The 72,089-nt window shown below is 37.7% G+C and overlaps 1 long non-coding RNA gene across 1 annotated transcript; it reads left to right on the top strand.

Annotated features, from left to right (window-relative positions):
- Nucleotides 1-29,639: 29,639 nt before the first annotated feature.
- On the top strand, nt 29,640-67,156 carry LOC139083113 (uncharacterized). Its single transcript, XR_011539681.1, has 8 exons — nt 29,640-29,685; nt 42,391-42,632; nt 45,276-45,319; nt 47,096-49,585; nt 57,753-57,811; nt 60,608-60,767; nt 61,782-61,912; nt 65,196-67,156. It is a non-coding gene; the product is annotated as an uncharacterized lncRNA (long non-coding RNA).
- The last annotated feature ends 4,933 nt before the right edge of the window (nt 67,157-72,089 follow it).

The raw sequence follows: 72,089 nt of genomic DNA, 5'->3' as shown, positions 1-72,089 counted from the left end.
TTTACTTGAAATCATTTAATAAATTATTTTTCTTCTTAAACTAGTTAGAGTTGGTTCCTGGTTTTTTTACAACTAAGAATCTTAGGATTCAGGTACTTTTCATACATCATCTCTAATCTTTATTACTTCTGTGTGAGGTGGACTTGATTAGCACCATTTTATAAGTGATCAAACAGAAATTAAATAACCTGCTCCAGATCACAATGCTTGTTAATAAGATTAAGGATTTGAACTCATGTTTAGTTTTTCTAACTTATATTTATTAATTTTCACTTATAATTGATTATGTAAATATTATATAGTTATATACAATTGTTAAATTATAAGCAATAGTGAGAATGTCAATGTCTTAATAGCATTTATATCTTGGTTTAGTTTTCTAGTTATTTTTACTTACTCAACTTCTGCCTATGAGGCATGAGAGATAATTAGGTTGGTTCCATTATATTTAATGTATTTTGTACTCTGGGGCTTGAAATGTACTCATAACTCTCAGTAGTATGCTTGTGCAAATATTTACTTGAGCAACATCTTCATGCCATTCAATTTTTTACCACGATTTCTTTTATGTATATTTTTATTTACATCTTTTTTTTTTTCTTAGGATTGCGACATAACTTTGAAGTCGAACACATTTGGGAGCACATCTGCGTTTGTACAGCAAGAGGCAATAGGGAAGTGTTAAAACCAAGATAAAATAGAATGAAAAAATAAGCCCACAAATATGTGCATACTAAATAAGAAGCTGGTAACTTCATTCACAGTCAGTTGGTTAGGACATAGACATGTTTTCAAAATTTAACATTCTATTTTGTGGTTTCAATAGTGATGGTTGTCATTTAAATAGGCATAATGATGGCAATGAAGATATCCTTGGAAGGGAAGATAACTTTTAATCAATAAAATTGTTTCTGTGTTACTTCGTTAATATTTATATTTACATACTCCACATCGTGATGGATATTTCACATGCATAAATACGATTTGACATATTGTACATAAAGATGAAAGTTTAGGGAATTAGAATTTTCTTTAAAAAGCCCAATATAACAGAACTATTATTATTCACTTTAACAACCTTTCTTATGATCATGTCAAGCTATCAAATATTCAAGTGGTAAGGATAAAAGACCATATTTGGTATAAAAGACCTCTTTCTAACATTCTATTACTGCTGTTTGCCTTGCTGAGGTTCAAATTGTGTTTGAGAATAAAACTATGAAGATAACTTAAATCACTATCTTATTTACTGTTCAAAGACACTTTTAAAAATCATTAGAGGACTGCAAAGACCAGAAATGCTTTAGACTCGTCATCATTTAGCACACATTCCGTGTACACAAGGCACTATCTACTGAGTTAACCATCTACTGAGTAAGTCAGGCAGGATGAAAATGACTCACTGCAACACTGTTAGGATAAATCTGGACCCCATGTTAGTGTAAGCATGAGCCAGGCTAACAACTTTCTCTACATCCACCCAACAAACTAAAAGAAACCAGACATCAAGGAAGTGCCCCCTCTCAGCCAAAAGTCTGTGAAACATTCACTCAGATTTAGCTTTAATTCCTGACGTATATCTGGTTGAAGAAATTTAGCAATGTGTATGATCTTTTCTAAGGCAGGCACTTGTCATATGTATTTTTATTTTCTTTGATAGGATCTGCACTGACTTGAACTGAGAACTACCAACTGGTGTATTCTTCAGCCCCATGAACCAAGACAGCCCTTGATATTTATTAATCTTTTACTGATGCATGATTAAAGGAATGCTTTTCTCCTCTCCAAGTTTCAGCGATCGTCTCCAGGTAGATGACTCCTAGGTTTATATTTTTATCTGTGGTCTCTCTCTTGAGTGTCTTACCCACACTTCCAACAAATACAGGAGAGATCTTTTTGTTCAGATGTATCTTAGCTTCTTCAGGAAGCATAATACTATCTGGAGGGAGTGTAGGTTCAATGTCTGGTGAGAGAGGTAGGTGGAAACAGGGAAAGATTTAGCCCTTTACCTTTCAAAACCATTAACCTCATGTCTTCTTTAACCCTAATCAGATGTTCAATGAATAGCTACACATTAGAAGAGGATAAAATGTTTTGACAAATAGGGAACCAAGGCATTCCTTTCTTAAGAACAAACGTATATTAGAGAGGTCACCTGTGTGGCTGTGGTTTGAAGGTCTGCAGTCCTCCATTGTGCTGAGGGATTTCGTAGAGGATGGAAGTTTCAAAACGCTTTGAGGAGTTAGAGTGTTGTTGTACAAGCTACAATATCCAGGAGGGCAGGCGTGGAAGTGGAGTTGAGTTGAATTAGAGGGGGCTGCTGAAAAGAAAGAGGGCATCCAAAGAATATATTGATCACCTCATAACTTGAGCTAAATCAATACCTGCCATTGTCATAGCCCAGGGTGTAAGGGACTTCTGTGTGATGAAGTTGGCTTTAATTTGGTTGATTGTAAAAGGTTGGTCATGTGCCCCTCTATAATCTACGACTGCCTTGTCCTGTGTCTTCTGCTTCCATTATTTCTGCCACTACCATCACATTTCTTTTTCTATTCTTCTTCCCTTCACGATCTTTGTCCTTTTATCTGACAAATATTTGTGAAGATAGGCATTGTGATAGGGACCGTGGGGGAAGGAGCCATAAAAAAAGGTATAAGGTGTGTACTTCTCCTGTAATTATATAATGTAAATATTAGGGGCCCATTCATCTATTCATTCTCCTGTTTGAGCACCATCCTCCCCATGCTCCCCCAAGTAGCCTCTTGTATAAAGTGTAGGAGACCAGCATAGAATTTTCCAAGGACAAAGAGACAGTTTAATCTTTGTTGCATACCATGGGTTATTTCTGTGCCATCCAACCTAACAAGAAAGACTAAATTGTGGGAATATACTTTCTATGTGGATAAACTTCAAGTTATGTATTTTAATGGATCATGCATTAATGAATCTTGATATTTCAAGTTGATTTATTTCGATTATGAATAACCTCCTATACCACTTAAAAAAATAAACTGGTAGCTATTAAAGCTCTTGATGGTTTAAAAAAGAGAGAGACTTGAGTCATAAAAGGACAAATACTGTATGATTCCTTGATTCCAATCATATGAGGTATCTAAAGTCGTTAAATTAATAGAAATAAAAAACAGAATGCTGGTTACCAAGGGCTCAGGGAAAGGGGAATAGGGGAGCTGTTGTTTAATGGGTGTAGAGTTTCAGTTCTGCAAGATGAGAAAGTTCTGGAGATCTGCTTCACAATGATGTAAATATACTTAACACTACTGAACCCTATACTTAAAAATGGCTAAGATGGTAAACTTTATGATATGTGGGGTTTTTTTTTACCACAATTTAAAAGATTAACTAATAAAAAAAAGAATTTGCTGGGATTCTACAGAGGAAACAAAGCAAAGCATTGAGAGAAAAACTTAAATTCAACTCGGGCATCTCTCTTCCATAAAACTCTCTCTTCGGCTGTGCTACCAATCATAGCAGAGTGGTGGTGGTGGTGGAAAGCTTTTCCTCTGATCATTCCCAAACAAGAGGTATGAGCAGTTAGGCCTGGGAAGGAGTCAGAATCTTGGAGAGGAGGTAGAGGTTATCTATGGGATACCAATGGAAATAATAGGTATGGTCAATTTGAGAGTGTAATTATAGAAATGAAGTGAATAGATATGAACGTTTTTAAGATGTATCATCAACTGTAGAAACAAATGATAATAGCAATTATGCAGTAAGAACTTAGGGTTGAGGAACTGTTGAGGAAACTGAGGCTAAAAGAGGTTAGGTAAGTTATCCAAGATCAACCCCTAGAAAGTAGTGAAGGTAGGAATTAATCCCAAGAGCCAAATGTACAACCCATGCTTTTAACTACTGTACTATGACTGCTTTCCTTTGAATGTATGCACCGTTGGGAAGACAATTATAAATGACTGCAATTGGAGGAAGTTGGGCATGTCAGCTGTTCACTCTTTGTTCCCCTCACATTCTTATCAGGGGCTATATGATGCTGTGTATTTTGCATTGCCCACTGAGAAAATGTTTAATGGAATAGAATGATACTGCTGAGAAGAGGAGAGCTCAGTGGTCCTCACCACAGGATGTTCCTCTGCAAAGCAGAATAGCAAGTTGAGCATCATGGATAAGATTTTCTTTCAGAGCAGAAGGGACTTAAACTCTTAAACTCACAGGGAGAGTGCCACTCGTCAAATACTCTCAAGATTTTCAGCCACTGTGCCAAAAGGACCATAAATTATGCCCTCATTGAATAATGTTTTAAGTGTGGTACTTCTTAAAGAACATATTTATTAACCAGGCAAAAATTTTATTACATGGCCACAACATGCTATGCTGTTTTCATCAAGTGCCTATGTAAGGGTATTTGTAGAAGGTTGTCTCCAGGAAACCACTAACAGTTATTTCCAAAGAACTCAGTCTCCTTGGCTTCATAGACTAATTTTCAGGAACTTTGGAGCATAAAACACATTTTGGAACTAGAGTTCTACATGTCAGAAGGTCTGAAAAGCCAAGAGATTAGTATAAATAGCTTTGTTATTCACACACTGAATATAACATTTAGATATAATATATTCTGTAGCCAAAGTACTCTAGTTTCTCCCAATAATTTGAAACAAGAAGTTAAGAACACAAAATGCACCTAGAGGGAAAGAAGAATGATACTTTATTGCTGCTGAATTCATGAATCTATTAGGGAAACTCATTTTAATCTTTAGGTTTAATATGTCCCTTTTATCAAGACTGAGACTTTTCTTTGTGTCTACAGTAGAAAAATGACGCCAATTTAGTCCTGTACTTTGCCAACCCCTGATTGTCACATTTTTCGAATTATCACAGTTGTCCATCAATTGTGTCAAGACAGAATAGAAAATTGGGTTGTGGGTTGGATCCTGTTAAGGATATATACAGATTTCTATAAAACATTCATAAGGATATTGCTCTCGTTTTTCTTTCTGTAGGATGATGAACATTTTTTTGTTTTGTTTTATTTTCTGGATGTTTAACTTTTAGTTAGAATAATATAAACAATTTTCTAGTCACAAAGACCTTTTAGAACAGCCTTACTTTCAGAGCTTTCATAATTCTGGAATGAGGCGCTATTCCACCCACAGTTTAGTTTGTATTCCTTGAGCTGAGTTAATTATCTGAGGTCACAGGATGCTATTGGTGGTTTTGCATGTACAAATGGATATTCTCAATTCTGCCCAGAGTAATGGATCAAAATAGGCAGTTAATTCAAGGTTTTAAAAATTAATATAATCTGCAATTTTAATGGTTCAAGGAAAATTAAAGGTCTCTTAGTTCAACACATTTATCTTGTAGATGAGCCAGCAAAGGCCCAGAGAGCCTTTAGAATTTGCCAAGGGTCACATAGCCAGTTAATGGCAGAGCTGGTATCAGAAAAAGGTCTTTTATCTCATAATTCAAAGCTCTTTCTTCGAATTATGAAATGTTAAGGCATAGTGAAAAGTCCAGAAAATAACATGACTAACATTTGTGTATCTACCACCCAGCTTTATCAAATCTTACCATTTTTTATGTATGCTTCTTTAATTTTTTAAAGAAATAAAACAGATTCAATAAAGCCCCTTGTATAATTTTTACTAATAAGACGTCTCATACTGCCTTCCAAATTTGCCATTGTTATGTGAAGATGCATAAATAGTATCTATATGTACAATATTTGTTATCGTTTTATGTAGTTTAGAACAGTATATAAGTAAAATCGTATTTTATGTATTCTTCTGAAATTTGCTTTTTATCGCTCACTATTGTTTTTGAGATTTTTTAATCCTCAAGTACATAGCTATGGTTCATTCAATTTTACTGTTTTCCATATTGTGAACCTATTACAATGTATTTATCCATTTTCCTCTTGATGAATATTTAGATTTTTTTAAAAGTTGCTATTACAAATAATGCTGTAATAAACATTCTTGTATATGTGTCCTTGTGCACAAGTGCAAGAACTTGTTGGCTACATGCTTAGAAATTGTAATACTTCAATGGTATGTATTATTGTCAAATTACTCTCCAAAGTGTGGTACAGCAGTGTTATATGATGCCAATTTGATGGATAGGAAATGGTTCATCACTGTGGCTTCATCTGTATTTCCCTTATTAATAATAAAATTGATTATCTTTTTGTATGTTTATCAGTTAGCCATTGCTTCAATAATATTGGGTGACCAACCACCACAAAACTTAGAGGCAATCATTTATTTTCATGGGTCTGCAGGCCAACTGGTGTGGCTCCACTTCAGGATGCAGGTCTGGGAATCCACATCTGTTCCATGTGTCTCTTATCCTCCTTGGGCCAGTGGACCAGCTAGTGATCCTCTTCTTGCAGCAAAAGCAGGAGCACAAGAGTGCAAGCCCCATTCCTCAATGACATTTCAAGTCCTTGCTTGTGACACTTCTGCTCATGTCCTATTGACCAAAGGAAGGCATTTTGCTGAGTCCGACATCCATAAAGTGGAGAAATGCTCCACCCCTGTGAGACCATGGCATAGCCATGAAGGCATATAACTACTACAGGGGAGGGAAGAATTGTCACCAGTAATTTCATCTACCACAACACATTTATTGGTTATGAATTGCTGTGAATTTCTGGTTCATAGTCTTTGCTCATGTTGTCTTGAGTTGCTTGTATTTTGCTTATTGTTTTGTAGATATTCTTTACATAATGTGGATTCTGATTTTTATCTATTATAAGATTATGAAAAATCTTATTTTAGTACATGGCTTATCTTTTCACTTTGTTTATGATATTTGTCTTGTAAAGTTTAAAATTTGACTGCAGTCTAAATAGTTATCAGTTTTTTCTTTTACAGTTTGCACTCATTGTGTTGTTTTAGAAAATTATCTGCATCCTGAGGTCATTAATATACCCTCCAATGTTATCTTCTAAGAGTAGTAAAGTTTCATTTTTCCATGTAGGTTCATGATTTGCTCAGAACTTTTAAGTTTTTTCTATTTTTTTCTGTAAATTCTCTTATATATTCTACATAAATAATCATATCATTTATGAGTAATAAAATTTGGTCTTTTTGTTTCCAATTCTTAAATCTTTTTTTCTTTTTCTTATGACACTAATCCAGAAAAATGTGGACCAGGAGTTGCACAGCAAGTATCCCACCCACTCCTTGATTTTAATGGAAATATTTCCAATGTTTTACTACTGCAGGAGATTGATCACAAAGAAAGTAATCAGAAAATAAATGATAAGCTAAAATTCCATATACCACTAAAATATTATTATAGAACATAGGCAAAATGAATGTATTTCCCAACAAAACAAAACTAAAAAGGAGAGGGTTTATCATTGCATACCTTTGCTAAAGGCAAAACTAAAGAAGGAGAAGAAAATAAAATCTCTAAAAGAAGGATTAAAATGCAAAAAGGAATGTTAAGAAAATAAATTGGCATATCTGTGAGTAAAGCAAGCGTTGATTGAATAAAATAGGAATAATAATAATGACTATGTAATTATAGGAATATCAGACACAGTACAACTAAACATTGAGTACTATAAGAGGCAAGCAGACAATCTAAGTTAAAGCTTTAGAGTCCTTACATGTTTTTGAATAACAATAAAGATATTGACAAAATGTAGACTCTAAGCAATTACGCAAGAGAAATTTGAAGAGTAAATCACTAAAAAATAAAAATAGAACCTATAATATTAACCAGTAGAGAGAGACAGGAGAGATCAACCTAGAAGAATTTTGGAAAGGTAGGAAAAAGGAAAACAGAAATCAAACAAAAAACTACAGAAAAATCCCAAAATATGAAGACAAGGAGGTTTTGTTTTGTTTTTTTCTTTTAAAGAATGAGAAAGGATAAACCAGGCATACAATAATCAGAAAGGGTTGATGTGGTTATGTCAATGTCTGAAAAAATGAAAGCAAAAATAAAGATTTAATAAAGATAATGGCAACCAAAAGGAAATTGAGAACAATATAAAAGTCGAGAAGGAACACAGACAAAAGTTGGTTCATTGAAAGAATAAATAATCATCAAAACTGGCAAAATTAATCAAGACAAAATAAAGAAGATTCAAGTAAACATTATTAGAAATTAAAAAGGTAAATAATCACAAATACAGCAGGGACTGGAAAATAATAAAAGAATACTATGGAAAACAAGGGAAATAAATTAGAAAACTTAAGACAAAATGGACTTTTTCCGAGCAAAATGCACATAACAAAACTGATCCTAAAAGAAATAAAACACCATATTAAACCTATAACCAATAAATAAATTAGGATGTAAAATATGTCTCTCACCAAAGCAAAAACTAGTTTAGATAGTTTCATAGGTAATTTATATAAAACGTTCAAGGAATAGAAAGGTCCCATCTTCTGCAACTACTACAAAGCATAACTTAGGGGGGTAACTGATTTTATGAGGCTAGAACCTTAATGTGGAAACAAGAGAAACGGTACAAGAAACGAATATCATAAGTCAACCTCACTTATGAACATAATTGCAAAAATCTTAATCCAAATATTAGCACATAGAAACTAGCAAAGTATTTTAAAAATGCATCTTGATCAAGGAAAACAAATGTTATTAATATTAGAATATCTAGGAATACAATTTCCCACATTAATAGATTGAAGTAGAAAAAAAAACATATATGGCCATCTCAGTTGAAGAGAAAGCATTATTTGGTACAATTCAGCATCATTTATGATAAAAACAATTATAAAGAGAACATTTTTGTAAATGGAAAGGACTTTTCTTTACTTGATAGACATATCTACCAGCGATATTGGGGAAACATCTCACTTAGTACTGAGATATTAGGAGCATTCTAAGAGAATACAGTAAAAAAAAAAAGAAAAAAAAGAAAAACAAAATCCAAGAAGGAATGATCAGATAAAGAGGAGAAAAACCAGGAGTGTGAATCAGGAAAGCCAGAAAGAGAGTGGTTACTAAGAATATTGTGGTTAAAAGTGTTAAATGCTGCAAGGGTACCTGAAAAAGAGGAAGACTAAAGAATATCCACTGGCTACTCAGGAATTAGTGGGAGTTATTTTAGTGGAATTGTGGGACTACAAGGAACACCTTTAATTTTGTTTAATACATTTAACATATTTGGAAAAAAAAGTGAACTGTACTGCTACTCACATAGTACTCTAAATTTCAGTTGGATTAAAGAGTTGAATATAAAAAAATATAAATAAAACAATAAGAAAAATATGGGTGAAGACTGATTAGCTCTTAGGATGAAAATGGCCTTTCTAAGTACATAAGCTAAGAAGGAATTTATAAATTTAAAGACTTATAAGTTTATGCAGTTAAACTTTGAATACCTTTCTGTATGTTAATAGGACTGAATATTCATGGAAGGCTCTAGATCAGTCTGACCATTATGTATGTTAATAAACCACATCAACTAAATTATGAAAACTTTTTAACATGTAAGATAGACCAAGACTCAATGTGTTTATTATAAAGTTATTATGATTCATTTACCAAAAAAAAGAAATATGGATGACCTAACACATTAGAAATGCAACACAAATGAATGAATGAATGAATGAATAAATAAAGCTACCGAGATTTAATTGCCTTTCCAATTGGCAAAGATTAAAAAAATAAATCCATTCCTGAGAAAGGTATGGGTAATTGGGTACTCATATGCTATAAATTGGTACAATTGTTCTGGAGAGCAATTTGACAACATATATAAAAATGCTTAAGTCTTCAAAGTCTCCATAGGCTTTTGACTCAGCAATTCAACATGTAGGAATTTAGTTTAAGAAATGATTGGACAGGGATACAAAGACTTATGTACAAGAAAGTTTAATATTAGATTTCCCAATTAGTCTTCATCCAAGTAGAACCAATGAAACACAAAGGAAATTGGATTAGGCAAGAGAATGCCAACCTTCAGGAGTTTTTACTCCATTTTTAAAAAATGTGCTAGAGAAATTCCTTCTCAATGTTTTGTGTCCAATGAAGACCATCTAACTCCATTTCCTAGAGGTTGATTTGTGGTTTGTAGCTTTTGCAGGTGTTTTATTTATCTCTGATCTCTCCTTTTAATATCTGCCATTGTTAATTAGTCCCTTCTTTAGAGTGGGGTTAAGCAAATAAAAGATATTGAAACTGAAATTAGGAGAGTTCTAAAAGAAAGTAATTAGATTAGAAATTAGATTATTTTTTCAGTATCCCTCAAATTCTATGAGGCCACTCAAATACTTTTCATACTAATTTTCACTGATAGAAAAGATTTCTGTTATAGGTCAATAACGTGATTTGTATTGTTTTCATGGAGAAATTGAGTGACTATAAAATTTGATGATTAGCACTACATGTAAAATGACTGAGAGTGAATATTTAGAAAGACACACAAGCAGTGATTTCCATTTACATTTATCAGCTTGATTTTCTACCTCAAATAGCCACAAGCACGCTTACTTCTTCCTGGTTAGAGCAGAAAGGAACACAGTGGGATCACAGACCCTAATGTGTTGGCCGTGGTCAGACTAATCAAGAACGTTGAATATGAAATCCTTTAATCAATAGAAAAGATACTGAAGTGAATAGGAAATGTTGGGAACAAAAGAAACAAAGTTAAGAAAAATATGTTGAATTTCTTAGTCTCCTCTCCTTAGATAATTCTAATTCTAATCAACTGAAATCACCCTCCTTCTCAATGAAATCACATATAACTATTATAAATCTCGTTATTATTTCTCTTCTCATATAGTTCTTTTGTAGTTTTACACAAAATTTATGCTTATCCAGGATTCTTGTAGAAGTATGTATGTATATCACAGCCTAGCTAGATTGCAAATCTCCTTGAGGGAAGAGAACATCTATTTCATTTCTTCTCTCTCTCAAATTACTTGATATGTTTGGGTATGCACCCAGTCCTTTAATAATTACCTAGTGATTTACTGATACTTTGGATTTATATATTTCAATGTCAATGTAGTGATAGAGAGACGTGGAGATGAGGAAAACAGAAATGGGGGAGAGAGAGAGGGAGAGAGAGAAGATGAGAGGATGTAGATATATTCTGAGAAGTACTTTTCTCTATTCATAAAATGAGGCTCACATGACTGAAGCTCTCCCATAACAAAATTATTGTCAGTGTTTGCCAGATACTTCATGGTTCTTTGACTTCCTCTTCTCGTTGATCTTTATTTCCATTCTTCTCAGTTCCCCACACCCACAAACACGTCCTGAAACTGGTCAATACCATTCTTTTTCTACTTCACTAATCTTTAAATCCAATATAACACTCTCTAGTCAATGTTCTGTCCTTCCAATGAACTCACACCTGTGCTCCCACCTTACGTTCTTTGACTTCAGAGTGTCTCCTAGTCCTTTCATCCTTCGGTTTCCTTCCAATCTATCAGTCTTCTCCTGCTCTTACCAACCTAGTCCAATCCAAGCCCATAGTTCTATACCTCATCCACTACCCCTACCCTCCCAAAAACTTGTAGCTCTCTTATATTCCTCTCTTTCTATCATCCAACCTAATAAAACCTAAATCTGGATCCATTCTATTATTTAGCTTCTCTATTCCCAAATCCAGGCAGCTGAATCAGCTGCTAGAGAAAATCATGCAGCCATGCAGATTGGAGTTGCAATAAAGTTGCAGTCTCCTAACTGGTCTTCTTACCTCTAGTCTAACTCCTTTTAAATGCAGGTGTAGCCTCAGAATGACGTCCAGTGCCCAGCACAACCTGGCAAATAGTGTGTACTGTAGGCCTATCTGACAATAAGTGAAAATCTTCCACACTTCTGTGGGAATGATCTTTCTAAACAATCATCTCGCCATTTTGCTTTCTGCTTAAAAAAAAAATAATGGCTTTAAGTGAAATTTAAATTCCTTAGCATAAACATATAAGACCCTCTGTCATATGCTTCTTCGGTCTCTTCTTCTACCACGCCCAATATTCAGACGTGCTTGTGGAAAACAGAGCACTGTGGAGTTCCTCTCCCACTGTATTGTTTCACAGAGGAGGTACCAATGGGGTTTGTCCTCCGATAGACTTCCAAAGTCTGGCTGAATGACTATGAATTAGTCCCTCAGTCTCTTTGAATTTTGATTGAGGGTAAACCGTTCCTATTTTGCAGGGCAGCTGGGAGGATTAGGAAAAAAAAAATGTATGTAAAGTGATGAGAACATGCTGTCTGTTTATCTTATGTTCCTTTGTATCTTTCTCATCTTACTTAGAAGTGATATTTCCATGTTTAGCAGACAGTGGGTTCCAATAATTATTATAATTCCACACATTTGTTCCCACTGCTCAGAATGTCCTTTGAAACTTTCTTTTCTTGGTTGACTTCTACTCTTCCTTTAAGATTCAATTTAGTATTTCTCTAATACAGAGAACCTTCTCTTTGTACCAGACTGGGCCAACTGTCTCTTCTATATTCCTTCAAGGAACTTGGATAACTTATTCCTAGTATTTCCCACATTATATTAAAATTATCCAGCTATGTTTCTGCCTCTCTGTCTTGCTTGTAAGCTTATTGAGCCTAATTCATCTTTCTACTGTAGCACTAACATCACATCTGACACACAGCATGTACTCAAGACGTTTACTGGACTGAAATGTGAAACTAGAAAACAAACAACAGAAAACAATGATCAATTTTATTAAGTATTTAAGGATATGACACTTTAACATATAGGGGAAAAAAGGGAGAAACACAACTATATAGAGATTACAGTATTCAAATAATCACATAAGGTTCAAAAAGTTTAGGATTGACATAGTCTGATGACAAAGATGGCAGGCCTATTTTGGAACAGTCTATACTTCCTTTATCTTAAATTGACTTTTAAACACCAGAGAAAGTCTACTGGCTATTATCTGGAGACCAGATGGCTGAATAGAGCCAGGGACATGCAGGGGTTTGTGTTTTTTTTAAAAAAATTCATTTATTGTGTATTAGGGCTAAATAGAACTGAAACAAAAATATTTTTGGTTACTCCTGGTGTCTCATTATTTGAAGAAGACCAATTCTTTTGTGGCTATATTCTTGCCCAGCACTTTCTTTTTGTATGTATTTCTGATGTTATCCCAACTTCCAAATAAGAAAGGAAATATTGAAGAAAGGCCATGGATTATCTTTTTTTGTGTTGGACTTTGTAGTGTGATTTTATTTTTATATTTTTATATTTATTTACTGATAATTATACAGAGTACTGGCTTACATTTGAAAAATGGAGCTCTTCCTTCTATTTTTAATGCAGGTCCCTTATGGCCTGAGCTGTCTCTGTCACATGCCGCTTCCAGCAGTGCGTGGTGCTTCATGATTGCTGAGTTATAATAGAATGAGTAAGGTTTATTATGTCATAGGATTATTCATGCATTATCTTCAAAAGAGCAACTGGGCTGTTTACTTTTTGGTTTCCTAGTTGATAACCCATTATATTAACTGAAACAGTTTTTAACCTCTATTTTTTTAGTTCATGGGAGGCCTAATGGTGGATGAGGGCCTCATCCTTAGAGAGCACTCTATCTCCTTCTATGTTCCAGTCATAGAATTGTATGCCATAATTAGATGAAATCATGATTATGTTGCTATGTAAACTTTACTGAGAACTTTCCTTCCTGTTTCTTCTAAATATTCTTGCCAAAAGTCACGAGTACAATTCAATTAAAGTGGCCAATTTATAGACATTATTGGCAGTATAAGTTAATCCAAGTATATGCCTTAGAAAGAGTCTATAGCACCCAAGTGACTTTCCTTAGCCAAGTATTTTTAGTTAGTAGTCAAAAATTTAAGATTATAGAGTTGATGAATGTCTACAGCTTGTGGCCTGTTTACCCTTAGACGGTCCCTTTTTTCCTTTTGTAGCACTTGACATGCATTAAAGGATCAGTGGACATTCTCCTCATGAGGAGGTAGGGTGGTATATGGGACTGTGCAACTCTGGAAATTACATGGAGATCCTTGCTGGAATTGGCCCTGAGGGAGTGGACTTATCTGTGTATTAGTCCCCTCTTAAAGGTTGTGTCTGAGAACTGGGCCATTGGGACATCACGTGGAGTGGGCCTGTAAATTTGGACAGCAATATCACTTAGTAATGAGAAGCTAAGGAAGGGAAATCAGCAGGGAGTATATGAGCTATACACATTCTTTCTTCTTAGCTTTTGAAGTCAGACAATCCTAGACAAACAGGTTGTTTAGAAAACCAAGGGAGTGGGGAACCCCATAGGAGAGATATTGTACTTCCTGCCCGTCTGACAATGAGAGTTTGAGCTAGTTTTAATGTAATATGGAATAAAAATGTGACTATATTGAAATCCTGAGTATTTATAGAAAAATTCACTCTTAGTGAAACAAAGCAAAGATTTGATTTTCTCCTTCTCTGTCTTTCTGTTCCAATTATCTATTGTTGCATAACAAAGTATCTTAAAACTTAGTGGCATATAACAACCATTTATTAGGCTTATGGGTTCTGTGGGTAAGGAATTTGGGCAGGGCCCAGCAGGGATGGTTTATCTCTGCTCCCACAAAGCCTGTGACCTGAGCTAGAAGACTCAAAGGCTGAGGAAGCTTCTGCAGATTCGTTCACATTCATATGCCTGGTGGTTGATGCTGGCTGTTGGCTGGGACTTCAGCCAGGACACCTACAAGTGGCTTCTCTTTGTAGCTTGGGCTTCCTCACAACATGGTGGCTAGTTTCTAAGGATCAAACTCTCAAGAGAGAAAGCCAGGCAGAAGCTGTATCATCTTTCTACCCCAGCCTTAGAAATCATACTTGTCATTTACATAACATTCTATTTTCTGAGGAAATCACAAAGGCTCAGTCAGGTTCAAGTCATGAGAAATAGGCTCTACTTCTTGATGAAGAAGTAGCAAGATTGGATAAGAGCCTGTGAAATCAGAACTATTATTGCAACCATTTTTGGAAAATACAATCTGTCACACCCTTCTCCACCCTCACCCCAAATCAGTCATCTTAAGTAAATCTGAACTTCTTTTAATGATCTGTAGTTAAGTAACCAAATGGTGAAATATATTAAGAACAAAAAAAACAATTTGACATGTTCTGCTATTCTGTTCATCAGCTGTAGCATCTAACTAAGGCAATATTTCTGGATAGCATACTTGGTGGTATAAAATAACAAATAAATAAATCAACACAACAGTTATTGTTCTTGAATGCACAAATATTTAAGATAAAATATTACTAAGTAGTTTTCACAGTAGATAAAAAGCTAGTATACAACAGAATAAAAATATTCCAACTGTTAATACAAAGTGTATTTTGTTCCTTTTCATTTCTTTCATTTGACATGGAAAAGGTTGATTTTCTTCTTTCACTTTCATTTCAATGGAAATTTAAAAGTCAAGTGTCTTTCTGTGTAAAGTAACAATATTTATGTTATATTAACTTTAAAATTCAGACAGCATGCTTTTCCTCTAGTTATAAATTCCCACTTACATGTTGTAATTGAACATGTCAGACAAGATTGCTCAAGACTTCCACAAAGGATGACTGCATAAGTATTACCCTAATCTGACCAAAAAAGCAGGAAATGAAGCACATGCAGGGAAGAAAACTATATCAGTGCTGAAACTAAGGAAAAGTCAAGCACAGACACAAGATTTGAGGAACATATGAGACATGAGGAACATCAGATATAGCCCAATTTCAGACAAATATGGAGACATAAGGAGTCAGGACATAAGCAAGATAGGAGGGAAGTAGAAATGACATTGTAATGCTAAGGCCCAAAAATAGGAGCTAGAGTGTGGGATGGATTATAGGAAGTTTTGGGGATAATCAAATGCCTAATAGGTATATATCAAATTCTATACTTCAAAAACAGGAAATGGATTTCATATACTCCTAAAAGAAGTAAAAAATGTGTATACACTTTTACCCAGCTATTTTTTCTCCTTGCATCTTCCCTAAGGAATAATTTGAGATGTGATCAATAGATATGAATAAGGTTGTTCATCACAGTTATTTATAAGGCAAAATATGAAAAATACTCAGAATGTCAATCAATAGTAGATTAGAAATCTGTCTTAATTTCTCTCTAGTCACAATGAATCCCATGAGATGTGTGTCTTTCTTTATTGAAATAGAATGTTGTCTATATTGTAGAAGTAAGTAACACATAAGAAAATATGAACTTTTATGTGTAATACCCACATCTTGTATTTATTTACATTAAATGTTAATAGTTGCTAATATTCTTAGCAGTTCTTTCTCTGCGAGGTAGTGGTTTTACCTTTTCTTTCTACCATTTTGTCTTCTGTGAATCTTTTATAATAATCACATTTTACTTTTGTGATTAGAACGAAAGCTATCTTTTTTTTTAACTTTTTTTCTTAATTTTGATTCTTTAGCTGATAAAATCTCAGGACACTGTTATAATTGGATTCTGTCAACCCACTGTGTAGATATTACAGAGTTTATTAGTGGTGTGATTAACTTCCCCTCCTTCCTCACACCCATTTTCTCTCAAATTAGTGTGTAGAAGCAGAATTTGTCTGACTTTAGTTTGTACCTTGAGAAAAGATTCACTCTACCTTTCATGGTGCCTAGAGAATTTACAGGCTTGTTTTATGTTACAGTAAAACCTTGATTCGCCTGAACCGAAATAACAGGAACCAAAAACCAGAATGAGAAAATTTCTTCTACGAAAAAGATGTAATTAATAAATCTTCCTTGGAGGGAACTTATTTTAACATTACTTTACAGCCTCCAGGAGATATGATGCCAATACACATCCAGCCCCACCCCCTAATCTTCTTCTATCTATGGCAACTGACCTGCGTCATGAAAACAGATGTTTCCAATAAAACATCTTTGGTCATCAAAGGTTGTTCTACCCAGTCTGCTATGTTTATTACAGTAAGAAAATGCCTAGTACATTATATAAATTAAATTTAATTAACTCTAGTTACTTTACTTCATGAGTATCATGTTTAACAACTTCCTTTTTGCCTTATTAGGATATGTCATTCAGAAATATGAATAACTAACTCTCATTAATATATATATTCCATGTACATCCCCAAAGTATTTCTCGCAGTTTACAATGGATGACAGACTTCGCATCTTAAGATAGGGTCAAGTAGCAAAGATCATTTTGCTGAATAATAATAGCAGCATCTCATTTATTTAAGATCTATGTAGCAATTTTCACTATCTAGCAAGAAATTAAAAACAAAGAAAAAACTCCTTACAGGCCAAATAGATGTCACAAAGTTCTGATACCACAAAAAGCTCATGTCGCTTATTCACAGATGAGTTCCTCAATTTCAGTTACTAGTTCTGTTAATTTATACAGGATTCTAACCAATTTGGTTGTGAGGCTTTTCCACCTAGCACAAATTAGAGGTGACAAGATATATGTAGGATGGAGAAAGATACATTTTCTTTTTAAAAATTGGCGCCTGAGCTAACATCTGTTGCAAATCTTTTTTTTTCTTCTTCTATTTCTCCCCAGAGGCCCCCAGTACATAGTTGTATATCCCAGTTGTAGGTCCTTCTGGCTGTGCTTTGTGGGATGCTGCCTCAGTGTCACCTGATGAGCAGTGCTATTTTTGCACCCAGGACCTGGACGGGTGAAACCCTGGACCACTGAAGCGGAGCATGCGAACTTAACCACTCGGCCACAGGGCCGGCCCAAAGGATGCATTTTTAAAAGTAAGAACTCTGATAGGCACAAGATGGGATAACTGATAGCTTAACAGTAGAGCAGGAGACGGGAATATTTTATTTCATTTTATTTATTTATTTATTTTTTGAGGAAGATTAGCCCTGGGCTAACTACTGCCGATCCTCCTCTTTTTGCTGAGGAAGACTGGCCCTGAGCTAACATCCATGCCCATCTTCCTCTACTTTATACATGGGACACCTACCACAGCACGGCTTTTGCCAAGCAGTGCCATGTCCGCACCCAGGATCTGAACCAGCGATCCCTGGGCCACTGAGAAACAGAACGTGCACACTTAACTGCTGCACCACTGGGCCGGCCCCGACAGGATTAAGATTGCAAAGACATCCAACCTGCTCACTTTTCCAACCCTTTGGAGCATTACTGGATTACAGCCTGATATAAGTTTTAGGTTTAAAAAGCAAGGTTTCGGTGGTTAGGGGTGAATGCCAGCAATCTGGGAAATAAACTAATTCCACAATAATGCTGGATAAACCAACTATTGTTACTGAGCAAGGGCTTGCCACCCAGTGCACAGAGGCTGACACCATGGCACTGGCTTTTGAGACAACCTTGCTTATTGCAAGGTTGACCTGCAAGAGACAAGAGGCAAGGCTCTCAAATCTGTTTCACTAGTCCAAGGTTTGAGATAAAGTTTAAGGGGTTCAGGAGGCCCGGCTGGTATTCGGAAACACTGGGAGGATGAATTCCCATTGGTAGGTCAAAATTTTCTTTTCTGCACATGCTCCTGGCTGGCTTGCTGCCCCTGAAAAATAGCTTCAACGTTCTGTTGTTAAGATGGGGTCAGTCATAGGAGGTTAGCAGGAAAGGCACAGTGAACAAGAGTAAGCTTGTTATGCAGATTTAAGTCATTTCCATCTCCTCCATAAGAGTTTGTAAAGAGTTAGAGTCATCCTGCTCTTCTTGACATAGAGAGGGAGATACCCTTTCAAATGGAGGTTTCTCTTATAAATGTAAGTTTCCCTTACAAGAGGGTAACTTTTATTAGGTTTTCAGAGCTTTTCCTGTGTCTGCTGTTTCTTTCTTTTTGGAAGGGATAGATTTGCCCTGAGCTACCATCTGTTGCCAATCTTCCTCTTTTTTTTTTCTCCCCAAAGCTCCAGGACATGGTTGTATATCCTAGTTGTAAGTCATTCTAGTTCTTCTATGTGAGCTGCCACCACAGGATGGTTACTGACAGATGTGTGGTGTGATACTGTGACCAGGAAGTGAACCCAGGCCACTGAAGTGATAAGCACTAAACTTTAACCACTGGACTGTCAGGGCTGGCCCCTGTGTCTGCTGTTTCTTAATAATCATCAGCTCAAAATAATCTTTTTGTTTTTGAGGAAGGTTAGACCTGAACTAACTACTGCCAATCCTCCTCTTTTTGCTCAGGAAGCCAGGCCCTGAGCTAACATCTGTGCCCATCTTCCTCTACTTTATACATGGGATGCCTGCCACAGCATGGCTTTTGCCAAGTGGTGCCATGTCTGCACCCGGGATCTGCACCTGGCATCCGAACCTGCGAACCCTGGGCTGCCAAGAAGAGGAACATGCGAACTTAACCACTGCGCCACCAGGCCGGCCCCTCAAAATAATCTTTATGCCAAAGAGGCATATTTTGGGGTGGCAGATTCTGTTCCTGGTCCTGTCGTTACACTATTACTGTTTTTTATTTGGTCATGACTCTGTACCTGTGAAAATTTCAAAAGATGTTACTTAATTCTACTGCTATTTATTACATGGCTTTGAAAGTCAATGATTTGATTTCAATTAATATTTTCTAGAAGGAAGAAAAACAAGTGTATTATAATATAGATTATTCTACTCAGGCCTCTTTTAATTACAGGAAACAAACCTATACTAAAATTATCTCAAGTAAAAAGAAGAGAATTTTTTTGGAAGTGTGGCAGAATGAGCCGAAATCCCTCAGCTTTCCAGACCAATGTAAAGGGAGAAATCTAGCAATTAGAGCAAAGTCATTTAGCAACATGGATTAAAAGAAAAGTGGGCGGGTATGTTATACAATTCGGGGCAAGAAGGAGGTGAATACTCTTAGCACAATATGGCAAGATTTTACTTTGCAAGAACTAGGGTCAAATATGTTAACTGAAGGAAGATACATTTCTCATGTGCACCATCTGGAGATATGAGGTGGATAATTCATCCTCATGATAGTAAAATCCTGTTTACTTTAATGCTCCTTTAGTGTAAAACTAGCCCCAGTCTAGAGTGGAATACCCCCTCCCCCATCATCACATCAGTGAGGCCAGAACTCTCTCCTCCTTTCCACCTCCCAAGGAAAGTCAGCAGACATTGAGAAAGCAGTGGTGACCAAGCAAAAGAGAAAAGCCAGTGACATAGAGGGCTCTCAAGGTTGTGAAATTTTCAAGTCTTAAGATTACTCTGAACCAGAGATAATTGAATAGGAAGGGGGAATTCCAGAGGATGTAAAGTGGGGTCAGGATTCAAGAAAGGGAGAGGATAGAGGAAGAGAGTTTTGGGAAATAAGGAGCGAAGAGTTGAAGGAAGGAAGAATTTGCCACCCGGAAACATGCCTCTTTGGCAGAAGGATTATCTTGAGCAGATTATTTTTTAAGAAACAGAGGATGTAAGAAAAGCTCTGAAAACTGAGTAGAAGTTAATGCTTTTGTAAGGGACATTTACATTTACAAGGGATATTGTAAATCCCCATTTGTAATGGTATCTCCCTCTCTGTACCAGGAAGAGGAGGATAACTAAATCTTTGGAAACTTTTCTCAATGGAGAAAGCAATGACTTAAATCTGCTTAATAACCTTACCCTTGTTTACTGTGCTTTGTCTGGTAACCTCTTGTGACTGGCCTTCCCCCCACCCCACCAACGTCTTCCTTTTGTCTTTAGCTGGAGATGGTATTTAAGATGATGGCTTGGTCTATTTCAGGGAGTTACTCAGTTTTTTTAATAACATGTATACAAGAGGTATACATGTTATAAAACTTCTGTCTGTTTTTCTCCTGTTAATATTTATTTCAGGGGGTCTCAGCTCAAAACCTACAAAGGAGAGAGAAAATTATTTTTCTTCACCTACAGAGTCAAGGAATAAGGGAAAAAAGCAGATTCCCCATCCTTCCCTCCCTTCCTCTCCCACCTCCCGTAATCACATGTCCTATATGACTTTGAACAGTTACCTAAATTTCTTTAGTAAAAGCAAGCAAGGGTTGGACCTACATTCCATGGACAATGGATGCTGGTGGCACCTCACTGGTGTTACTGAGCAATGGGCTCATTCCGCTTGCCACAAGACTAACCAAAAAGTCAGGAGGCAAGTTGGTGGAATAGAAAGGCTTTATTCATTTTTGCCAGCAAAGATGGAAGATGGTGGACTAGTATCCTTAAAGCCCTTCTTCCAGAACAAAGATTACAGGCCAGTTATACAGGGGAACACAGTTTCTTCAGACATCTGGTCTCTGGGTGGGGCAGACATCTGATGTTAGATCCTGATAATCTTTTGTTGTGCCTCCCTTGTGGTCAGTGTTCCTGTTTTTGAGAGACTGGAGCAATGCCCTATACCCTGATTTCATTTAAAGATAATAAGAACAAAAGCTTTAATATGCATAGTAAAGATTATTGTTTACGTGAGTGGCACCAGTGAAACCAGCTCAACACAAGGTAGACATAAGGGAAGCCATGTTGTAGAAAACAGACCATATTGTAACTTTGAGTGACCTCTGATTAACCCAGCTGGATTTGCACCCTCCAGGAGATCCACCTGCTCTGTAGATTTTATGATCCTTGCTTGTGCAAGTACCTCCAAGCTGCCATAAGATGATAACTTCATTCTTTTGAGTTCCTTAGGAATGTGATCACCCCAAAACAGAGAGTGTATGCTGATAGCCATGATCAATGAAAACTGAAAGACCTGGTGTGGTGACTCCTGGGTCAACATTCCTAAGTCCTTCCCCTATAACCCACTGGCCTATATAACTGCTTCAAGATTCTGTGCCCCCCGTAAGGTGGTTCTCTTGGACGTTAGTCAGCCATCTTCCCTCTTGCTAGCAAGCTGTAATAAAATGCCCTTTTTCTGCCACCTTCCTGCCTCTTGATGATTGGCTTTTGTCCCGTGGTGAGCAGATTGTGCCATTTGTCCAGTAACAACAACACTAGTGGGCATGGACTATCTACTCACAGATGATGATCCAGGTAGAGAAACAATAAGGTGAGTCATCTTTCACCCCAGGTCTTCTCTCCTTAGAGGGAAGAACTGCCTGGAAGTGTGGTTTTCTTTGTAGCTGAAAAGGAATGGAGCTCCTACATGGGGGTATCTGAGGATATATGTGTAATCGGATTATCTAAAATAACTGTGATATGTGTGGAATCGGTGAGCCTTACGCTTTTATTTCCCTCATCTCTAGTTAGAGTTAGGAGTCAGGAGGATAATGGAAGAGGTGATTTTTTTTTGCAGTGGGAATTTTTCAGTTAGCAGTTTGAGGCTAATTCAAAATGCATAGGTTATTGAACCTGAATGTCACAAGTAGGGTTATCGAAACCCAGACAAAGAAGAAAGTTCTGGTACTTTGTGTTGTTAAAACTCTTCCAAAGGAAAAGAGAATTGCTAGACATCTGGCTTTCCTAATTAGCTGCAAGTGAGCCAGTTAGCTGCTCACAGCTAATCTCATATTCACTTCTCTCTCTCTCTTCCTGCAGGAGAAAATAGATTCATATTAAATGTTATAATCTCTCAGTTCTTCTCTGTAGCCATGAACAATCTCAGGTCTTTCTGAAAGGCAACTCCATCTGACAATATGGAACACCCTGGAGCTGACAGTAGATAGTCTAAGGCTATGCTGTCCAATATGCTAGCCACTAGCCACAGGTGGCTAATGAGTGCTTGAAATAAGACTACATAGTCTGAATCAAGGTGGTCTGTAAGCATAAAATGCATGTTGGATTTCAAAAGCTTGATATGAAAAAAGAAAAAGTAAAATATCTCATTAACAAATTTTAATATTGATTACATGTGGAAATAATATTTTGGATACATTAAATTGAATTAAATTTAAAGTTAAAATTAATTTAGCCAGTTTATTTTTGCATCTTTTGATGTAGCTACTAGAAAATTTTAAATTATATATGTCCTTTGCATTATATATCCACTGGACAGCTTTGGTCTAGAAACTAAAGTTTAGTCACCAAACCAAAAACAATGAGAAAAATCTAACTGACACATTAATTTTCTAAGTGCTGGTTAACATAATTCGGTTGTGTTTTCTTTGTAAGTTTTAGCTCCTCTTCGAGAATAAACTCCAAATGATATCCTTTGAACTTGTGCTTGTTGAAGGATGTATAACTTGAATGAAGTGCATCTGAAACGCCACAGGTATTACAAAATATTTTTCCCACAAAATGGTTTTCAAAAGAAGTTTGTAAAGATTTTTACCTTCCTCTTCCTGGAAATCTTCAATAGCTTGCCATTCTTTAGAAGAGAATTCAAGCTGTTGAAGGAACTTTGTGATCTGTTCTAGACATCCTTAGCCAGTCTCATCTCCTATTGCACCTCTGCATGGACCCTAATCCGAGCCATTCTCCATGTGCCGTATGTAAAAGAACTCTGAGAATTACTTTATAAACGACATTTTGGAAAAGTGTACAACTATGCAAAGATGCTGAATAGTACCCCACTAGAAGACTTTTCTCTAACCTGGTTAAAGTTTTTAACACAACCAAAGAAAGAACACAGCCTTAGAACACAGTCCAAGGGCGTGTGGTCAGCCCTAGAAGCATACAAAAAGGAAGAGTGGGAAGGCAGACTTGGACTACGCTCATTCCGGTCCAGTTTAGAGGAGAAGGGGTACTGTTGGGACTATGGGAATGTGCGGGCATTCCCGGAGCTTGTTCCTTTTGTGCAGCTGGACACATCAAGCTATCAAAATGACGCTTTTTAAAAGCATTGTAACCATACTACTAGCTGACATTTTCTGACTTCTTGTATCCCAAGCATCTTTCTCAGTATAGGGCTTTCCATTTAGCTTGTCTTTGGGGAGAGACATGTGCTGGCTGGGCAACATGGTCATCTGCATTTCCCAGCAGTTATATGTCTTATTGTAAATTTATAAATTGGCATTTTGATTTATATTCTTTAGACTTTTGGGAGTTGGTGAGTGTGGGTCATTGTCTCTGAATCTGATCAACTCTGGGGCATTGATAAAATCAAATTCCGGAGCTGCCTGGGTGAGGGGCTGACCCTAGATCATTGTGAATTAATCATAGTAATAGCTGTTTGCCTAGGGACGCCTCAGTCCACTTCAACTCAACTCCATAGCATGCTGTTTATGCTGTTTATACTCCTGTGTAGCACTTATTTAACGTTATCTTGCATTGGATCAATTGTTTATATGCCTGTCTTCCTATCCTGTTAGACTGTAAACTTGCTGAAGGCAGAGGCTGTGTATTTGTCTCTGTATTTGCAGTATTATATATAAGGTTCGTTGCTCAGAAGGTGTGCAGTAAACAAATGTTTGCTGTGTGGGTAGATGGTGCCTAGTGGTTTTTGAAGTTATGTTTTGTGGGATGAAGCGTAATGTTTTTTTCCTTCTGATGTTGGTGGTATTATATCATGGTGTTATTAGAATAGTATCTTATGGCAACTTTTGGATAGAAGTACCTTCAGAGGCAGCATTATCCCTATAGGGTCTCCCTGAAAATATCAGTAACCTTGTCAAATTTCACAGATGTCTTAGATTTGCTTCAATTAGGTTGTAATAATTTAAGTGTGGAAATTGGAAATAGGGACTTTGTTTTCAAAACTGGTTTTATAAAATATTGAATAGATACAGAATAATCCTTATGAATAAAGATTAATGATACAATAACCATCCGTGTACCTGGTATCCAGTTTAAGAAACAGTGCATTATCATTATCTTTGAAATCTCTTGGTGCCTCTCCATAATTCTATCCCCTTTGTTCTTCTACAAGGGACTCAATATCCTGAAACACATTGTCATTTAATTAAAAAGCTAAAATAAAAATAAAATCCAAACACTTCTGACAGTTATGAACATTCTTGGCCAACCTTAGCAGTTGAAGTTGATTTTTTTATTGTGATTTGTGATTAAGTTTCTGATTATTGTGTATTTTGAGAGAAATAATTAGAAATCGTAATTTCATGGGATTTTTAAAAGAATTCATCGTAAAACGTGGTGACTAGAAGAAACTCTGGTGCCTCTAGAGGTGATCTGTGATCTTATGCAGGAGGTGGTATGTGAGTGGGATAGGAGAAACATTTGGCACATCCTTAAGAAACACATATCCTAGGAGGTTCTCTGGAGATTTATATCAAGTAAATTAATTAATGAGGTTCACGTCCCTAAAATGAGGAAATAACTAGCAGGGCACAAAATAGGGATGTGTTTTCCCTGTGCTGATGTGCCTCTTGTTGACAGATTCTCCTTGGCATCCTGTTAGACTATAGACCAGTCGAAAAAATCAGTAAAAATTGGCTCTAGTCCTGGATGGATTTTTGGATACCTTTGTTCTAGGAAATAGGAAAACACTTACCTCTAAGACCTAACGTATAGATAACGGTTATATTGGAAGACATAAAGTTGTCTAGTTCCTTTAAAAAAAAAAGTAGCATTAATGCTTTTCCTTTAAAAAGGAAGATTAATTCCTTAAGTCAGAATTTTTAATGGATTATTTGTGTGTGCATGCAATAATCTTAAATCCTGGCCCAAGGGATAGCAATCTAGACCAGGAGGGTGATGGGGAAAAACACATTAGGGTAATGGATTTCAGTAGCCTACTTCAAAAGGGGGAATTTTAATGGTTCTGTGGGCCATCACAGTGTTATTCTGAAAGTACAGTAATGGAAATACGCGAAGCTAACGGGCTGTGGTTAGATACATTAGGCTCTTTGAAAAGGGCTGCCAGTCTGTAAAAAAGTGCCTCAGTCAGAGTTTTCTACTTTCTATGTTATGCCCCAGAAATTAAATGAAATTGGTTTAAGACTTTGAAGCAGCAAAGTCTGTTGCACTTCAAACAAGGCTTTGTTTGGGGGAATTGATGGCTTGTTACTACTGCATTTACGGAGCACCTAGGGAACTTTAAAGTCCAGAGAAACCTAGATTTGGAGGGAAAAGGTCTCAGAATCACACGCTGGGTGAAGTGGTGCCTGGGATCAGAATCATGCTCTCTGGGGCTGCTCTTAACTTAGCTCAGAAACAGGAGATGATGAATTGGTGATATTTTAAGCAAACTGAATTTCATAACTTATGGATTCGAGGACTTGCTCCAGGGACTTTATCTGTGTAATTCCTTTGATTTGTAAGACCTCTGGACTATAATTGGCCTTTAGCCTGCATGTTACTCATTATTAAAAATGATTTGTGCCGGTAGCAAGAAAATGGACTGCACTATGAGAAGTGACATTTAAAAAATGCTTGGATTAAATTTAACTTCCTAAAGTCCAGAGGTATCCGACTCATGGAACGTGACATCTGCCTGACGTTTTCTTTGAGACATGTGTGGCAAGTTCTGGTTTGTACACTCCATCTTATTCTCAACTTTCACTCATCGCATGACAAGTACCAGGAATGGAAAATGCCTAAAGTTGTAAAACTGCACCTGCTGTTGGAGTTTTTGTGGCAATGTCCCCCCCGGAGCTCCAAGACAAAGCTATTTTTTTCCTTGTAAAATAAAATATATTCTCTGCTTTTCAGCTTTTTAGAGCTGTAAGAAATATCTTCCAGTTTCTGGCCCCTATACCCCTCACTCCAGTTTGTGTCACCTATTTATCATCTCTCAAATGTTCTCACAGGAAACAAACACTCTGATTGGTTTTTGATTTAGCAGAAAGACTACATCAGTGATTTTTAAAAGGCAGGGCTGTTCATCTCATTCCCTGTTTAATATCCTTCACTGACTTCCTATATAAACGTGGAATCCTAAATGTAGCCTCTATGACACAGCAGCATCTGGAACCTGCATAGACGAGGAGGTCATCTATCATATTGGAAGAGGGAAATAGAGGCTATGTTCACTGAATTCAAGGGACGTGCTGGAAAAAAATTAAAATGAAAGAGACTACAGAATATTCATGTTTTGATGTTTTGGCAACTATCAGAGTGAGATGAACCAGGATAACAGCTGGTGTTTAGCCCAATGGAGCAGAGAGTTCTGCTTTCCTGAGTTATTGCCCAATCCTTATGTTAGTGATATTATAATTAGAAAATCCATAGGCAAATGAGGAAACCAGCAAGTGAACAACAAATACATGAGCCTAAGACATAACTTCAAAACTGTAGGATCTCTTAGTGATGTGTTGGTAATCAGTATGAATAAACCAGTTACTGTTATCCATGTTGCATAATTGGTTCTAATGGTGGCATTGCTGGGTGGTGGTAACGTTAGGACTGGAAATAGTAGAACTTGCTAGTCTGATATGGTAACTTTTGATACTTAGGTTGGATTCCTAGCCCTGTGACAAGTTTGTTGCTAAACTTAGGGGTTAGGATGGGTAGGAGGAAGAAAAACATGCCTTTTGCCTGGTGTGCTCTTTCTCCACATTTTACTTGGGCGACCCAAGTGAAGTACCAGGCTGGAGTACTTCACTTCTTATCCACCTGTTATTCTTAGTAGTAGCACTCAGTTCTTTGCTTTCCTAGAACTTATCACAATTTATGTGTACTGGGTGTTTATTTGTATACTGTCTCCTTCACTATATGAAATAAATCCGTGGGCCAGGGCCAAGCCTGTTTCATCTGTCACAGAAGCTACAGCATTTAGTGCAATGCCTGTCACGCAGGAAATTTTCAATAATAAATAAGCAGATTATGGTTGTATCAGTTAAAAATGCTTCATTTACAAATGACAGAAAAACCCAACTCAAATTACCTTAAGCAAAGAGAGGAATTCATTGCTTTACTTAGCTGGAAAGTCCAGAGGTAAGGTTGGCTTTGGACACTTTTGAACCAGAGATTCAGACGGTATCACCAAGAATCTATTTCATCTATGTCTCTCTGTTTTGCTTTCTGTGGTCTTGTTTTCATCCACCAGCTCCCAATGACTGCCCCTTTGCTTTTCCAGGCTCTCCCTTTATGGGGGAATAAAAAGAGGCCTCAGCAGCTTCAGACCACACATTCTCATACTTCATGGTCAAGACTGTCCAGGGTCCAAAAGAGAGTTTCTTCTAGACTATGTCTGTTTCTCAGAAGCCCCAGCATATATATGTTTGATTTTCATTGGCTTTGATTTTGGTAAAGACACATCCATCACTTCGTCAGTGTGATGAGGAAGATGAGTTATGACAATTGGATTACACCAATCTGGGTTCATCCATGGAAACTGGGGTAAAGCTAATCCTACCCAAGTCACAAGATTAAGAATGGGAGAGGGATGGATTTCTCAAAGCAAATTCCATGTTGAGGATGCCAGGCAGCCAAAGAAGCAGATATCTACTATACGACTACTGGATGAGAAACACGAGTTTCATATTTGTTTACTTCTTTGTCTCATACTTGCTCTTCTGACAGTGTGGTAGCCGGTCTACCATTTTACTAAGACATTTGGTGCCTGTATATTCCATTGCTATTGACTACTCACCCCGTAACAGACTCATAGCCTCTCCTAGATTGTCGATACATAAAGTTATCATCTCTCTGACTCTTTGCTCCTGCTTGGGCTTGGGTGCTACTTGGGTCCATTATCTTGCATCTCTTGCTTTCTGTATATCTCCTCCTCTTCTTTCTGAACCTCCTTTGTGAAAGGCTAGAGCTGGCCTGACTGAACATTTATACTTCAAAAGATCAAATGTTTTATCCTCAAGAAGTGTGAGACAGAGGAGAATGACAGGTCAAAATCAGTGAAATCAGGTCAAACAACAAGTCCAGAGGCCAGGTTCAGTGTTGAAAACTAGAAATGAGACTTAAAAGGTATCAGGAACAAGGCAAAAACTTGAATGGAAAGTGAGTGACCCAGGCAACTGCATTCAGTGTCCAGGGCTTGCCTTTATGGGCTTTATGTACGTGCTTAATGGATGTTCTGTACTGGCTCGAAGGAAGAGGGTGTGTTGAGAGTCTTTCTCAACTGGTCATAATGACCTAAATTGGATGTCTGGGTTCCTGTGTGTGTGTGTGTGTGTGTGTGTGTGTGCATGGCGTGCATACTCGATTTATTAAATAAGGTTTTATATTGCTTACCTTTGCTTAAAATGTTAAAAGGCAGATGAACAGTGCTAGGGTCTGCCTGATTCTGTTAAAATCAATCCCTGCCTCAATTTCTAGGACTAGTCTTGACGTTAGTCAGGAGGGAATCTTTAAATTTTAGCTTAATGCTCTGGGCTCAGCTTTAAATTCTTCTTCTGGCCCAACCGTGACCTTTGGTTCTAGCTCTGGTGAGTGGACACTTGCCTTTTTCTTGGGTTTTTGGTTTCTTTTTAACCCATGTTATGGTAACTGCCTTTTAGGTCTTGCCCCTGTGCTCAGTCTCTCATCTCTCATCTAGTTAGCCTATCTAATTCTCTGGTCCTTCTAGAGCTGCGGCCTTGCCTTGCTCTTGTAAGCCCCCTTAAAAGCTGAGTGTAAGCTCCTAACTGACATAGAAAGAAGGATTTTGAGTCTAAAACTGAGGTTCAAGTTTGGCTAAAAACAAACAACTTTGATCACAATGGTATTTGATGAGAGATCTTTGAAGGAGAAGAATCTAGTTATTACCACTTTTAGTAAGATGAGGAAGAGACAGGTATGACATGTGTATGTCCATATGATGGAGCCTCTAAACCACATCAACGAAGAGCATCTTAGGAGAGGAGTGGGCAAGATCTAGTTCAGGTTTAAGTCTATTTATGGTCTATTTCTTGTTACCATGAATCATTTTATCTCTTTAATGTTGATTCATTAATGTTTAATCCCACAGGAATGTAATCTTTAACCATGGGGCTAGTTATAAATATGAGTCTTGAAAACATATTTGTTATAAGAAATTGTGAGGCACAAGTATGCTTGCACAATCTATAGACTACGTTTATTACAGGTAAGTAAATTTGTTTACTTAAGCTCTATATAAACCAGCTTGTGGCAATTAGTCCACAACTCCATCAATGAACTCGCCTGCTTTGTGTAAGATGACTAGCCCACTGCTTTATAAAGATCATGTAGGTTAGCTTGTTAGGGAGAAGCTTTTAAATACTTTTGATCAGGCCTTCTCCAGGACTGTTTGATATAACAGCCTGTAGCAGATTCTTTGTAAAAATAATGTGACACTGTGTCTTTCCGTGTTGACTCTGCCTGTTCATCTGTCTGTCTCTCCAAATAGTTCCTGCTTGCCATTTCCTATCACTGGAGGGTACTACCTATTGGGACCATAAGTTTTTCCATATCACTTCCTATTGCTTTATGTCTTATCCTTTCCTGGAAGGGTTCTATATTCTGGCTGCTGAACTGCACTTCCTTCCTGCCCCGCTACTGGATCTGCTCCTGCAGTTATGTGTCCAATCCCATGTCTAGCCTCTCTCAGTCTTTCATCTCAATGGTATTATTAATGAGATTAGGGCTAACCATGACAGGTGAAAAATGTTATATTTCTCTTTCTAAAAAATTCATAATATAACCCAAATTAAGCTGTCTTTTGTAACTCTGTGGTTCTTAACTGATTTCTTTTTGATGAGTCAAAAGAAACTGAATTGAGAAACTACTCAATTGAAACAAAAATTTTTATCTCCCCTTCTACAAGGACTGACAATCTCTAGGTCACTTGCTCTCAAATTCGCTGGCACACAAAGATCACCTGAGAATTTGTTAAAATCCTGCGCTCTCCCCACAGACAACAATAGGTCTTGGGTGAGACGTGAGGTCTTTCTTTTGTGTAAGCTCTCCTTATTTTGATGCAGGTGGTCTTGGGTCCACACATAGAGATAAATTGCTATGGTGAATTAGAGAAATCCACCAAAGCTTTCTCTACTACGGAAGAAAAATATGTAAGGGAGGAAAATATGTGATTGAGACTGTCTCCATTTTTGATTGATCAAGAGACTGATCAAGGGAGTAAAAAGCAACTTCCTAGAGCTGTTTCAGGCATGGTTTGGTATCTCATATGGCCTGGCGGACAGTGCAGACGGTTATTGAGTAAGGGAAACTCCCAATGGCCTTATCACTTGGGGGAATGCCCTGTTACGGAACCTGAAGTGAGTTCGCTCACCCGTTGCGCAGCAAGCCAATCTCTGACACCTGAGGTGGTGGAAGAAAGTAGGAACTTTATTTTTGCACAGTGCTGAGCAAGGGTAGAGGGCAGCTAATGCTGAAATCCCAAACTCCCCGAAAAGCTAAAAGGAAGGGTTTTTATTTGGGGCTTTAGGTAGGGAAGGGGGAGCATATGGCCTTGCTGGTCAGAGCTTTCCCACCAGCCTGTCTTTGGCCTTGAGACACTTGCAGAGAGGAGGGAGCTCATGACCTTGCTGGTCAGCAGCTTTCCCACCAGGCGTATCTCTTTGTGGGGAGGAGATAGTCCAGGTGCTTGTCCTTGATGGTGTCTGTCTCCATGGAGGATAGGGCATTCTGGAGGCAGGAAGCCAGAGAGTAAGCAGGGAATGAATGTTTTGGTTTTAACCCCATATATGCTGGGTTTAATGTGGGGAAACTGATACCAGGGTCTGTATCAGCCCAGTCTCATTGTCCTTAGCAGGAAACAAAATTTTATTTTGCTGTCTACACTATTAATTCCCTGTGAAATTTGGCTTGGTGATTAATGAAAGGAAAGATTCTTAAGAAGAATGGTAATTTTTTTTACTTTAGCTCCAGTTTCAAATCACTATTTGAGATTTTTTGGGTGTATTCCAACTTGACTATAAAAATGGTACTTAAGAACGTAATGCTTTTCATCCATCCATTCATTTGCTTATTCAAATATTTATTGAGCATGTATTTTCTGCCAAACAATGTATTAGATAAACACAGGAGAAACAGCCATGAACAAAAATGACAATGTAATTTTGGTGATAACAGGGAATAAAAAATAGAAAGTATTCCCAATCAGAATCCCAAGGACATTCTTTACAGAAATTGAACAAAGAATCCTAAAATTCATATGGGGCAACAAAAGACCGCGAATTGCTAAAGCAATCCTGAGTAAGAAAAACAAAGCCGGAGGAATCACAATCCCCGATTTCAAAACATACTACAAAGCTACAGTGATCAAAACAGCATGGTACTGGTACAAAAACAGGTCCACAGATCAATGGAACAGAATTGAAAGCCCAGAGATAAAACCACACATCCATGGACAGCTAATCTTCAACAAAGGAGCGGAGGGCCTACATTGAGAAAAGAAAGTCTCTTCAACAAATGGTGCTGGGAAAACTGGACAGCCACATGCAAAAGATTGAAAATTGACCATTCTTTTTCACCACACACCAAAATAAACTCAAAATGGATCAAAGACCTAAAGATTAGGCCTGAAACAATAAGTCTTCTAGAAGAGAATATAGGCAGTACACTCTTTGACATCAGTTTCAAAAGAATCTTTTCAGACACTATAACTCCTCAGTTGAGGGAAGCAATAGAAAGAATAAACAAATGGGACTTCATCAGACTAAAGAGCTTCTCCAAGGCAAGGGAAAACAGGACTGAAACAAAAAAACAGCCCACTAATTGGGAAAAAATATTTACAAGCCACTTATCCGACAAAGGGTTAATCTCCATAATATACAAAGAACTCACACAGCTTAACAACAAAAAAACAAACAACTCGATCAAAAAATGGGCAGAGACATAGCATTTAAAACAAATTCCAGAGTGGCTGTAATATTTCATATGATGCAATTTATGTTAGTTATTATTGGCAGTTTACAGACATTTGATGCTTTCACTTGATGTATTATAAATATTTGTGAATATGAAATCATGCACTTTAAATGTTTTGGGATGTTTATTTTGTTGGAATTAATTAAATTTAGTTAATTGGAATGGCTAAAAAAAAAAAAAAAAAAAAAAAAATGGGCAGAGGACATGAACAGACATTCCTCCAAAGAAGATATAAGTATGGTCAATAGACACATGAAAAGATGTTCATCATCGCTAATCATCAGGGAAATGCAAATCAAAACTACACTAAGGTATCACCTTACACCCGTTAGATTGGCAAAAACATCCAAAACCAAGAGCGACAAATGTTAGAGAGGTTGTGGAGAAAAAGGAACCCTCATACACTGTTGGTGGGAATGCAAACTAGTGCAGCCACTATGGAAAACAGTATGGAGATTTCTCAAAAAGTTAAAAATAGAAATACCCTATGACCCAGCTATCACACTACTGGGTATCTATCCTAAGAACCTGAAATCAGCAATCCCAAGAATCCCATGCACCCCTATGTTCATCGCAGCATTATTTACAATAGCCAAGACGTGGAACCAACCTAAATGCCCAGAAACTGATGATTGGATAAAGAAGATTTGGTATATATACACAATGGAATACTACTCAGCCATAAAAAAGGACAAATTTGGTCCATTTGCAGCAACATGGATGGACCTCGAGGGTATTATGTTAAGCGAAATAAGCCAGACAGAGAAAGACGAACTCTATATGACTCCACTCATAGGTGGAAGTTAACATATTGACAAAGAGAACTGATCGGTGGTTACCAGGGAAAAAGGGGGTGGGGGGAGGGCACAAAGGGGGAAGTGGTGTATCCACAACATGACTAACAATAATGTACAACTGAAATCTCACAAGGTTGTAATCTATTATAATCTTATTAAAAAAAAAAGTACACAATCACATCACAGCAGATTCACAGAAATCTGTCACATAATGCTATTAAAAAAAAAATAGAAAGTATTCCAAGAGTAGGATCTAACCTAGAAGGTGGGAGTGAAGTGAGAGAATGAAAATTGGGAGTACTTTTGAAGGATTCTCTGATGAAGAGATATTTAAGCTTTGATCTTGAGAACTAGTAGCAGTTAGGCTAACAGTGAGGGTGAACTCTTCCCTTGAGTGCTTGATGTGAGAAGAAGCCAGGCCTGTTCAAGGATGAGAAAGAAGAAGGCCACTGAGGGAAGTGGGAGGGAATCAAGAGGGGAGGCTAGAGTGGTACATGGGGACAGCTCACCAGAACCGTGTGCATTATAGCAATACCCATGTGCAGTAAAAGACCGCTGAGCAGGTTTAAGATAAGGACTGAAGGAAGAGTGTCTTCTTTTAAAGAGGACAAATAAGCTGCTGTCTGAAGAATGTATTAGCAGGTGATGAGTAGCAAAAATGAATGCAGGAGATGAGTTAGGAAGTCATTGCAGTAGTCCAGGTGAGCAATGGTTCTATGGTGATGATAATGGAATTTGAGAGAGATTTGAGACATAATTTGGAACCTGGTAATTTATTAGACATGGAGGCAAGAACCAGGGAAGTGTGGCAGAGTTCTCCAGGTTATTGGATTGAGTAACTGAGTGTAGGTCTGTGTATTTTTCTGAGGTTGGTGACACCGATGGGGAAGAGGTGTTCCTTTTGAGAGTGTGTCATCCAAGTGGAACCGGCAAGTAAATGATCTAGGACTCCAGACAGGAGTCGTGCACACAGATGCAAATTTGCTGAAGTCATGGGAGTGGATGGACTCACCTTGGAAGTGAATAGAGGTCAAGAACCATTAGATATGTTGCTGAGAAGGGGCGATCTGGAGAATAGAAAAGGGAGGGACTGGCCCTTGAGAGGAGAACATTTTTGCCAATATGAAAGGACAGAGGGAGCGGGTGGATGAAGATGCAGGTAGATTTACAGGGATTTTTCTTTTTTGGTAGGAAGTTAAGGGCTATTTAATGGCTTTTATTTTCCTTGTGAAGTTAGAGGCAAGGTCACCTGCTGAGAGTAAGGAAGATGGAAGAGAGATTGGAGGTTTGAGGAGGAAAGAGAGGATTGAAATATAGTATTTTGCAGATACATGCCAACACTCCCATTTGGCCTTTTTCTGGGTAGCTGCCAGCTCCTCCTGGGTCCAGCCCAGCACTAAGATGGCTGATATCTATTGCAATACTTTTACAGAAGAATTTGAGAGGTACGTGTTGATTTGGTCTAGTATTCTCAAATTTTCACAAGGTTCGTATTTTTTAAAGAAACACTGAATGTACTGTTCCATCACTGCCTAGAATGCCTTCAGTGATACTTCAAGGTTATAAAGCACTGAATTTTATGCTGCTGAGAATTATCCATTCAGAGTGTTCTGTTCAGCTCTTTTCTTGCTCAACCCACCTGCCCTGAGAAAGTGGCCTCTGAGTTTAGATCAAGCAGGAGGGAGTTCTTGCAGAAAACCCACTGAAGGCTTTACCGTGGGCAATAGGCTCAACCCATTTTTGCTGACCATAAAGGTTGAATTTCCAGTTAAATAAAGGCCTATGGAGAAAACTACAAAGGACTTCCCTCTAGCGTAAATTTTACTAAAAACTGGTGCTAATGGTACTTAAATACCCTTATGGTTTGGTTCTCTCAGCATCTTATCAAGCTGAAGAGTTTTATAGTGAAACCTTTGATGGTTATGTTTAACAGCTGCTCACAACTAGTCCTGATGTGACTTAATTTGAAGCCAAACCCTGTAAGTAGGATTAATGTCTGCATCTGTTTTTCCATCCCTAGTGCATATTTAACCAAATTATCTTTTTCCCTCTTGATTTTATTTACTCATTAGCTGTGTTGTAATGAAGGTTCCACAGTGACTTATTCTTCGGGCTCACAAGGAGTTATGAGTTGTGTCAGTGCTGGCTTGAGGCTGTAGTGTGGAACAGCTTTCTCTTCTCTCTCAAGCTGCCGCTGCAGTGGTACAGAATCACAATCTGCCATTTAAGCATCAGGAGGAGCCTTCTTAAGGTTTGTAGAATGAAATACCTTGAAAGGAGTTAAGGGGAGAGTAACACCAGTCTTTTGGTGCTATGAGCTCTGTAGCAGTTCTGAAGAGATATAACAGGATTTCGTTTACTGAAGATGAATTCATGGAAAACTACTCATGATGGTGATCAAAGACAGGAAAACCTGTCTTTTCCTATATAGTTGTTTTTTTCTTTTCTTCCATCACTCACTTTTCTCCAATCTAATGTTAAGAGGGAGAATCTTAGTTTTTGTGCTATTTTTCTTCTTCTAATATAACTTCCTTTGCTTTTCTTCACTGTGGAGTCTCAAAAATTACCTCATGTCTGTCTGTTTTCCAGAAAACTCCAGCAAACATTTGCTTCCGTTAATATCTTTAGGGGCTGTATTTTGTTATTCTCTCTGTGCCCACATCACTCCTTCCTCACTCAGTCTTTTTTCACTCCTTTTTTTGGTCACACAGGTCTTGAAACACTCATTTTCACCTAGAACACCAGTATTTTCATCAAGATCATGGTTCCCCTACAGAAAGAAAAGCATCTCAGAATACCTGAATATGAATTAGCTTAATATGTTAAAATATTAAGAATCTTTGCCTTTTTAAAAAGAGCCACATTAAAAGGAACTCACAGCAATCAATATTGATGGAATGTCTTGTATTTTGGCCCTTGAGTTTGTTTCATGGGATCTTTTAGGACTGAATGCTTGGCCCACATTCAAGGTTAAGCTTGGCTACATCCAGAGACTTGGTTCCTGTTTTCTTAAACACTCGCTGGGCAAACTACATGAGTCTTTGGCTATGTTGCGTCTTCTTTCCAGGAGCAAGCCCTCTGACCCTCGCCTAAGGTGGAACTCCCACAAAGAGTAGAAGGAACATTGGTCTGGAAGCCTGACAAGCACCATGCAAGTCCTGACCCACTATGGTGGCAATCCATGGTGACATCCATCAGTCTCATTTTCCTTATCTTTTTAATGCAGATGATACCAGCTGCCCTTCTCACAGGCAGTTGAGTTACTCCCATGGTACTTTGCACAAATCTCTTTTTACAATATTTAGTAAAATCTGTTGTATTTTTTTTAATGTAGTTGTCTGTAGATCTTGACCAGAAGTTCAAGAACTGTTGTTTTCATCTTTTTATACACATTTTTCCAGTGCCCAGTACAGTGCAAGCACATTGTAGGGACCCAAAACATTCTTTTAAATATGTAAATTCAACTCAACACCATCTGTTGAGATCTATATGTAAAGCCTTTCTCTAGGTGCAATGGAAATGCCAAAATGAATAAAAATTTAAAAATCTCTTTTGAGAGATAGGAAAACAACTAACTACACAGATCAGAGTACAAAAGTGAGATCATGGAGATGCTGATGAATTATTGGAGAGAAAGATTATTACAATAGGAAAAACCTGGGAGATATTCTTCGAGGAGATGCATTTCAACCGGCCTTGAACAATGGGAAGAATTTGGGCAGGTGGAAGCTCACAGGTAGTGTTGTGAGCTGTAGGAGCCAAACTCAGAGGAGGGAGAGCTTCCCTGCCCACTGCTATGTGGAGGAAAGGGTCAAGCAGAACTGGGCTGATTTGTAACAAATAACACTCATGGCAGAAAGCGTGAAGTTTTGCCATTCATAATTAATAGAATAAGTATCAGAAGGTTCTCTTTGATCAGATTTCAGAGTTCAAGCAAAGACCTAATAAATAATTTATTGTTCCTAAGTGTTATCTTCATCTGTAAGTTTTTCCCAGATTTTGTAAATACATAATAGACCAATAACCATTACCTTCTTTTATGGATTTTTATAAGGAAAATAAGGCACGTTGGGATGATCTTTCTGTTCAGTATAAGTGAAAGAAATGTATAATTTGGTTCTTATAATTTGATTCATTATTTAAAAAAACAGAGTTCCATATGGACATGAAATGTCAAACTGTGTCCTAGAAGCCATCATCCCTGCATCTTTTCCAATCATAATGGAAGTATGGTTCTCGGCAGCAAGGGAAGAAGACTCACTCTAGCTTTTGTCCTGTCTTCCCTCCCAGGCCTGAACCAGGACAGGCGCTAAGCGAAGGAAGCCTAAGGGCTCTGGAAGTCATGCAGAAAAGTCTCTGCAAGAGCTTCATGAAGCTATGAATGCTCTCCTAACTCAGCAGTACATAGGTTTGGTGCATCTGACCCAAGGCCAATTTGAAGACCATGGACATGCTCCAAAGAACTCAATCCTCTTCTTCCGTCTCGGTTCTTTTTCTAGTAAAACACCTAAAGAGCTTTCATCCTCAGGTTGCACAACTAGCCCTTCACTCTTAGATTGCAGAATGGCTTTTCTGTTGTCCTTTGACACAGACTGATAATAAAAATGCTTTATGCTGTGCATGCTACAGGATCAGAGATGGTGCATTGTGGGAGGAAGGCTTAAAGTTTAGAGACTGTCAAGTAGCAGACCTTAAAAGTGGGGGTCCTCGACAGGAGATTATACATAGGATATGGATTATAAATGGTGATGTAAGAAGAAGGAAAACTTTCTGATCCAGGATAAAATAATGCAGCACCAGTAGTACCTTTTCTAGCAGATGCTGTGGTGCCCTGCCTAGATGCCTTTGGACCTCCTCCTTCAGCTTCCCCATTTGTTGCTGCTAGAAACTCATTCCTGTGACCTTCAGAGGCTTGCCCATGGGCAGTGGAGCCAGAACGGAGAGCTGGAGGAGCCTGGAAGAGTCCCTCCTCTTCCCTCCTGGGCATCCTGCAACCAAAGACTGAGACATGTGGGAGTACAAACGCTCAGCTTTTTTGCCTCCAGATGGAGAAACCGTGAGGTGTAATTTCTGCTCTCAAGCTCCCCTCAGGGTCAGGCTGGGTCTAGGATTTCCTGTCTGAAACACACCCTTGCCTGACTTGACCCCCTTCCCAATCCTGCTCCTTCTACACCTTTCTGGTCTCTTCTGATAGCACATACTTAATAAATCACTTGTATCCTAATCCTTGGCTCAGAGTCTGCTTAAGCTCTCATTACTACATAACCTGGGAAAAATCACCCCCATCACACACCCTCTTTGGTTTCAATAAAGAGAGAGAAGAGATGTTCCATTGTTAGCAAGATGAGCTGTTATGAAAGTCAGAATTATAATTCTGCTTCTGTCTGCTACTCTGTGAAAATAAAAAGAATTATATCAGCACCACCAAATGAATCTAAAAGAATAGTGGACATTGGTTACCATGTTTTTGAAGCAGGATTTCAGAGAACAAACATACCCTACTTCACATCGTATTGATTAAGCACTGTGTTAGGCTTTTCCAGGTTACTTCAAGTTGAAAACAAAAGAGCTCAGGGAGGTAAAAAGATGGCCTTTCTCCTAGGGTAAATAACATAAATATAACTTCTGTTGATTTTTTGACAGGATTATCTCTATATATCCTGCCAATAATCCATTTAAAATTGATCTACATGGCTGCTGCTATTGCCCACACATCCAAGACAGCATAGTAACCAAAGTTGCTTCCATTACTTTCAGTGGCTTATAGAGCAATGACATAGTGGACTAAATACTGGGTAAGCCTCAGCTGACTGTCAGCAACAGAGGAAAAAGACAAGTGATTCAGGAGGCCAAAATATCATGGTTGAGATCGAATTTATCTTAAGGAATCATGTCTAGAATGATCACCTAATAGGAGTGGGGGATAAAAAAGAGGAATGCTCTCAATTTCAGGTCTTAACAATGAGGGGCTAAAATGTACACATTTCATTATTCTAGAAGCCTTATCATCTTTCCTTAACACCTCTTTTTACACTGAGGATTAATATGTAGTGTTGATTAGTATTTATTTGTCTAAGCTGTATGTTTCTGTCCATTGTGGGTTTTGTTGTTGTTGCTGCTGTGTTTCATTCTGTTCTGTCTGTCTCATTGACCAGCAGACTCTTTTCTTTTCCTTTCAAAACTCCCCATAGAATGCATTCCAAGAGTGTCTTATTCACTCTTGTGAAATAGATGATTCCTGTAAAATCTTGTTTGCTTCAAGTTTTATAATTTGAATTCTTTCTCATTTACTCTAGAGTGTTTTGATATTTAAAGAAACCCTGCAGGAAGATTTTTACAAAACAAAATATCTTATTGAATTATGTACAGTAGTTTCCAGATTTTTTTGTGTAGCAATTAGTCTTTTTTTGCACAGTCTTGATTTTATCGAGGGTGCTTGATTTTAGATGTACTGTAAACAAATATTGATTTAGTACAAACTATATATTATTTGAATCCTCCCCCCTTTACCTCTAGAAATCTAGGGATAAATGACTGGGTTCCCAGCCACTTCTACTGTGAAAGCTGAAGGTCACACATCAATTCCAATGACACATTCAGGGAAGGGGACAATATCACAGGGAATGTCTTTGATTCTGTCTGAGTGGTAAATTTTTCACCATCTGGGAACCTCAGTTACCTTCTCCTCCATGTTCTCCCATAATCAGAGCAGTCCCTCTCATCCAAATGTGATTGCCTGGAATTAGGGTCATCTTTGGGCCTCTCTTTTAAAATCCTTAAAGCTTTAAAACATTTACTTTTGTTAAAAGCACATAGACTAAGCACAGGGCCTTGGGTGCCATCTAACAGATCTAATATTATAATGGATTTAAAGAAAAGCATTGGATTCTTTTTCCTTTGTTATAAAATGACCCTACCTGGTTTCTAATCTTTAGGGCAAGAACCCATAATTTAATGAAATAGGGATAAATTAAGGAGATTTCTTAAAAGTGGCCCCTTGCTGCTTAGGTGCAAGGATTCAAGAACACCTGACCTTGAACTTCTCTTTCTTGGCATGTTTCCCAGGGCTTTTGAACAGACTTACTACTGCTCAAGTTGAGAGCTTGCCAGGGTCTGCAATGGCTGCAGTGGCTTCTCAGATTTGACACTTTCTGGTGCTATGTCTTTTGTTCTTAGTCACTTCTTGATGTTGTGGATTTGAGATTCTGGTTCTCCAAAACTAATAATCCATTCGTACTGAGCAGATGCTGCAAGGATAGAGCAGGAAATTGGCTCCTTGGACTAATATTCAAGCACGGGCTGCTGGTTAAACATGGCAGATTGACAAAGGCGTTTATCTCCACTGCCTCCTTAAATCCAGATATGATTAAAATGGAGAGGAGGAAATAGCTAATGAGAGACATGAAGAGAATTTTGGAAGATGGAAATTATATAGACAAGCTCTCCCAACCTGAGCAGCCAGATAACTTGTCTTCTGCTCTGCAGAGGTTGAACCAGGCAGGATATGGTCTCAGGGTGACCTAGCACAGCTGAGGACAGGGTCAGGACACATCCAGAAAACAGATGATTGACTGAAGTTCTGCATCTAGAATGAGGAACGCCTAAGTCTCTCTCTGCCTCTCTACTTAGTATCAGTATCTCTAGAAGTCAGATTAACACTTCCTAAACAGAAGATGTGAGAAAGAGCTGGGTCCAAGAGAAAGATCTTCAGACACTTACTTATGGGTGACCCAGAGAAATGGTCAGCTTCTTGCTTGCTCAGCCTAGAGTAGAGCCCACAAGTCAATAAACACTGTCCGCACCCAGGGAGCTTCCTGTCATGATCCTTCAACATAAATGGATCCACCCCTTAGGATCACCAGACATTTGAGGAAAGCCTCTAGCATGAAAAACACAGTCCAAAACAAAGTGGGAGGAGCAGGGGAATTCATAGGAAATAGAAAAATGCAAGGAGCATAATGGAACATTAGGAAAAAAAACCCTCTCATGTTGCCAAAGAGAGAAGAGATTGCATTTATGAAAGAGGAGGAGGATAAGATGAAGACGGGAACATTCAGAGAAGAAGAAAAGCTCCTGGAAATTAACGCTGTGATGGAAGATAAAATTGAGGAAGTCTCCAAGAAAACAGAAACAATAACACCAACACCAAAGTGATGAAAAATAGAAAAATCGATAGTCTCAGATTGTGTATGAAGAAAGTCATATCATTTGGAAGTGATGACTTTTATCTTTTTCTTTCTGGGAATTATTTCTCGTATTAGTTTTCCTTGTCTTATCCAGTTGCCTCGGGCTTCCAGTACAACACTGAAGAGTGGGAGTAAAGCAGGCATCCTTGTTTACCTCCTGACTTGAATAGTAAATACTCCTTATCTTGCTAAAGACGACTCCTTATGTTCCTGACTTACTGATTAGTTTTAATCATGAATAAGTGTCAAATTTTACAAAATGGAGATTTGCAAATCTCTATTCAGAAGATCATTTGATTTTTCTCCTTTCAGCTGTTAAAACAGTATTGTATTAGCCCAGGAATAGATTAGGGGATTAAGAGACAGGGTGGAATAAATTGTAATATACATATTTTACTCTAAATAATATTATTTACTATAACAATTTTAAAGTAAGCACAACATTAATGATGCAGGAATCACCACAATTTTAACTACAGTCATGTGTTGCTTAACGATGAGGATATGTCCTGAAATGCACCATTAGGCAACTTTATCATTGTGTGAACATCATAGAGTCTACTTACTCAAACCTAGATGGTACAGCCTACTATACACATAGGCTATATGATATTAATCTTATGGGACCACCCTCGTATCCATTGTTGATCCATTGTTGACCAAAACATCGTTATGTGGTGCATGACTGTATTACTTGTTTTTAGCTTCATTTAGGACTGAACTAATTTGATAGAAGAGAAATAATTGCCTTGAACCTAATTTGTTAATCTAGTTAATTTGTTCAAGTCAAAGTGGTGATATTTTGGGAGTATCAAAAATAGATTAAGACAAGTTTACAAAAACTATCATAGGGTAAATTAATAACCTTAGGTAACAAAAAATCAAATTTGTTTTGTATTCCACTGTGCAGATAAAGTAACTTACTGATTGTGTATCTATTTTTACCTGTGTGAACAGGCTGTACCTGGACACCAGTCCCCCGCTGTGAGCTGGGAAACACAGATCTTTAAATACTGTGGGACAGAAAAGACTTATGCTCTGAACCACCCAAAGCAGAAAATGAAAGAATGAAATGGAATGCAAGTACTAGATTTGTAACAGGAGGTCTGCTTGTAAGATCCCTGCAAAGAAATACATCGGAATGGTGAGAACCCTGGAGCCACACTACCTGAGTTTGAATCCCAACTCTCCCTTACCAGGTGTGTGACCTTAGGAAAGTACTTGATCTTCCGCAGCTTTAGTTTCCTCCTCTTTAAAATGAATTTATAATAGCGTCTACCTCCGAGGGATGCTATAAGGATTGGATGAATGAATATATGCGAAGCTGTGGAATAGTGCCTGATTCCTTAGATGTCTATAAATGTCAGCTATTATTATTGACTTGTTATTTTTAAGTTCAAACACATGCATCTCTTTCTCTTTATAGTTTTCTCTTTTCCACTTTAGGAATCAGTATGTGTGTGCTCACGTGTATGTATAGTGCTCTCCATGTTAGGCAGAATGACCCAATGAGTCATATTAACAGAGGCTGATTCTGACAGCCCCCTATGTAATAAAACCTACAGAAATTGGATTACGATGTCATTAAGCAGTTGCCTCTGTTTCCTTATGACAGCAAGTTTTCCACATGTTGGCAAACCTCCTAGTGTGTTTTGGAACAGAGCTCTGTGCCAGAACTCCCTTGGTCTAAATGTACCTTTACCTTGAGCTGTTTGGCTTTAGGCTTGGGGTTTATTCTTATGGGATGTGTTCAGAATTTTAGGAGGCAACTCAAACTGTGATGCACAGAGTTTCTTAGCCTTTCTGGGAAGCAGTTTTATTAAGCTACACGTCTGTGAAAGCAATATATGGTCTTCTTGAGCCTATTAAAACGCCACCTACCTCCTTTCTGAGTATTAGACATTCTTAGTTTCCCCTTTCATACATGGTATTCTAATTGTATACCTCCTTAATGAACTCTAATTTCCAAATTTAGAAACAATGGAAATAGAAAACTCTGTATTTGGATAGAGAGAATTTGAATAATGGAAATGTTTGGTGATGTATGTTCTATGTCTTCTCCTAAAAAGAGACGTAATCTGCTGCCAGAATGATTGGGAGTTAAGAACTTCCATCATTCCTTTTCTACATGACATTGGGGTAGGGCCAGCTCCAAAAAGAACTGGGAAGTTGTCCTTGTGCTGTTTTTGATACAACTCCTCCTTTCTCTTCCTCTCTCCAACTAAAGAATCCAGCAGCCCATGTGGCTTCGAATGCCGTACTGCTCTCTACCACAGCCTGCTGTCTGGAGCTTACAGAGGGGACGCATATTCCCTCTGACTTGGACATGATGCTAATGTGTTAGTTGTCTGACAGTATCTGCGTGCTGTCAAGAGAGAAAGAATCAGTCTCTGGTAGTGGGATTTTGCACAACAGAAGTAAGAGGAGGGTCTGGCCAGGAGGCCTTCCTAGGATCACTGAAAGCACACTGTTAAGGGCAACTGCTCTCCCAGTGTATGGTTTAATGGTTTATGAAGCACTTCAAATGCATTTAACTTTTTATATTTCATTTACTCTCTATAACAATCCTGTGAAGTAAGCATTAATATCCTCACCTTACGAATGAGGAAATTAGTGCCCATAAAATTTAAGTGGTTTGATTCAAGTTACAAAGCCAAAGCTTTGCTGTGAGGCTATCCATCTCCTAATCAGGTGTTCTTTCTTTTTTTTCCCCTGAAGATTGGCACCTGAGCTAACAGCTGTGCCCAATCTTCTTTTTTTCCCCTTCTTCTTCTCTCCAAAGCTCCCCAGTACATAGTTTTATATTCTAGTTGTGAGTGCCTCTGGTTGTGCTCTGTGGGATGCCGCCTCAGCATGGCTGCATGAGTGGTGCCATGTCCATGCCCAGGATCCGAACCTGTGAAACCCTGGGTCGCTGAAGCGGAGTGTGTGAACTTAACCACTCGGCCGCTGAGCCAGCCCCTAATCAGGCGTTCTTATACTGTGTTCTTACTTCCCTTTGGGTAAATGAGAAAAGTAGACTTTCCGGGGATGTTATGCTACCTATAAGGACAAGTACAAATTAAAAATAAGAGGTTTAATTCTCCTGTTGAAAATGAGGGAAGAGACTCCCCTCTTCTTTTTCTCAGAGCATTTACTGTAGAAAACTTGTGATTGTGTGTACTTTCTCCTCTCTTTGAAATGCATATAAATCCTTTTGCATACTAAATAGACCTTTTTTTGGTGTTATGACCTAGCAATGTCTTCCTCAAGGACCTGGGAGTCATCTCTTTGAAATGTAAACATCAAGAGAGAGAGATCTCTATCTCCCAGTTTCTGGGGAGGCTGGGAGCCTCACTTCAGTGGGTCCATTGCTCCAAGTTGCAAAACTACTTCCTGTTATAAATACGAGTTTGTTCTTCCTCTGGATAAAGCCAATACTAAGACACATAGTCACCCCGATTACTAGGTAAAGTTAGGATGAGCTATGTGTGACAAATGGTGCTGTCAAGTCCTCTTACTTGAGGACTAGTTATTGCTTATCTTGAGAACATGTGTGCAATGGGTGTATCTGCCTGTTTGTACAAAAGGATGAGACTTCTGTTCTTGCAATCTCTTAGTAGATTGCTTGTGATGCACACTGCATTTTGGTTTAATTCTTATTCAATAGTGAAAGTATTTTCTTTCTTTACTGCCTTTGTGGAGAGGTTTTCTGGATTGGGAGGTTTTGTTTTTAATTATATCCTCAGTACGCCCACATCAGTTACTCACTAATTTCACCTTGAGTTTTTTTTTTTTTTGAATGAAAAATCAGGTATTTCTCAGATAGTTGAAATTTAAGTTTACTCTGTTTATTTGTGTAGGAGTGTTAATACTGGATGAAATTTTGACAGCTTATACACTTATGGTGAGTAATGTTTTTACTAGTCAATGGGAATTGTTACTCATTTGGCCTTTTTTAAAACCTCTCTTGTCAGATAGATCTACTTGTTATTTTTACACTTTTTTCTTATTCTTCAATTTTTAATTAATTTACCCTCTCAACCGCACACAGAACTAAAATGATGACTGGTTGAACACAAATGCCAAATTCAGTCAACTCTTCAACAGGCACCATGGTCCATAGAAGCATAGTCTAAGAGAGGCTTTAGAGACCTAATGTTAAATTAAATTCTTCATATTCAACTTGGCACAGTTCTCTGTTTTAATATTTTCGGCATGACTGGACATATGTATATATCCACATAGGTCCAACGATGCTGAAAATACATAACTTCTGTGGTCAGTGTAAGTCTTGTATTGTTTCTTTTAGTAGCAATAAGAAAAGATTGATTTTACCTGGCCAGAACAATTGTTTCCAACAAAAATCGTTTAGTTCAAGTCCGAAGTTCAAGGTAGGAAGTAACAGAGATCAGTGGGGAAAAGCTTTGTAATTGGGAGCGATTTGCCATGGGGATGTCCTGTGCTAACGTGCATTTACTAACTGAATTCCACCTGAAGGTTAAGCAGTCTTCAAAGCACGGAAACAGATTAAATGTTGTCTTCTTATGAGAGATTATAAAAAGATTTTTTTCCATCCCAGACTGGTTTTCCTACTTTGGCATTTTTTCAGGAAAGATAAGATTTACTTAGAAGCCAGTCTATATACGTTAGCCAACTTTCTGTATTAAAAACTCCACCCTTGTTTTTATATCAAACAATGTTTATTAATGTTTAATTGCAATCTTTTTGGTGAGGAAAACTGTCCCCAGGCTAACACCTGTGGCAATCTTCCTCTATTTTGTAAGTGGGACACCTCCACAGCATGGCCTGATGAGTTGTGTGTAGGTCCGCACCTGGGATCCAAACCTGTGAACCCAGGGCCGCCAAAGTGGAGTGCGCAAACTTAAGCAATACACTGCTGGACAGGTTCCTGTTCAATTGCAATTTTAACAAAATTTTGCTCTTGGCTGCATTTCAGGGCTTGAAATTTTCACTACAAGGTTTCTAAATAACTGATAGATCAAATTACTATGCCAACTAAAACTACATCGGTGCACATGTTTGAAATAAAATGTATGTAATTGGCTGACTCATGGATTATGATCTAACTTTTCTCCCTTTTTATTGTTATTATTACATAGTTCTGCAATGACTATAAATTTAAATTAGAGATTATTTAAATCTCTTTTAATAATGTTTTTGAAAGTGTAATAAATACTCTCCCATAGCATCACAATTATGATAAGCATTGAAAAGCCAGTGAAACAACTGAGTTTTTAATCAGATCTAAATTTAAATTTTCGTTTTACCATTTATCAGTTGTGAGACTTTCATCTCTCTCAATCTTGATTGTCTCATCAATAAATAGGAAGAACAAAAACACATCCTTCTTTAGCGTTTTTGTGAAAATATATTTATAAAGTATCTATTGTCCCCAGCATATAGTAACTGCTGAGAAAAGTGGAATCTATTAATGTTGTTGTTACAGAAGTGGTTGGGATATAAGTCATTTATGATTCTCTGTAAAGCAATCCATTCAATTTCCAGATAACCAAATCTGTAGTTAATGTCAATAAAATAGGATTTAGGTAAGGAAGTCTAGAAGATTCTAAATCCTTCTAAGAACTAACATAGTTGTTCTCAAATCTTGATGTGCCTATGCATCACCCGGATATTTTGTTTGATGCTGAGTCTTATTTAGGTTTGCCTGGAGCTGGAGACTCTGCCCTTCAAACAAGCTCCCAGTGACAACGATAATGTCCCTGGTCTGTGGACCATGTTTGGAGTAAAATGGTTCAGGTACTAGGCAAGCTCTTGGGATAAGTGTTATCACATTAAAGGTAATTCCTTTTTAAACTGGTACAGGTACCACTGAACCTACTTTTATTCCGTTATCTACTATTGAAAAGAGAACATATTATTTTATATACCATTCTTCATTTTAAAATTATTTTTCCAATTGTCATCCACAAACTGCACAGCTATAGAAAGGCTAAAATATATGAAATTTAAATATCCTTGTCTCTTGGCCTAATTTTCTTTTGGTCTTAGATTTATTTATTTATCGAGCTTTATTGAGATATAATTGACATATAACATGTAAGTGAAAGGTGTTGATTTGGTATACTTATATATCTTGCAAAATGTTTACCATCATAGTGTTAGCTAACACCTTCATCACATCACATAATTACCATTTCTTTTTTGTGGTAAGAACATTTAAGATCTACTCTCTTAGCGACTTTCAAGTATGTAATACAGTATTGTTAACTATAATCACCATGCTCTACATTAGAGTCTCAGAATCTATTCATCTTATAACTGGAAGTTTATACCCTTTGACGAACATCTCCTCAATCCCCCACCCCCCGCCTCTGGTAAGTACCATTTTACTCTCCGATTCTGTGAGTTTGCCTTTTTTAGATATCACATGTAAGTGATATCAAATGGTATTTGTCTTTCTCTGTCTGACTTATCTCACTTAGCATAATGTCTTCAAGGTCTGTCCATGTTGTCACAAATGGCAAGATTTCCTTCTTCCTCGTGACTGAGCAATATTCCATTGTGTATATATACATCTTCTTTATCCATTCATCCATTGACAGATACTTAGGTTGTTTCCATGTCTTGACTGTTGTGAATAAAGATTCAGTGAACATGGGAGGGCAGATATCTCTTCAAAATAATGATTTTATTTCCTTTGGATATATACCTAGAAATGCAATTGCTGGATCATATGATATTTCTATTTTTAATTTTCTGAGGAACCTCCACACTGTTTTCCATTATAGCTGTACCAGTTTACATTCCCACCAACAGTGCACAAGGGTTCCCTTTCCTCCACATCCTCACCAACACTTATCTCTTATCTTTTTGATGACAGCCACTCTTAACAGGTGTGAGGTGATAGCTCATTGTGGTTTTGATTTTCATTTCCCTGTTGATTAGTGATGTTGAGCATCTTTCCATGTAGCTGTTGACCACTTGTATGTCTTCTTTGGAAAAATGTCTGTTCAGTTCCTCGTCCTTTACCTAAATTTTTTTTTTTAATCCCTTTGTATTTGTGTGGCTCACACCTAGCACAGTACCTGGCATGTAGTAGATGGTCAAGAATTGCATGTTGATTGTCGTGAGGGTTCTAAGCACTGTTGATGCAGTGGTTTTCTACCCGGGCCACACAAGAATTACCTGGGGATCTTTTAAAATGCACTTATGCTTGGCCCTCCCCAGACCAATTAAATTAGAATCTCTGCCAGTGGATCTTGGCAGATTTTTAAAGCTCCCCTGGTGATTCTAATGGGCAGCCAGGACTGAACCACTAACATAAGTGAGCAAACATCCTACCTGTGGGCTCCTCCAGGTCACTCACGTGATTTTCATTACCCTATTGCCTACCTGTTTTCAGCACGAATGTTAATCATGTCCTGAGAACCCTCTGCTGCAAATGCTGAGCATAAATGGCCCAGGGGGTATTAGTTTCTAAACGATTTCTTGCCATCCTGGGTTCTTTTTCTTGTGTCCCTCTCTCTCTGCCCACTAGCTGCTAAGGAACATTTTAATTTATTTTATTTTCATTTAAAAAGTAATGCATGCTTATAAATTTTAAAAAATCAAGCAATATGAAAGAGTGAAGAAATTCAAGTTAAAAACCTTCCTCTCTACAAAGCTGTCATTCCTACTCCATTCCACAAAATCACCCCCACTGCCAGTTTTTGTGTATGCTTCTGGAAATTTTCCATGCTCTTACTGTCATATGTATTCTTACATAAACACAGCACACACACAAACATGCAAACACAATCATGCCATATTATGTTGGCAGCTCACTTTTTCATTTAACAACATATCTTGGAGATATTCCCATTGGCACATATAGGTCTACTTTATTCTTTTCTTTTTTTTTTTTTTTTGAGGAAGATTAGCCCTGAGCTAACTACTGCCAATCTTTCTCTTTTTACTGAGGAAGACTGGCCCTGAGCTAACATCCATGCCCATCTTCCTCTACTTTACCTGTGGGACGCCTACCACAGCATGGCTTTTGCCAAGCAGTGCTATGTCTGCACCCAGGATCTGAACCAGCGAACCCCAGGCTGCGGAGAAGCGGAATGTGCGAACTTAACCACTGCACCACCGGGCCGGCCCCTACCTTATTCTTTTAAAGGATACATAGCATTGCATTGCGTGAATACAGGTAACTTATTTAATCAGATCCTTATTAAGACACACTTAGAATGTTTCCAGTTTGTACGTACTATATTAAAATCAATGCCATAATGATCATTCTTGCATGTCCTTACATAATTTTAGCACTGTATCTGTTGAAAAACTTTTTTTTCCTTTTTCTCCCCAAAGCCCCCGGTACATAGTTGTATATTCTTTGTTGTGGGTCCTTCTAGTTGTGGCGAAAAACTTTTTTTATGTATAACTGTCCAACTTCTACTTTCACAGGCTGTTATTGGCAGTGCTTTCCCACCTACCCTCTTTTAATAGCTGAATATGTCAGCCCCTGCTTCTGCCTTGGCAGCAAAGTTTGTTAATCCCCCCACCACAGGCTCATTTCTCAGATCTATTCTGAGAGGAGGAGGAAGAAGAGCAGAGGAGGAAGAAAAAGCAAATGATTATGCTCCAATTATTGCCAGATGCAGTAGTCCTCAAAACAATTATAAAAAGCAGTTACTATTACCTATGTGGCAATAAACATGGCCCACAGAAATTAACTTATTCAGGCGAATGGGGTGGAATTAAGATTTGAAATTCCAGTTTGTTTTGTTCTATTTAGTATGTCTTCTCTCTTCTCCCTCTCTGCTGTTCTAGAGGTTCAGGCATTGGGCCCCATTCACTGTGAATGGGACTGAGATGACCACTGAGGTCCCATGTCATTTTGTGAATTGCAGCCCCTCCTCTTACCTAGGAGTGTCGCTATTCTGGTAACTGGCTAGTATTATACTCATTCTTTCTTGTGCCTTGCTCCTGTATCCAAATTTCTCTTCCAGTACTTCATTTAGTATTTTAAATGTTCCAAGACTAGGCACCAGCCTTCTGTGTCTCACATATTTTGGGGCAAGAAGAACTACCATTTAGCTGCAGTGCATGATTGGGGTTGGGTGTTTGTGGTATTTAGAAGAAGTGACGTGACATCTGAGCTTCTGCTGAGTGGGGTTCTGTATTCAGCTTAGGTTTCTATCAGGAAAATACTTTACCCAATAAAGGTATGTACTATAAAACTTTCTCTTTGCAAAGTGGAAGAACAAAAGTGTGAAGCTAAGTTATTGACACAGAGATAAGGAACCAAGATGAAGAGTCAAGCAAGAGAAGATTGCAATTCTCCAGAAATAGATACTAGTAGCAGGCATTTTGCAAAGTGTTTTCCAGGGAAGACACATCTCTTTTGAAATACCAAAGGTGAACCTTGAACAAGTGCATTAGAAAAACTAAGAATTTTCTGCAAATGATGAAATCATCAATACCAGGAAAACAATATCCCAGCAAAGACTAGCTTTGAGTAAGACTACCTGAAGACATGTAGAAGAGAATCCGTAAAAGAAAGAAGCAAAAAGAAACTATTGTCTTTTTCATATTAGGCCAAGAGTTTTTACCAGTTCTTCAGGAAGGAGGAATTGAAATTTAATACTACTAACTAACACATTGTGAATCATTTACCCTTTTCTGAGAAGCCTGCCTCCTTGACGGTTACTACATTAACACTCATGGAAACTTAAGAATGGTGAATGGTGCAGCAGAGCAAACAGAGGCCGATATGAACAGCCCAGGATTCAAATTCTGGATTGCTCACATAGCCATCTGTGTCAAGTAGTATTTTAAAGGATGACCACAACGATTTCTCTCATCCCACATATCCTTCTAAAACCTTGCCACTCTCACATCAAGAGGTGGAGTCAAATTACCCTCCACTTGAAAATGAGTGGATTTGTGACTTTCTTGTAACCAAGGAAATGTGACACAAGTGACACCATGTGACTTCAGAAGCTAGGTCAGAAAAGGTGATGTGACCTCCACCTTGCTTGCAGGAATACTTATGCTGAAAACCTGAATCACCGTGTAAGCGATCCAACTGTCTTGGGGTCACCATACTATAAGGAAGCCCAAATTAGCCCACATGGAGAAGCTCTGAGACTAGAGAGAGACAGAGAGCAGCTCCTAGCTACTCCAGCCCCCAGTGTTCCAATACGTATAGCCAACGTCTGACGGTAACTTCGCGAGTAACTCCAAGACAGAGTAGCCCAGCTGAACCCTTCTCAAATATCAAGTCCACAGAATCTGGGAAACTAATAATACGGCTGTTTTATGCCACTAAGTTATAAGGTAATTATTACAACACAATAGTAACTTAGGATCAGCATCTTGTGACCTTTAGCAAGTTGCTTAAGTGCTATGAGTCCTGGCTTCCTTACTTGTAAAATAGGGGTGAAGACAACAACTAAAGCGTGTGAGTCTTATACCAGCCCGCCTGAAGAAGTGCTGCTAGTAGCAAGGCCCATCCCCGTGTGCAGGTGTACTACTGCCCAGCCCTGCTCACTGCCCCCTTGCTGTGAGGAAGCAAACGCTCCTTTCCGTTATTGACATTATGACAAGATCTCAAAACTTCTAGACACCTTGATATCACTAGATAAAACACAATATGGTTTAAAGGAAGTTAGACAGGCTTCTTCTCACTGGTTCACAGAGAAGTGAAGGTTATGGAAATGGCCTATTTGGACTATGGCATGGAAGAGTCTTACGGATGTGAAAATATATTATCTAGGAGAAGTAATACAGTGAAGCACTATTAACCACTAAGCTTAAATTAGTTCACCGGATTAGTCACCAAACAGGGTTCCAAGGACCTAGTATCAGTACAACAGTTTGGTTGGAGGTGTAGGGCATCGAAGGTAGGGATCAGACAGTTACCAGCAGTGGAATGCAGCTGAATTGCTGCATTCTAGTAAATATAAAGGCTGAACTGAAGGTGCCTCTTCCTCTCTGCTCACTTGCCCAGAGGATTCCTCCAGTTTCATAGATCCTACCACATTTACTAAAATTCCTGTTGACTACCAATGTGCACAGACTCTCAGACTGTTATGAGACAGACCATTTTTTAGTTCACTTCCTGTTCATAAAGGTACCATGTCTCATCCATCATTATAGACATTTCTCTTCCTACAAAACCAAATTTATATTTCACAGGCCATTTGTAGCAAGTGATGTCTCACAGGTCTTACTACTTCTCTTTTAGTGAGCTGCATTTTTAAAAGATTATTTTTTTCTTTGTGAAATTTAACATGCTTATAATATTTTTTTAAATGGAAATACACATAATTAGATAGACAAAACACTCAACTAGAAGTCCCACCAACCGGGGCTGGCCCAGTGGCACAGTGGTTAAGTTCGCACGTTCCGCGTGTCGGCGGCCCGGGGTTTGCAGGTTCAGATCCCAGGTGCAGACATGGCACCGCTTGGCAAAAACCATGCTGTGGTAGGCATCCCACAGGTAAAGTAGAGGAAGATGGGGATGGATGTTAGCTCAGGGCCAGTCATCCTCATCAAAAATAGGAGGATTGGCAGTAGTTAGCTCAGGGCTAATCTTCCTCAAAAAAAAAACAAACAAAAAAAGTCTCACCAACCAAAGACAAGTACTGTGAAATAGTTTTGCTTTTATTTCCAATCTTTTTCTTTTCTGTGCATATTTTTTAAAGTTTAATTATATTTCTAGTACTTTTCTGGCATTTTTCAAAGGACAAGTTGAATGCTCAGCACTTGAACACTCTGAATGGAACCTCCAGTCTTCGTGCTATTTTTCATCCTGACCTAGAGAGGGTCTTCTAGAGAGGTCTTCTACGGTACCTGCTGCCTAGTGTATTGTGGTTATTTAAGTTTAAGTGAATTAAAGTTAAACAAAATGAAATAGTCAGTTCTTTGGTCACACTAGCCACATTTCAAGCGCTTAAGAGCCATGTGTAGCTAGTGACTGCTACATTGGCAGTGTAGATAACGAATGTTTGCACCATCACTGAAAGTTCTTTTAGACAACACTACTCTAGAATAGGGTTTCTCAACCTTGCCATGATTGACCTTTTGGGTCAAATCTTTCTTTGTTGTGCGGTTAGTAGGGGGCTGTCCCATGAATTGTTGGAGGTTTAGCCCCATCCCTGGCCTCTACCGTTAGGTGATGGCTCCCTACCCTCCAGCTGTGAACATGAAAAGCAACTCCAGACACTGCCACGTGTCCCCTAGGGAACAAAATTGCCCCCATTGAGAGCCACTTCCATAGAGATAACAGCTAAGAAAAATAATATCAATGATAATAGTTATTGAACACTTATGTGTCAAGCTCTAATACATATTGCATAGTAAAATACTTTGTAATTTCATAACAGCCCTATTAGATAAGCGCTACATATTAGCTCTTTTATACAAATAAGGAAACAGACTTATAGAGCAACTTGTTCCATGTCACATAAATAAGGAGGGATAGGATAAAAATTTAAATTCAGGTGTATCATAACTAAAAGCCTAAATACTGAACTAATACACACACTGACATCAAATTTGCACTCTGACAAAATGTTGCAACCAAAGGTAGTCTTTTCTGGCATGAGGCAACATTGTGATGTTTTCTGCTGCCTGTACAATATCTAAAGAAAAGGGGGCTGTGGGGGTGGTAGGATAACATAGTACTGGAAATCAAATGCTGGGAGCTGGTCCATGGGGTAAATACATACTCCCTGCATGACTAGTTTCAAGCTACCAATGTGACATCATGTCAGAACACAGAGTTGGGAAGAGTTGAGTAGCATCACACCATTGTATTGTGTTTGCATCATACGAATACAGTAGGCATAAATAACTTCGAAAGCATGGGTAACGATAAAATGTAAGAAATATGCAATAAGATGTGGTGTGTTGAGAATTTATTACCTTCATTTTTACTGTAATTTATTCATTTATAAGTTTATATAATTTAATTTTTAATAATGGCCATATTTAACAATGGTCTGGCAAAATTCCTAAAAATTTAGCAAATGGCTCTCTTCAGCCAATAGGAGACATATCCAGCACATCTCTGGTGGTTGGTTAATAATTCCACATCAGCAGTTACAGCAGACTCAGAGAGGCTTTCCAGCAGTGATGCCACTGAAGGGGAACAGAATGTGCCACCCCTACGTGTATCTTTGTGGCATAAGGACTATTTTAGACTGATTATTTTTAGGAAACAGCAGACAGGAAAAGCTCTGAAAACTAGAGGTTACCCTTTTGTAAGAGACATTTGCATTTATAAAGGAAATCTCCATTTGTAGGAGTTTCCCTTTCTGTGCCAGAAGAGGATGATGACTGAATGTCTAGAAACTCATCAATGGAGAAAGCAACTGACTTAAATCTGCATGACAACCTTACACTTGTTCACTGTGCTTTGCCTGCTAACCTCTCATAACCAGTTCCTTCTCACCCCACCACCAACATCATTTATTGTCTTTAGCTGGAGATGGTATTTAAGGTGGTGGCTTGGGCCATTTTGGAGAGTTACTCAATTTTTCTGGGAGATATCCAGGGTATGCAGGATGTATACATGTTATTAAACTTCTGTTTTTTTCCCTGTTAATCTGTCTTTTATTACAGAGAGGTCTCAGCCAAGAACATAAAAGGGTAGGAAAAAAATTATTTTTCCTTCTCAATAGCACAAATGTGATAGAGTTGCACTAAGATATTGATCTCCTACATGGTGTGGTAGGGCCTGCAACATTCAGAGCCATCAACCAGTCACCTCTGGCTTGAAGTAGCCTCATTCATTTAGGTATGTCTGCTGGGCAAATGGGGCCATTTCCTATTGTGCCACGACACGAAGGAGACAGAGAAGCACTGCTTTAGAATGCCCACTACCTCCTTTCAAGCTGTTTCTCTCTTGAGCCAGCGTCCAATCATATATTGACTAAAGTTTATCGTTTTCTATATTTTTATGTATATAATAATCTAAAAGTGCAGTCAGACAAATAACCAGCAAATATTAATCACATATCTTGTGCTATAGACTGTGGGAACATTATAAGGAAGAATAAAATTAAATCCCAGCCCTAAAGGAATCCGTAATCTAATTACACAGGTAAGACTAACACTTTGAACAATCACAAAAGCAATAAAAGATAGTAGATGTGTGTAATAAAAGACTAAATGATATAGCACAGACCATAACTGTCATTGAACTTCAGAGAAGGAGTTGAGAAAACAGAAGGAAAGCCATGTGATTTTACCCTCTTGCTTTGCAAATACAGGACTCCTAGTGAATGTTAACCCAAGCGATTATTAACCAGTTGAGTAGAAGTGGGGCACAGTCCAACGATCCTAAATTCCAGGGCATCCACTCAACCCACTCAATAATTGAGCACCTATCATGCCCTGGGCACCGTTTTTAAGGTGACGTCTCCATTAGCAGGTACAGTGCCAAGGGCCCACAAACATGTTTTAAATTCTTTTAAATCAGAAAAAAATGAACTTTTAAGTCAAAGAAAATTTTAGTGTATGATATTAATATATTTGTCTTTATACCAATGCAGTCATGAAATATAATTTTTAATATTTTTTTCAGGCGAAGGGATCCAGGAAGGCAAAAGTACCTCTGGCCCATGAAAGTCATAATAAAGCTCTGACTTTTCTAGGCTTTGGGGAAGGATGAAATGGTGAACAAGGCAGACAAGGTCTGCTTTCAAGGAGGTTTCATTCTCTTAGGGGGAGAGACCATTAATAAGCCAATAAACAAATCAATAAGTGAGATAATTTCAGATAGCAATAAAGGAAAGGCTGTAAGAAAATAAAATGTCATTTGATAGAGTGATGGAGTGGGGGTCTTCCAAAAACGGCCTTTCTGTGGAAGTGATTTGATCATTGAGTTCCGAATGATGAGAAAAAGCCAGTCCAATGTACAGATCTGAAGGAAGAGCTTTCCAGACAGGAAGAACAGCATGGGTAAAGGTGCTGAGTCAGGAATGAGCTTGGTGGAGTGGAGGAGCCAAAAGCTCAGTGGGCTGGAGTATAGAGGGAAAGGGAAGGAGGAGAGCAGAAGAGGTGAAAGTAGTAGGATTGCTAGTCCATGGAGGCTTGAGGCCATTTCAGAGTATTGGATTCTTGGATATTGGAACACAATGAGAAACCGTTGGAGGTATTTCAACAGAGGAAGGACAGGATATAAGACACATTACAATAAGATCAGCGTAGGTTCAGTGTGAAGAATGGTCTGGAAATGGGGGATACCAGTTTGGAAGCTTGTACATTAATGCAGGTGAGCCATGATGATCCTTAGGTCAGGAGGGAAGCATTGGAGATGTAAAGAAAAGGATGGAGCTGGGATGTATTTTGGTTGTAGAGAAGCAGGAATGGATGTTGGGAGTGTGGAAAAGAGAGTATCAAGGATGGACAGAAGTGCTAGAAGTCTTCATGGAAGAGATGATTATGCAATTTGAAGAGTGGGTCATTTCATAAAGAAAATGAAACTTTTTCAGCAACTTGAAAGAGCTTAATTTAGATTATGAGACTACAAAAGGACACCAAAGTTAATGGGATAAAATTATGCATGCCTCAATTATAGTTATTTGTAATATTTTAGTATTTGAAAGCTATTAAAGGAGGAGTAATATTTAGGTTTACATCATTTATGAATCAGAAGATGTATTGCATTATAACAATTTTAATTATTATGCAGTTTATTTTATTGAAAATATTTTGTGGATAAATGAGCCACAAGGAAAAGCCCAATTTTGAATACAAGAGTACTCCAAAACAAGTGGAAATAATATATAATAGAAACAAAAGATAATTTTAATGAGTATTTCATGAAACATTGAATTCATTCTCTGTGTTAAGTATTATAATTTGAATCCATTATGTAAAAATTAAACAAAAGGGAATGGATTAAAAAATGTTTAAATTAATAGAATCTTATATGTGAGGGAACCATGATGTTGAGCATCTTTTCGTGTACCTGTTGGCCATGGAGCAAACAACTTTTCAGAAATGTTAAGACTACTTTAATAGTGTTGGTTTTTACAGAAAAATCAAAGTTATATCTCTATTACATTAAATATTTGGATATATAGAATAATATACTCTGAGAAGTCAGAGAAATCATAGAAGTCAGCCAAGTCAGTGGTTCCCAGACTTTGAGATTTCATGGACCAGTATATTTTCAGAAAAAAAGAAATAAAAATGAGAGACTGGCATGATTGCTAATTTTTCCTTTATTCACATTAGCAGATAAGAATATTAAATAACTACCATCTAATATTGAGTCCTTAAAATAAAAGACATTTTTATGCAAAACCATTATTTTGAAAACCTTACTGCATTGTTCATATTTTTCTATTTTTTGGCAGATTATTGAATGTTTATCATGATCCAGCTGGCAGTTGCTGATGTCCATGCCCATTAACAGGTGAAAATTTATCCAGCGTTCAAATTTCTCAAATAATGGGAAGCTCACCTAAGACAAATCACTGGGTGATTCATCAAATTTAATAATATAGACAACCAGAATAAATTTGCTAATTACAGTAAAATTCATGATAAATTTCTTATGTTTTTAAATTCTTCTTGAAGGCATGGATTCCGTAAAACAGGGATTCCATTAATATAACTTTTGCTTACATAAAACTATAATTATACCAAAAACACATTGTTCTTTTTATTAAAGTGGTTTTAGCAGGATGTCATAGATTATATTATGTTGTGTGTATAACTATATTAGAGTTACACTTAAAAAAATCTGTAGATTTTTCCATATTTGAGATTAGTCTCCCTTTTTTTTTTTTTTTTTTTTTTTTTTTTTTATTTTTTTTATAAAGATTTTATTTTTTCCTTTTTCTCCCCAAAGCCCCCCGGTACATAGTTGTGTATTCTTCGTTGTGGGTTCTTCTAGTTGTGGCATGTGGGACGCTGCCTCAGCGTGGTCTGATGAGCAGTGCCATGTCCGCACCCAGGATTCGAACCAACGAAACACTGGGCCGCCTGCAGCGGAGCGCACGAACTTAACCACTCGGCCACGGGGCCAGCCCCAAGATTAGTCTCCCTTTTGAGCATAGTTTTATTCAATTATTCTTTAACAGACATCAATCCATATTATTCCTTGTCTCCTGGGCTGCCCAAGGCTGACATAACTAATCACTAGTATAGGAGGAGATTTGAGTGGCAAGGAGAGGATGCTCAGAGGGCTAGGAATCAGGGAAAGTAATGAGGGTTAGCCTGGGTGCCACAAAATAAAATGGGAGGTGGCATTTTATCCAAATGTAAGATAAAAAAGAACTGTGCTAACTTGGACAATGGTATTAATAGTTGAACTCTCATGATAAAAGAGAAGAATCAGGCAATAATGAGGTCATGAGAACAGAAGCTTCTGGGAATGACTTTGAAGGGGGCTATTTAATTCCTTCCTGTAATAAGTTCATAACTGAAAAGGAGATTCAGAGCTCTATTTTCTCTCTCTCCTCTCCTTCTTGATGCTTTAACTCCTCAGTCCACTTCAGTCAAGGAAAACGTGTTGGTCTCCTGATATAAATTTGAGAGCTGACGAGGGAGCTTTCATAAACCACAATTGCTCTAAAGAACGTACATGAAAACTTGTAAAATGATAGGCAATTAGAGTAAGAAATACTCCAAAATGTCAAAATTTATTGTCTCTGGGCAGAGGGATTATAAGCACTTTTTATTATTTTCTCTTGTCTTTTCCGTATTTTCCAAATGTTCTACAATGAGCAATAAAAAAATTTTTACATGTGTGGGGGAAAAAACCTAAACCTGCCAGTGTGGACAACTGACGCAGTTGAGGAGAGAATGTTGACAGTGAAAGTAGAATAATTTCCCACAAAATCTTCATATTTTAAGTACTAATGTAATAGCGCCTTAGAATAGAAGGGTGTTGTGGATTACACATGTAAAATATTTACTTTATCAAAGGAAATCTGTGAAGTGATTACATTTAATATGTTTAATCCATGGACCGTGTCTTCTTAGTGACATTGTAAGTCTTAAAAGTGAGGCAATATGAACCATGGTTAGATTTGCTTTGTAAAAGTGAAGGAGGTATTCCAAAGAGAACAATGTGGGAGAAGTCATGATGAAAATGACCTTTTCAGTGATTTCCTTGGAAAGTACAACTCTAGGATGAGTGGAATCATATTAGGGGTATGAGGAGCCATCAAATTTGGGGTGATTGTATGGATAGATCCCCCTGATCCCTGGCAGTGGAGAGCATCTTTCAAGAACTCCTTCAGCCTGAGTGCAGAAGTCCCAGAGGACTCCCTGGCACATGGACCAATGTGGATTATGTTTTGGCCAACTCCCATTGTAACTAGATTGCTGCCTCCTAGAGAGGATAGAATACCCTAGTCATTTGAAAATTAGTGTAGAGACATTTGAACCAATCTTAAAGAGAGATTGAGCTGTATGGAATATTACACAGCTGGTTTCCTCTGGAGCTCTTTGGCTTGTATTCCTTTAAAGCACTATTTTAGATTTAAAGGAAAAATGTCTTTGCCATTGAGTACTCAGGAAAACCCAATACCATGTTTAGATGTAATCTGAACCAGTGTTAAATGAAGGTAGAATTTGAATGACTAATATGATTATAAAAATTTTAAATGGAACTAGCATAAAAAATTCTCTAAGGGCCAGCCCAGTGACGTAGTGGTTAAATTCGCATGCTACACTTCGGCGGCCTGGGGTTTGATGGTTCAGATCCAGGGCGCAGACCTATGCACTGCTTATCAAGCCATGCTGTGGCAGGTGTCCCACATATAAGACAGAGGCAGATGGGGGGCCAGTCTGGTGGTGCAGCAGTTAAGTTCGCATGTCCCAATTCAGTGGCCTGGGGTTCACCAGTTCAGATCCCGGCTGCAGACCTATGCACCGCTCGTCAAGCCATGCTGTGGCAGGCACCCTACATATAAAAAAGTAGAGGAAGATGGGCATGGATGTTAGCTCAGGGCCAGTCTTCCTCAGCAAAAAGAGGAGGATTGGCAGCAGACGTTAGCTCAGGGCTAATCTTCCTCAAAATAAAATTCTTTAATGTCCATCCTTTTTCTTGAAAAGAGTTGATAATTGATGACATGTAATGCCACCACTGAGAAATTAATTGTTTATGTATTTCTTTTTTGGCAAGAAAATTAAGTGTTTATATCAAGCACTTGTCTACACATGAGTCTGTGAAAAGATGACTGGTTTGACTCTTGTTTAGGAAAAAACACAACAGAAACTCGATCTCAAATTTGAAGGCCAGAAAAGATAATCGCACATCAGAAACATGAATGACAATTCTGCACAGAAAAGATTTGTATAACAACCGAACTTGTAGGACTTCACCCCAGATGGCATATCCACAGCCTCACTTCCACATGGTAAGCCAGTGACTTCATCTTCAAGTTGTGCCTGCTCCCCTGTCCTTCTAAGGACTGTGCTAGATGGGAATTTAAAAGTCCAGGGTTATTACATCATCAACTCATAAGATGTCAGAACTGAGAGAGTCTTTAGAGAGCCTCTAATCCAACTTCCTTGTTTTAATTTTTTTCATTTTCCTTATTTTGATGAGGAACATCAAAGAGAGAAAAAAAACTTGAGAAATTCCCCTAGGTCCCAGAGAAAGCCAATTTGCTAATTATGTAATGGTAACTTATGTGGTTTAATTGTTTTTATGACAACACTCATGTCTCTCCCTCCTCATTCACTGAGTTTCCTTCTTCTTTGGAGACCACCATGGTTAGGGTAAAATACTGAGGTAATTACAGTGTGTCTATCCACAGACCCATCCTGACTGCTGACCAGTTCCAAAAATTCACGTATTCTTTACCTCTGAGTTCTAGCCTAGAGAGCATCCATTCTCAACATCCTTTCTCTAAGATAAACATGGGTGTTCATATGCATATACATGACACACTCCTGGCCGTGGGCTCAATTCCCAATGGCCTGGAACTGCACTGCTTTCCCCTCTCCTTAAGAAAGCACAATTGACTACAAAAATGACCTTCTTTATGAAGAAAATCTTAAATCTACTCAAAATTATTTTCAGTTAAATCATTCACGTTTTTCACGCTTTATTTCTGGCCACACCTCCAAACTGGTCATGACTGTGAGCATTGATATTCCCATTGAGAAGTGTTGTTTTGTGAAGCTACTTTATTTGATTTAATCCCTTGCACAATCTTATGTGGAAGGTACTAATTTTATCTCCATTTCATGCATGAGAAATCTGAGGCTCCGAGAAGTTAAGTAACTTTACCAAAGTCCCACTGACCAATAAAGGAAAAGCCAGTATCCTAACCCTGGTGTTACTGCCTCTAAAGTACATGACTTTCTCCTATGCTATCATGCCTTCTTTAAGAATTGAATCTCAATTACGCCCTTCTTTCCTGAAGCCACGGTGTTGGCTGGGTGACTCCACGCTTAGGTGGGATAAGAAGCTGCACATATGGCAGAGCACCCGACTCCCAGGGAAATGTAACTTCTACCCTGTCTTCTCTACAATATTTCATCCCTCTCCCTAGAGGTAACTATTTTTATTTTATTACCATTTCAATTAAAACATATATGTATAAGCAAATGCATGTGTTCCTCTCCCTGAATTTCATAAACAGTAGTATAATATAGTACTACGCACTTTGTTCCCCTTTACTTTTTTACTTAGTCATACTTCCTGGAAATTGCTCCAAAGACATATGTAGACATATTCTCTATTCCTTTTACAACCCCATGGCACTCTACTGGTTGCTTGTACTACAGTTCATTTAGACATTAGCCAGCTCCATTGGATAGACATTTGGGTTGTTTTCAGTCTTATTTTGTTTCAAATCCTATTGCCAAGAATAGATAGCCTTATGTATTTTTTGTGTACATCTTTTTGTATTTTTGTCGTGTATTTTTAGGATAGAGTCATGGAAATATTATCACTAGGAAGGCAATTGCATATTTAATTTTGCTGCATACATATTATTAAATTCTATTCTATAATGGTTGTATTAGTTTACAATCCCAATCAGCAATTCAAGAGTGTTTTGCCTCCACAGCTTTGCTAACAAAATATTTGTCAAATTTGGATTTATATTAAACTGATAAGTGAGAAAGAGATATCACAGTGCAGTTTCATTTTGCATTTTTCTTCTTATGAACAAATTTGAGTACCTTCTCATATGGTTAAAAATTACTGTTTCTCTTTTTGTGCAATATTTATTCATTTCTCCAGCCTATGTTTCTACTAGTGGTTTTTTTCTTCTCAATTTTTAAGAGTTCTTTATATTTTAAGGACATAAACTTTTTTTCTGTGATAGACGTTGTAGATACTTTTCTCAGTCTGTCATTTGGAATTTTAGTTTTGTTGCCTGAAATTGTTTGCTGTGGAATTCTTATTATAATCAATGCCCCATCATCAGGAAAGACTACAGAGTAAGCGGTTTGAGAAGTAAATGTGTTTGAAAAGCATTATTAATATATTGTGAATTTTTGGAAATATATAGTTACTGTAAGTCAATGAAGACATCCACAAATAAGAAGCAAGATCTTTACAGAAAAAAAAAAAACCCTGTAAAAATATATAAGGGTGTAAGAAATATCTAAATAAATGGGAAGAGATATTATACTATTGGATGAAAATATTCAATGTAAATATGTCAATTCTCCCACCAAATAAATAGGAATTAATCAATCTGAAGATGAGAGAATAATAAAAAGTTGAAGAAAAATAAGCAGAGACTCAGGGATTTGTAGAGCAATACTAAATGTCCTACCATATGTGCAGTTGGAATCTCAGAATCAGAAGAGGGTAAGATTGAGCCAGAAAATAAAATACTTTGGAAAATAATGGCTGAAAACATAGCAAATTTCATGAAACGCACCCCCCCACACACACACACACAAAAAAAACACCTTGATTTATAGATCTGAGGAACTCACCAAACTCCAAGTAGGATAAATATAAGGAAAATCATGCCTATGTACATTGTAGTCAAACTGCTAAAAAGTGAAGATGAAGAGAAAATCATGAAAACTAAAGAGAAAAAAGATACATTATGTAACAAGGAACAGGATAAGAATTATGGCAACTTCTTTTCAGAGACAATGGAGATGAAAGGAAAATTCTGAAAGTGTTGAAAGAAAAAAAATTGTTTACCCAGAATCCTATAAAATAAAAATACTTTCAGATAAATGAAACCTGAGAAAATTCATTGATGGCAGAAATCCTTAAAATAGAAAACATGCAATGAATAAAATTTACAAAGTCAAAAGTTAGTTACTTGAGTAGACTAATAAAATTAACAAATCTCCTAGTAAAAATAATAACATAGAGGAGAAGAATACAAATTATCAAAATAAAAGATTGAAGAGGGGACCCAGTCTAGCAGCATATTGGTTAGGTTCACACATTCTGCTATGGCGGCCTGGGTTCACAGGTTTAGATCCCCGGCATGGACCTACACACTGCTCACAAAGCCATGCTATGCTGGCTTCCCACATACAAAATAGAGGAAGATTAGCATAGGTGTTAGCTCAGTGACAATCTTCCTCAAGCAAAAAGAGGAATATTGGCAACAGATGTTAGCTCAGGGCCAATCTTCCTCATCAAAAAAAAAAAAAAAATGAGAGGCATTATCACTACAGACCTTAAAAGAATAGTAAGGGAGTATTATAACCACATTTATGCCAATTAATACAACAACTTTGGTAAAACAAAGACAAATTCCTTGAAAAACAAAATTTACCAAAATGAACTCAAGAAAAAATAGAAAATCTGAATAAATTTATGTTTATTAACAAAATTGAAATTTTAATAAAAAAAATTTCCCACAAAGAAAACTCTATGCTCAGATGGTTTCGCTGGTGAATGTTATCAAACATTCAAGAAAGAATGAATATCAATATTACACAAATTCTTTCAGAAAATAGAAGAGGAGGGAACAGTTTTCAATAATTTTTATGAGGCCAGGCTAACAATGATAACAAAACTTACAAAGACAATCAAGAAAATAAAGTTACAGACCAATAACTCTCATAAGCATAGACCAAATCCTCAACAATATTAGTAGATAAAATCCAGCAATATATAAACAAGGACAATACCACATGACCAAGTCAAGTTTATCCCAGGAATTCAAGATTGGTTCATCGTTCAAATCTCAATGTAACTCACTACAGTAAAAAAATAAAAGAGAAACATGTTATCATCTCAATAGATGCAAAAAAGCATTTGACAAAATTCAAAATCCGTGTATGGTAAAAGTTCTGAGGAAAATAAGAGTAGAAGGAAACTGCCTAATGTTGATAAAAGACATTGATGAAAATTCTGCAGCTAACTTTGTACTTAATGGTGACACTCGAAATTCTATCTCCCTAAGATTAGGAACAACGAAAGGATGCCCTCTCTAACTATTTTCATTCAATATTTTACTGGCTATTCCAGCCATTGTAATAAGGCAAGAGAAATAAATAAGAAGTATACACATCGAAAGGGAAGAAATAAAACTGTATTTATTCACAGAATGGCTAATAGAAATCCCAAGGACACTAAAAAACTGTTAGAATAATAAATGAATTTGCAATAATAATAAACGAATTGCAAGATACAAGTTTCAACACACAAAACCACCAATCCAATCTCTGTATCTATGTGTTTGTTTGTTGCTGTTGTTGTTTTTATCTTCTACTTACAAGTGAAATCATACAGTATTTGACTTTCTCCATCTGACTTATTTCACTTAGCATAATACCCTCAAGGTCCACCCATGTTGTCAGAAATGGCGAGATTTCATCTTTTTTTTTCTTTTAATTTTTTTTTTTAGGAAGATTAGCCCTGAGCTAACATCTGCTGCCAATCCTCCTCTTTTTGCTGAGGAAGAGTGGCCCTGAGCTAACATCCGTGCCCATCTTCCTCTACTTCATATATGGGACACCTGCCACAGCATGGCTTGCCAAGTGGTTCCATGTCCACACCCGGGATCCTAACTGGTGAACCCTGGGCCACTGAAGCAGAACATGTGAACTTAACCGTTGTGCCACCGGACTGGCCCTAAGATTTCATCTTTTTTTTATGGCTGAGTAGTATTCCATTGTGTATATGTACCACATCTTCTTTATCCATTCATCCATTGATGGGTGCTTAGGTTGTTTCCAGGTCTTGGCTGTTGTGAATAATGCTGCAGTGAACATAGGGGTACAAATGTCTTTTTGCATTTGTGTTTTTGTGTTCTTTGGATAAAAGCCCAGAAGTGGAATAGCTGGATCATATGATTGTTCTATTCTTAATTTTTTGAGGAATCTAGATGTTGTTTACCATAGTGCTAATGCTCAGTACCTAACGGTTACTGTAAATATTCAATAAGATTACCTTTTGACCTTGTAGGGAAAAGAAGTTAATCTTGTCAATTTGTTGTTTTCTTGTTTAACTTGAGGGGTGACTCAAGGGTCACAAGGATTTATAAGCTTGTCTTACAGAGAAAGAGAATGGCTTCAAGGATCACCAGATAGCCAGCCCCCAGCTGCCATTGACACCCAGAAGTCAGATTGCCCAGGGGCTTATCATAAGTGAAAGAAATGTGGATTACCCCTTTGTTTCTCTGAAACTCCTCCTGACACATCCCTTAGCTCTATATTCTTCTCTTGTTAAGGCGGATTTGAGAGATGCTCCCACCTTTTCATTTTGGCCTGTTTGAATAAACCTTTCTCCATTTTCAAGCACCCATGTCTCAGTGATTGGCTTACTGCACATGGTGCACACAAACTTGGGATTAAGAGGTTCCATATTAGTGGCTGCACCAGTTTGCATTCCTACCAGCAGTGTCTGAGGGTTCCCTTTTCTACACATCCTCTCCAATGCTTGTTATTTCTTGTCTTATTAATTACCAGCCATTCTGACAGGCATGAGGTGATATCTCATTGTAGTTTTGATTTGTATTTCCCTAATAATTAATGAAGTTGGACATCATTTCATGTGCCTGTCTTGAATGATTTGCACTACTAAAACCTCTTGTACTCAGTAAACGATTTAGAAGTTGTGAAAACATTAAATTGACCCATCAATTTCTGTTCTCCCTCCTTTGCTGAATGACACTGTCATAGGTTTGCTGTTCTCTGTTAGCTCTGAGCTAAAACTCAGAAGGAAGTAATGTGCCAAGAACTGTGATTAGTGATTCAAGCAAAGAGGCTGCTATTGTCAAACATTTCTTCCTTGACTGGGAAAGATGAGAAGTCAATTCTGTCTAGGTGATCGCTCTAATGATACTGCCCTGGATAGTGAAAAATAATCTTTTATTTGGAATTAGAACATCTACCAATATTAACAGGAGCCAGATATCTTTCTAGGACAGAACGTTGGAGCGACTTTGATCCAGCAACATTATTACTTGTGCAGATGTTGACAACACAGTCAAAGCTGCCAGGCATTTACGAAAATCAAAATCAATTGAGTACTAAATCAAGAGCCCAGCAAGGCTTTACTGCAATGGATGATTTCTTTCAATTAGCTGTAACCATTTTGTGAATACAAAAGGTGATTATCTTTGCTCATGGAAGACAAATCCCTATTGCAAAAGGACAAGAAATCTTCCCCCTTTTGACTGTGACACCAATCAATTCTAATGTGAACTGTAATTCTTCAGTGCCCTGCAATTTTCCTAAAAGCTTCCAGATTGGAAACTGCTGCTCAAACTGACAGCTTCTTTCTCTCTCTGTATATTTGCACAGCAGGCAGATGTAGAAGTGACAGAAATGTGTCCTGTTTCATTACTTAATCTTTTCACTGGCTATGATGCTAAAAGATTCTCTCTCTTTGTTGTACAACTGAAGAAAGGGCTTCTTGGCTGTCATGGTTACAATATGTCAGTGCAGGAATTTTAAATTGAAAAATGTTGTAGCTGTTGAGAACTTTTCTGCACTCTCTAATGTTTTCCCTGTCATTGATAACTCTGCAGAGAGGAGTCTCTGTCTATTTCAAAGTGTCTATGCCAGTTTTCTTAAAGTGACTATGAAGTCGGATGATCAAGAGAGGTATAAAATTTGATAGTTTGAGAATGAACTGTCTTTATTGGTTCTCTTCAGCAAGTACCACGTTTTTGTGTTATTCTTCAGAAAATATTAAATATTTCAGCAAAACAGAGAGCTCAATTAATACACAATCGTCATTATTTTAAATCCTAATATTCTTTACAGAAGTGTAGCATTCACTGAAATGGTGCACTCTAGGCACTGTTAACCAATTTGTCCCCTCAGTTTTTATATGAGAATATTTCTTAGATAACAGGTGCTTTCCTCACTTATTATCTAGAATTCAATGAAGTTCATCTACATGGAGTGTTTAACAAATTTAAAAACACAATCAATTTTGTTATGATTAGTCCAATTATATTTCTGTTCAGGTGAAAACTTCTGACTTAATTCATTTGAAAGCATACATTAGGCCAAAATTTATTTAAATATTTCTGAAAGGTTATGCTTATTCCATCACCTATGACTTAGTATTAAGCATCTATAAACTCCTATTAAACAATCACAATAGTTTTTCAAACTTTTAGTACTCCCCATCATGTCCCTTTGAAAATGATCCCATTAACCCGATTTTAGAAAGGGAGAAATGAATCAGAAAGATGGTAGGAAGTTGTAGGTTCAAGTATGTGTTTGTATTTTTCTGTTTATATTTTCACTGTAATGATTGTAGTATTTTATTTTTAAAAGTGAAATTTCTAAAAGGAGAAAGTAATGGCCCAATTATCCCTACCATTCCTTTGCAAATGGGCAAGATGACTGTTTTTTTAATAAGCATATTGCAACAGTAAAAATTCATATTTTTGTTTGAGCCACATAAAATATGGTTAAAAAACCAATATTGTTTTGGTGATTTGATAAATAAGATTTTCCAAACTTAAATGTAGAAATGTATATTTCCTCTTCTAAAACTGCTAAACATTTCCAGATAATCATTTATACTTCCATTTTTAACTGTTAAAGACAATGCTATATTTTCTTTGTCTAGTGCTTTAAGAGACTTCTTACTTGTGTGAGAGATGTGTCCTGACCAACCTAGGCAGTCACTACATAATTCAGGGTAGTTTCCAGGCTTACCCTGCATACCTGTCACTGCCAGCTAGCTCTCCCAATGTGGCTTACTGCCTGCTGGCCCAGGGAAGCAAAGGCTGGCGGTCATAGCCTTATTTTCCTGGATTGTATGTTTATACGTGTATTTGGAAGAGCGAGACATGCCAGTCATAGCTCTGATTGCTTCAGGCAACTTCCTTCTGTTCTTGTGGAGGGGTGGAGAAAGTAGAGTGGAGAAGGATGCGGTTTATCAACATGCCTCATAAGCTTCAAAACAAAACACTTCTGCCATCTCTTTTAAATAAATTTCTTGTAAGGATAACCAGTGAGCCAGGTTCTGACCTACAGATCATTCCAGAACAGTTGTGTGTGTGTGTGTTACTGAACCAGGTTCGCTTTTGCCTGCCGCCCAGAAAGCCAAGCACCGAGATAATGAGATTGCAGCAGAGAGAGGGTTTACTCACAAGGCAGCCATGCGAGGAAGCGAGAGCATGAGTCTCAAATCTGCTTCCCCAAAAAATGGAGACTCAGGGATATTTATGGGATGGGGGGCAAGGTGGTCTGAAATGTGGAGAGAGGTGATTGGAGGTGAGGAGAGGGAATTGATGATCTGTGCAGGTGTAGTCAGACTCCATGCCTCTTCACAGGACCCGTGTTCACAAAACGGTGATGTTAGCAGGATCTGAGGGTGGAGTTTTTAGCCTCTTGATGTGAAAAGGTCACCTAATGGGACATCTGTGTGGGCCCAGTTGATGAGTTGGTGGTCTTAACTGGCCTGAAGTGGACAAGGGGTTCTAATTCCTGAAAAACAGCTCACACACCCATTACCATGGGGACCCAGGCTCCAGGGAGATGTTATCTATAGGAGCCTAGTGGGAGTCAGATAGCATATCACCTAAACAGCACAGTTAACAATGGGTGAGTTAAACAGCTAAAAGCTGTAATCAGTAATTGCAAAAAGGAAAAAACCTTTAGTTCCTAGCTACTTAATCATCAACGGCTAACTCTCTGCCGGTTTCATGTGTGTGTGTATTAAACCCCATAAGACATTATTACAACACGTTTATGTGGTTAATAGTCATTTAGTTTACCCACCTATTTACAATTTTCATTATTTTTCACTCCATCCTGGACCTGCAGGATTTATCTAGGATCGTGCCCTTCTGCTTGGAGATCATACCTTGGTATTTCCTTTAATACAATTTTACGGGTGATGAATTTTCTATTTTTTCTTTTTTTTATTATTTAGCCTAAAGATATCTTTAGCTCAGTGCTGAATGATATTTTCACTGGCATAGAAGTGAATTATTTTCTTTCAGTCCATTGACAATATCACTTTATTTTTTTCTAATAAGAAGTCATCTCTTATTCTAATTATTGCTCATTCGAAAATGGCATCTCTTTTTCTCTGGCTGCTTTTAAGATTGTCTCCTTATGTTTGGTTTTCTAAAGTTTTGCTGGGATATGTCTGGGCGTGGACTTCTTTGTATCTTTCACACTTGGACTTCTTAAGTCCGTGGATGTCTTTCATTAGTTTTGGAAAATTCACAGCCTTTATCTTTTAAAATATTGCTTCTATCACATTCTCTCTTCTGAGAAAGAAAATAAATGCATGTTTGCTCCTTTTTCTGTATTATCCATGTCTCTTACCCCATCTTTGGTACATTACATTCATTTATCTCCCTGTTCTTTACTCTGTATAGTTTCTTTTGACCTATATCCCCAGTTAACAGATTTTTTCAGTTGTGCCTGATCTGTTATTATACTCATCTATTGAGTTCTCAGTTTTAATTATTAGAATTTTTTGCCCTAAAATTTATATTTTGTTCCTTTTCAAATATGCTAGTAACTTTTTTGTATTCTAGTTTTCTGTTGAAATTTTCAATCTCATCATTACCTTGTTGAACACAACTAACATAGTTATTTTAAAGTCTATTTAAAGTCTTTGCTTGTTAGTTCAAAGATATAAACCAGCCTCAATGGGTCTCATTAACTGACTATGGTTTCTGCTGGTTCAGATACATATTTTCCTGACTCTTTGTGTTATTACTGTTTGTGTTATCATTGCCTGGTTATCGCTGATTGCATTCCAGACACTTTATTTGAAAAATTGCTTGTAGAAATAATTTGAAGCCTAGGTAATATTATCTTTCCTCTAAATTTTTTTTTTTTTTTTTTTTTTGCTTTTGCCATGCACCTGTGGGCACTGTAATCTCTAGTCTGGTATTCCCTTAATCCAATTTCAGAATTTTAACAAACTCGATGACTTGACACTGGGCCATAGGCCATGTAGGGAAGAGTTTACTTCTGGTTTATCCTTATTTCTATTGTTAAGCCATTTTGGCTTAACACAGGCTTAAGCACAGGGTTGTACCAGATTCCTCACTTGCAGTGGGCACTGCTTTATCATCTGTCCTCCAAGCCCCCTTAGGTAATAAAAGTGCTGCTTGGTGATTGAGCAGCCTCTTTAGGAATCAAAAGATGCCCCTGGGAAAGTAGTTCCAAATGCTTATGCCTCTGCTTTTCCATCTTCTCCTGAGTCTCGGCCTGGTAATTCTTTAATATTTTCTTACCTATATGATGCTAACAAGTTGGTCTTTTAAAAAATTGTGTTTGTCTTTCCTAGATGTCATCTGGGTGAGCATTGGTCTGAATTATCTGGCTTTCTATTAGTGGAAGTGGAAGTCTCGTTATCTTTTTTTATTCTCATATAGATCTTACAGTTCATTTCATCTAATATAGAGAATATATGAGAAAGATAATGTACAGTTGTGTTTTTCTACACTCGTTTCACCTTGGAAACTTCTATTTCCCCAATGAAAGTAAGCTGTTTGGAGCAGGGGCCACTTTATGTATTTTTCCATATGTGTTTTTTCCATATACCCACCTGTACCAACGTTCACAGCATACTCAAAATTCTAACTCAGAGCTAAAATGTAAATAAACATAATTATATACTTGCTAGCTTGATATTTTAGATTCCAGAATCAATTAACATCAGAAGAAATTGGTTTTATTCTTACTAAAAATAACATTATAGTAGAGGATAATTAGATTTAAGACAGTAACGCTCTTTTGTTATTTATTACTGCTATTTTTATTATTGCTTTTCTTAGGTGTTTTGTGCATTGTAATCACCTTCCTCTCTTGCTCTTTGTCCATACCACACCCTTCTGGCATCTTCACTTGATGGCTCATTCATATTGGTCAATTGGCCTGTCCTGCCCCCATTTCTTTTCAGTGAATCTACTCCTGTGCCTCTGTCAGAGGGGGAAATCCCAACTCTGGGCCACTTCCTAACCACTGCTCATTGGACCTGGGGTCAACTGAGGACACAGGGAGCAAACTGGGCCAATCAGATACTCTCTCCAGAGAGTTAGGAATTAGGTTCTAATACATTTTGTTAAGCAGCAGAAATGAAAAATGACATGAAGAATACTGAAGCAGCCATTTCTGAGTAGACGTAAAAAGTCAATCTACAGAGAAGGAGGAAGAAAATGGACAGATATCATGAGATAAGCAAAGAAGAAAGGCCACGCCATACCTGAGACGGAGCCGCCTGTTCACTTGCGGAGCTCATTTTTGTTAACGGTGATACCTAACTGCACGAGGCGTTGTGAGAGACTTTTCAATCCTTCCATTTAATC

This window comes from Equus przewalskii, chromosome 4, assembly GCF_037783145.1.
Source record: "Equus przewalskii isolate Varuska chromosome 4, EquPr2, whole genome shotgun sequence".
Taxonomy (NCBI): domain Eukaryota; kingdom Metazoa; phylum Chordata; class Mammalia; order Perissodactyla; family Equidae; genus Equus; species Equus przewalskii.
The sequence above is the reverse complement of the archived record's forward strand: the minus strand, read 5'-3'. Positions and strand labels throughout refer to the sequence as shown.